Genomic DNA, 72,089 nt, shown 5'->3' with positions numbered 1-72,089 from the left:
TTTGGAATGAGGCTGTAACATAACAAGATGTGGAAAAAGTGAGTGCTGTGAATACTTTCCGGATGCACGGTATCATTGCAGTGGGAGCACTGGGGTATTTGCTGCTGTGCACCAATGACAAATAGATTACGGAGCTCATGAGTCAGGTAGGAGGGTCCTTAGCAGAATTTTGCTTTGGTCCCAGGAAAGGTTAGGACTGGCTCTTCACTGTAACAACCGTTTAGGAATCATGGCCGTCTGCAGACATGGTTCCTCACCTGCAGACCCCACAGTGGTATCTCAGTACAAATCCTCACTTCCACAGTCACACTCCACAGACAAATCAGGTGATAAGCACAAGAACATTTCAAAATCACCAAACATGCCCTGGATCTCACACACAAGAAATACAAACGGTATGGTTCTACAGGGAGTTCTCAAAACTCAGTGCAAGAAGGAGGCCAACAAGTGAAGCCATCAAAACAACCCATACAACACCGATGGAGCCACAATCCTGTGGCTGTGACTGGAATAAACCATGCAGAGTGCAGGATAGAGACTGTCCATGGTTTCCACATTATTTGTACAAACCCCACAACCTACCCTTTAACATAGTAAGGACAAATAAACATCACACTACTTGGCCATGGTGGAGAGGTTACTGATCACCCATTTATTTATTTTACTACTCAAATTTAGATGAATTGGTGAAGTACCATAGTTTTTATCTGGCCTGGAACAGATAACACTGCATGTGGGTTGGATTTTTTTAATGAGTGAGGGCAATAATAATAATAATCATAATAATTTTAATAAAATCCATTCATTCAATCATGTTCTATACCCACGTAATTATAATAATGGTCATGGCGGGCTGGAGCCTATAACAGCAGTCTTTAGATGACAAGTGGAATACACTATGGACAGGCCACCAGTCGCCAGTCTATCACAGATAAATATAATTAATTAAGTAATTAAATAAAGAAAAACATGGGACACTAAAGCAAAAGGGAGTTTTGGTGAAGAGGTCAAACCAGTCCTGGAATAGACATCCTTTCATTTTATCCTCAATCTTTCATTTTCTTTTTACATAGCAAAATACCTCCATTGAGTGCTATTCCACTGTATAATTTGCTTCTTTTTTAATCATTAAAATTTTTGTAATACAGTCTTAAATTATCATATGTTGAGGTTCAAGCTCACCTAAAACTAGAATAACAGCATGAAGTGGCTGTTTGAGGATGGGCGTGCTGATCCTGCCTCAGAACTTTTATTGGGACACAGTGTCCCTTGAGAACTCAAGCGTCCCCCTGAGGGCTTCTCCATCTAATGACAGCAGCCAGCATTAGTAACACATCTTTCTCCGTGAGCGCCACGCAACTTGATCTCCATCTGGCATTCCTGAGCCTTTGTCTCCATTTCCACTCCAACCCCAACCACCTCACTTGTCCCGTGCCATCCCATATGAGGCTGTTTAACATCTTAATCTGCTGCCGTATTTCATCTGGCTCCTGTTAAAGCCTTAACAGAAAGATTGTGAATGCTAACTTCTGTCAGCACCTCACGGTAAGAGAGCAGGGGAGCGGTGGAGAGGAGCATACATGAGAAAGGCAGGGTATGAAAGGTTTTTTAAAAAGCAGAAAGAGGGTGGCCGCATTCGTACGAAAAAAGCAGCATAGGTCTAAGGTAAAAATTTTAAGCCTAGAAATGAAAGCTAATGCTAGTTCATCAGTCAGTGCAGAGTTTGGGTCGCACCCCTCCTCCACACCGTGGATATTTATGTTCCTTTTGGCGTAATCTATCATATACATCAAATACCCAAGGGTATACATGACATCCATTATCCTTTCTACACCACCATCTTTCCGGCTTTAGGCGATGTGTGGAGAAGGAGCCAGGCGTGCTCGCCCTGTTATCTTTGGTGTTCTTGTCAGTTTGTTGCCGTGCATGATGGTGTGGTTCTCACAGATTCCAAAGCAGATTTATGTGAACACCCATCCCCTTGCCTGTGGCAGCAACAGGTATAAATGGCGGCAGCCTGACAGCGTTGACGGGCCTCATAATGTTCTTACAGCCATTAACACCCCAAACAATTCCTATTAGGAATGAGCCGCCAGCTACACAAAGCAGGGCAGAGTGTCACAAAGGCTTGTGTACCAGATGAAGAGGGGGAGCCACAATCCTTTTTCTTTGGGAAGGGGGGGGATCCGAGCACTGAAGCAGTAGCTCAGAGAGTGACTGTTTCAAGAGTTTCAACACAGTCAATCATTGTCTGAATCAAGTGCAGAGCAGGTAGCTCAGTGAATAAAGTGCTGGCCTGCCAATATGTAGGCCTTGGTTCAACCCTGCTCATGTGACTTCGCTGTGTCATCGGATACTTAATCTACATGGTCTCAGTTCCGCCCAGCTTTAATGGGCAATGGCCTTATCTGGGGAAGTAATCTGTGTTGGGCTGGTGTCCCGTCCAGGGAGAGTTGTTGACTTTGTTCAGATGGCCTGTTCAAAGTGCACATTGTATATTTAATTGGCTGTCCACATTATAAGCAAATGATCAGCTCTGTGTAGAATCCCTCAATTATTACTCATCCACATCAGTTGCTATAGCAATGCAGTCAAACACATGGAAAGAGTCACATGACCTGTTGCCGTGTTACATTTCACATGCTGCAACTAAGCTCACATGCAGCTGAGACTGATCTGGGTTATAGTTTCATTTGATGGTGAGTTAAGAAGGATTTTTAGATATTTGTGCTACTGCTGGGTGATGGCTGTGCAGTGTGCATGCATGTGCACATGCAAAAAAGTGACTATGCACTAACTCACGTCCACAATACAGTCGCAGAAGACACAGTGTGAAAAAAGACATTAATTACGTAGAAAGATTGTGGCCCTATTCGAAACACTGTCCACTGTACACACATACAATTGTTGCATGTGGGTGACATGACATTCAGAACGCCCCGCTGCGTGTTATGACCTGATGGTACGTATCACCTGGGACAGCCTGTCAATGTACGTGCTGTGCGCTCACTCGCTGCAGCCTGTCGCAACAGCGATATATATTTTTTTCTGTATGTCCACGTGAGGACAGCAAGAAGACACACGTGTGTCACAGTGGACAGGTGTAAGGCCATGTCCATCAAAACACGGTACATGTTCTCCAGCCATGACGTCCAGAACCAGAGATCTCAACAGCTGCTGCTGTCGCCAGCCACGCCCCCTGTCCATTCAGCGCACACACCAACGTGTCACTCTCTGCGTGCTATGTGTTTCTGTGTTTTGAGGTGCGGTTCCATCCAGAGATGGGTGTGTGTCTACTTCTGGTGGTGTCTACTTCTGCAACCCTCCCATCCTGTACACTGGCAAAATTTCCTGTATATTCATTTTGTAAACTGTTTTGTCAATTGTGTTGCTAGCACGGCCCAAGCAGAGGGTCACCCCTTTGAGTCTGGTCTGCTTGAGGTTTCTTCTTCAAATCATCAGAGGGAGTTTTTCCTTACCACTGTGGCCTGTGTGCTTGCTCTAGGGGTTGGTAAGGTTAGACCTTACTTGTGTGAAGTGCCTTGAGGCAACTTTGTTGTGATTTGGTGCTATATAATGAAAAGAAATTGAAACTGAAAATTATGTGATCAGTTTTTTTTTGTCATTTTGTTATGTAATTGTGTATGTAGGTCATGTAGTACTTATTGATATACCTGTCCTGGCTGTGGTCTCTGTGTTTTTAATGTGACAAGTCATGTGCACTGAGCTGTCATTTGAGCTGCCAGTGAGTCTCTGGTCAGAGGCCAGCTGGGAGGCAGCTCACTGTGCTGTGTTGTGGAGGGGAGAGCGGGGGGGGGGCAATACACGCACAGCACTTGTGTTGAGGGGGGGAGCCTACACTCTGGCATGCCACATGTGTGTTGCTTGGTAACCCACACTTGTGTTGCACTTCGACAAATTTCACATCCAGCTCGAAAGCGATTGCCCTGCTCACTATTTTTGTGCTGACAGTGTGGATCGCCACACGTGTCCAGTGTGCGGTGTTGGATGTTCGTAGGTGTGTCGACCGCTGGTGTGCACGAATAGTTGTAGCGACAGGTGTACGAGGCGTTGGAGGCAGCTCAAATTTTTCACGAATGACATGCAATTCCTCCTTCGGGCGCTAGTCGGCTTTCAATCGTGTTATGTGTGAAGGGGCCCTAAGGGCTGTGTTGAGGTGTGTTGGGTTTCAAGTGTTTTGAAACGGAATCATTTCTGAAGCAACTCATTTATTTAATGTAATTTATTGATTTATTTATTTTTGTACTTCATGAGTTGAACTATCTTTTGAACTAAGGAATCTCCCATGTCCATTGTGTCAGGATTTGGACTTTTTGGGTCTATGTTTTTTTTTTGTTTACTTTTGTGATCTGTCTTGTCTCTTTCTCTGTTTTTCTGCTTGGGTTTTCTCTGTCCTGCTCTTTCTTGTCTCTCTCTTGGTTCTTGGTGGTGGGCGTTTCTTTCTGTCTGGCCACACCCTGGTTCTGGAAGTTTCACCTCACACCTGTTCTTGATTTGCAGCTAATCACCTGGGTGCTATTTAAGCCTCACAGTTTGTTCTTGTCCCTCGCCAGATCAATGTGCCTTGTGCCTCTTTCCAGCTCAGTTCCTCATTTTTTATTTTTTTTGCATTGCTCTGGCAGCCTCATCGTGTTTTTTGACTTCCTGCCTGTGTACCTCGACCACGCCTACTAAGCCTGATGTTTTGGTTACTGTTGCTTTTTTTCAACTGTCTTTCTGTGTACCGACTCCAGCATACGAACCTAGTAAACGCTTTAACTCTACAGAACTGCATCTTGCATTTGTGTCCAGCCTGCTCTGCCAGTCAACCTTGATAGATTAATCTGGCCAACGATGGATGCAGCAGACGCAGGCGCCTTACAGCTAGCAGTTAGCTTAACAGGAGGACCAGCTTGCCGCCCTGAACTCTGGAATCAGTGAGCTAGCAAAATGGCAAGACACCTTCATGGCCTCCGTGAGCTCTCAGATGGAGCAACTTCTGAATACCATGAAACGTTAGGCTACGACCAGCACGGTTCCCACCGCCACACTACTTCCGGAACCGTCATCAGCCAGCCCAGCTGTAACCAACTGTCTCTGCCTGAGCATTTTTCTGGAGAGTCCGGGGACGTCAAACCATTTATCACGCAATGTGAATTACATTTAGAGTTGATGTCATCAATGTTTCCGTCCGAAAGGGCAAAGATAGCATTCATCATTACTTATCTAACCGGCCGGGCAGTAGCATGGGCAACAGCTGAGTGGAGCCGCAATTCGCCATCTTGCTCCTCCCTTGCAGCCTTCAACAACCCCCTACAGCAGGTATTCTAGCACACCTTTCCTGGGCGCCAGGCAGCATGCTCGCTGATGAGGCTGAGGCAGGGTAATCGCAGGGTGGCCGACTACACCATAGATTTTAGTATTTTGCCCACGAAGAGTGAATGGAACCCCGCAGCACTCCGGGATGTTTTTCCAGGACCTGAATGACAGCATCCAGAGTCAGCTCATCGCTGTAGATCTGCCTGAAGACCTTGATGACCTCATTGCACTAGCAATCTGAACCAAATGCTGCCTGTCCAACCATCCACATCGGGACAGCCACCATCGATCTCTATGAGTCATCTCCTCGACCGACCGATCTTCCACCTCCAGTCATGTGGGGGTCCATGCGTCCCCCCAGTGCTGCCGAGGAGCCCATGCAAGTGGGACGGACACACCTCTCCAATGAGGCGAGAGAGTGTGCAGTGTTGAAGGACTTTGTTTTTACTCTGAACAATCTGGTTATGTTATCACACTCTGTCCTGTAAGGGGTGCCAAAATTGGTAGTGCGGGTGAGTCAGAGCACAATTGCTCCCTCCTCACAAAATTTGCTCACAGCTGAGCTTACGTCTGATCGTACTATTGACCTGTCCTGTGTTTATGATTCTGGAGGTGATTCTAACCTTATGCTTTCCTCTCTCGCCTGGTCCCTCCACCTTAAATTGTACTGGCTTTCGTGCCCCCTGGTGGTTCATGCGGTGGATGGCCGCGAATTGGGCCAAATTGTGCTTTGCATGCAATCGTTCATATGACCATCCCTGATAATCATTATGAACAAATCAGTTTTCATATTTTTCATAAAATAACTCACTTGGTAATAAACCAAGTCTAGACTCGTCTCAGGGTCTTTCTGTGTACCGACTCCAAGATAAGAACCCAGTAAACGCATTTACTCTACTGAGCTGTGAACCTGCGTCTTGCATTTGTGACCAGCCTGCTCTGCTAGTCAACCTTGTCTCCATTATGTGTTTCAACCATTTCAAAAAGGGAGTCTTTTTCTGAAGCAATAGGTTAATCCTGTCTTGTGCAGTCCACCCAGAAAGTATTCACAGCGCTTCACTTTTTTCCACATTTAGTTATGTTACAGCTTTTTTCTAAAATGGAGTAAATTCATTTTTCTCCTCAAAATTCTACTCACAACTTTGTTGATGCACCTTTGGCAGCAATTACAGCCTCAAGAGTTCTTGAATATGATGCCACAAGCTTGGTGCAACAAACTTTGGGCAGTTTTGCCTTTTCCTCTTTGCAGGACCTCTCAAGCTCCATCAGGTTGGATGAGGAACATCAGTCCACAGCCATTTTCAGATCCCTCTGGAGATTTTTTAATCAGATTCAGGTCTGGGCTCTGGCTGGGCCACTCAAGGACATTCACAGAGTTGTCCTGAAGCCACTCCTTTGATATCTTGGCTGTGTGTTTAAAGTCATTGTCCTGCTGAATGATGAACCGTTACCCCAGTCTGAAGTCAAAAGTGCTCTGGAGCAGGTTTTCATCTAGGATGGCTTTCTACATTACTGCATTCATCTTTCCCTCAATCCTGACTAGTCTCCCAGTAAGGATGGTGCCTGGTTTCCACCAAACAGAATGCCTGGCATTCACACAAATCACTGTCTCATCAGACCAGAGAGTTTTGTTTCTCATGGTCTGAGAGTCCTTCAGGTGCCTTTTGACAAACTCCAGGTGGGCTGCCATATGCCTTTTACTAAGGAGTGGCTTCCGTCTGGCCACTCACCATACAGACCTGATCAGGTCTGGGCTCTGGCTGGGCCACTCAAGGACATTCACAGAGTTGTCCTGAAGCCACTCCTTTGATATCTTTGATTTCATGTATCAATTAAGCTTCATGGCAAAGGCTGTGAATACTTATGTACATGCAATTTCTTAGTGTTTTTTATTATTATTTTTAATAAATATGCAAAAATCTCAACCAAAAAAACAAAACAAAACTTTTTTTCACATTGTTATTATGAGGCATTGTGTGCAGATTGTTGGGGAAAAATGAATTTCATCCATTTTGGAATAAGGATGTAACATAACAAAATGTGGAAAAAGTGAAGAGCTGTGAATACTCTCTGGATGCACTGTACAGTCCAATATATTGATTCATGTTCTGAAACAAGTCCTTCACTGAAAAAAGGAAGTATGACTTAAATATGTACATCAGTTGCACATGATCAGAATGTGTCTAAATAACATAATTTCTTATGTTTCTCGATTAGAAATCACAATCATTTTCTAAACTAAGGAATCTCCACTGTTCACAGAATGCCAACATCATAGTGATCTGAGAATTGTGAAACAATGATTTTCTTTTTCTGAAACAACTGGCTCATTAAGAATTTCAATACAATCAATCATTTTCTGAAGTTTCTTATTTAATGTTTCAAGTGTTTTCAGTCATTCATTTTCTAAACTTGCTTAGTCCAGATAATGGTTGTACAACCCCTGGCAAAAATTATAGAATCACCGGCCTCGGAGGATGTTCATTCAGTTGTTTAATTAGGTAGAAAATTTTTCTACAAAATTAAACAACTGAATGAACATCCTCCGAGGCTGGTGATTCCATAATTTTTGCCAGGGGTTGTAGGAGGCTGGAACCTATGTCAGTCGCTGGGCAATGATGGTGCACCCTGGCATATACACATGAACAAACCCATTCAAATCTGGTGCTTATAATTCACCTAATCTGTATGTCTTTGCTGGTGGGAGGAAGCCAGATGCCCAGAGGTGACCCAACCAAAGATGCAAACACAGGTGGAACATTCAAACTCCACGCAGGAAGGATCAGGTTGGATTCAAACTTATATGGATTCAAACCTATATGCATTTTAAAGCAGTGATTAATCTTCCTTAACAATTAACAAGCATTTCTAAACAGTAAATCATTTTCCAAAGCAGCTGTTCCATTCTTCTTGACAAACTTCGGATGTAACAGACATGTTGAACGGCCAGAACACAAGGCTATGGATGAGTATATTGAGGAGGGGTTGACAGCAGGGATCATCCGCATTTCTTCTTCCCCTGCACGAGCAAGAGTCTTCTTTGTGGACAAGACAAATCGTTACACCCTTGTATCGGTTATTGCACTCATTATGACTATTAAGAACAAGTATGTTCTTCCCCTCCAGTCCTTGGCTTTTGAACAGCTACAAGGCGCAACCCTTTTCATCACTAGCTGGACCTGCACAACACCTACCACCTGTGTACACACAAAATGTGGCATACGTCCATCTTCACACTAACGTTCAGACGTATCAAAAGTGAAATGACTGTGGAAATGTGCGGTGCATCATACGGAAATCCTGGCTGGCATACGTACATTTCTACATCTATTGTTCTTCTGGCGACAAGTAAAGGTGATGTTAGGACATTGTTAATAGTGTGAAAACAAGAAGTTATCAGAGTGATATGAACATAAGTGACACACTGATGAGCAGTTAACTCACCCGCATGTGTCTGCATAAAAGCATAAATGGTATTAAAATTGTATTGCATGTGTCTGCATAAAAGCGTAAAATGGTTTTAACAATGGCTGTGTTAGCATTGTTAGAGAACCTTGCAAATGGTGTAATCTGACATGAGCGTGTATTCAGGGAAGGCAAAGATTTATTTGTAAATCAGTTAGCTCATAATATGATTTCGATTACCAAGGCCACTGTTACTGGCGTTGCATGCAGAACTGTGACCAGCCCTAGAGCATGATACGGCGAGGAGCCAGGGGTTGTATGTGCCCACACAGGTGCTGACCACGCCATGCTTCCAGGCAACAACGACATTCCAGTGGGATCTGGCTGATCAGTCAGGAGTGTGCCAGTCAACCTTGAGCCGAGCCATGGCAGCTGTGTGGGACGCAATCATCTGAATGTCATCCAGGTACATCACATTCCAACATTACAGCACAATTTGCAGCAAGAGCCGGTTTCCCTTATGTAATCGGCGCTATTGACTGTATCTAACTAACATTGTGGCTAGCTGGCCTGGTTCAACGCATGACTCATTCATCCTGACTAACAGCATGGTTTGGACAGCCCAGTCTCACGCTTTTGTTTAATGCTGCCATCACGAAATGAGTGACATTTCTGTGATGCTGTTTTTTTATTTTACTATTTCTAACCCTATCTCCCCCACCCAGACTCCTCTGTGTCACACCACATTTCATGCTCCCGTCTGGCACAGTGCGCAATGAGCAAATAGTTTATTCACATAATTGTTCCCAATGAAACCAGCGTAGGCACATTTGGGCATGTGCACATTCAAATATGTTTTTTGTTATTATTATTATTATTTTGTTTCTTGATGATGAAACTAGAGCTTCTTAACAAGCCTCAGATTGTCTTCCTGTGTTCAGTATTTGTCAATAAATGCATGTGTACAGTTGTGATGTCACACACTGTCAGCCATGGCACATCATTCTTTTTAACTTCAGTATGTGTGTGCGCTGCTTCCATTTCACGTTTATTCCAGTTGACAAGGTACCAAATAAAATATCCTTGCATATCTCCACTTCAGTTACGTCATTTACTTCATTTACTCCACTTTATCTGTAGCTCACACTTGGTTAAATTCCTTTCCTTTCTGTGATTGTTCCGGACAGAGAGGGGAATCTCCAGGTCCCACGGCCTATTTAAATGCATTTGCATATTTAAATAAGGTCTTTGACAGGGAGGAGTTTGGTATTTCTGCATGTACACTCAATTCCACGTTCAGTGGGATGTACAAAAGGAATGTGCTTGGATCCATGCGTATGCACACTTTGATACATCAGCAATTTTTTGTGTTTATGGCAGTTTCTGGGTTTGTACGCCATGTTTCAGTAGGAAATCCACACAAGTCGTTCTACATAAGACCCCTGGTGAAGATAAAGGAGGTGTATAGGTGCAAGACCGCTTTCAACACTCCCAGGGGATACTACGAATATCTAGTAATGCCTTTTGGTCTAACCAATGCACTCGCTGTTTTCCAGTGTCTCATTCATGTTATAAAGCCCCTTTCACACTGGGCCTGCTTCAAGTTGCTTCATGCGGCGTCATGCCGACACCAAGTTGATGCAACCTAGCGCCGAGTAGATACTGCCTAATGCCACAATACCATGAGGGACGCAAAACTCAACATGAAACCACAAAAAATGAATAAAAATACTTAATTCACTCATATTTGAAGTCAGTCTGGGTAAATCGTCATTTCCCGGCTGATTTTGTGTTTCTGCTTCGGTTAATAAATCCTTGCATTATTTAAGTGGTGCTTTCTCAAATATTTGATTCAGGTCACGACAGAGCCCCCACCTGGAGCCTTCGTTGAAATAAATAATCCATGTCACTGTCTCGGTTTTGCAGTGTTGATCGACAGAACTGCTAAGTGCAAAAGACACTCAGGCATCTCACTCCTCAGAATACCACCACCATTATGACGGAGTGGTACAACCAGCAGCTGGAGTCTTCATTATGGTGTTTAGTCTCTCAGTGCTCCACCAAATGGATAGATAAGGTCATTTGGGTGGGGTACGGTATTCATTGTCGGTCTCCTGTACTGGTATGTCACTGTTCCACTGCGTTTATGGATACCAGCTGTTTTCTGGACTGTCCCATGTGCCTAATCTCCAACAGGTCTGTTTGCCGTGGGTTATACTGTGTGCATTACCCACTGTACTGGAGCGGTTCTCAATTAAAGAAGAGTATTTTCACGTGGCTGTGTTTTTCCCTGTGAAGGAGTCCTGGGTTGTGCTTTTGCCGTTACACTCTGACAATACACAATATGAACCTTTATCTGTGCATCATCACCGAGTTTGAGGTTGTTTTTTTTTCATTTCTCTTCTAGCATTCCTCTAATTGCAATTGATTTTCTCCCTCTTTTTCTGGCTTGTATGAACAAAATGAAGCAATCTAAGGGAATTAATATAAATGCGATAATAGCTGCCCTCAGGGCCACTCAAAATCAGGATAATAGCATGTGTGTTGCAAGCAGAAAGAAAAAGAAAATCCTCATTACACTTGCTGCTACATTCTTCCTGCATGGTGGACATGCTACAGCTTGTCACTCCTGCTTGGAAAATGTACAGACTTAGTCTCTCCTGCTGCCATACATTCCTCCTGCACCTTATAAGGACACCTGAGTTTGGTTGAACAATGGAACAATATTCAGACTTTAAAAAAAAAAAGATATATACGTATATATACGTATTCCTATATTTTAAAGCGCCTTACATGTGTGGCTCTGTGCCTCTGTATGTGTGTCCGCAGTGAAGGCAGCGCCCTCAGCACCCTCAGCGTTAGGGTTGCCAACCGTCCCTTGAAAAACGGAATCGTCCCTTATTTGGAAATAAAAGTGTGCGTTCCGTATTGACCTGAAACGGGACGCAGTTTGTCCCATATTTCTGTGAGAATCAAAAAGTCTGTAAAATGTCAATGGAATTGACTGGCGCTTTATATGGAAGCTTACGGTAAATTTGATCCCAGCCTCTCTCCTGCTTTTCACCAATGAGCTGACAGACACGAGTTGACAATACAGAATCACTCTTATCTCATTGGTCGAGGGACATCTGCTTGCAAGAAGATACCGACATCATGAGCCGACGACGGTCGCTGGACGACAATAACAAAGCAGCATGGCTGATATCGATGCAGACACCGACACTGGCTCTGCAGATATGCCTACGGACAGCAATGTCTGTAACGTCGGTACTCCTCCTAAAAAAACAAACAAACAAAAAAGAATGCAAAAATACAGGGGCGAATGAGAAAAGGAAAATGGCTGGGTGGAAAAGGTGCGCGACAACAGCTAAGTATTGTAAGTATTGTTTACTTTTCAGACTTTATTTTTTGCACTTTTTATTACACTAAATGTGTAAATGTGCACTGTTACATTGTTTTGCACTGTTACATTGTTTTGCACTGTTACATTGTTTTGGATGATGCAAATTTTCAATTGTTTTTTGTTAATTTATACAATTTTAAGTTAAGCACTAGCACTACAGAGAGATTTATTTTTAAATATTTTTTTATTTTATGCTTGGAAGCAGGACAGAATGCTCATATTGAAATTGTGAGTGAAAATTTATTTTGCACTAAAAATAAATTGCTAAATAATAATTTGTTTTCCACGTGTTCATATCAGAACAAATGCATGTATGCATCTACTTAAATTCAGGGTCAAGTCAACAGTCAAATGGTTAAAAATCATTTCACACAGACGCTGGGAAGGGTGAAGGCAATGGTCGGTCGGCCCTGGCGGTGAGGTGTCCCTTATTTATTTTTCAGAGAGTTGGCAACCCTGCTCAGCGTAGTGGCTTATGTGTACATAAATTGCCAGTTCACTCGATGGAATAACCGCAGCGCATGCTTTTTAGATGATCTGTTAGGCCAATTAACTGCACAGTAAGCCATATTATTACAGATATTTGTAATAACATGCTCACAAAAGAGCTACTCGGCCATGCTAAGGTTAGCCATTAGCATTACGCTATGTGTTGCTAGCGACTTCTAAAAGATGACATTTTCAAGACACATGAATGATTAAATCTATCAGGAATCTCTGCTTTAAGGCACTCACCTTGGTCACATCATCAGCTACAGTGCAAAAAAACATAAAAACATAAAATAACACATAAAATCTGCTTCTTCCTTGTGTTTATCAGCAGTTTGTAGATCAGTTGTAGAGGTGTAACTACATACCAACACCTACTGTGTACAATACAGAATGTGAAACAATAAAATGAAAAATGAAATAATCAAAATGTACAATAAATATCATACCACTATTGAGAAACTGTAGTGCAGGTAGCTGAGTGGAAAAGGAACTGGCCTGTCTGTGTCCTGGCTGTAGTTTATTTATAGCCTTAAATCACCGTGTTGATACGCTGATTCCAAAAGTGTGCTTAATTTTTTGTTTATTGGAGGTGGGGTGGGGGGGTTATAATTTTTTTTAATGAAAAACACTTAAGCCGTGGTCACAACCCGCCGTACTTGCAAGTGCGTGCAGTCTACTTGCAAAAACGTGGGCTAAATTTGGAGATCCGTACTTCGTAAGTACTGCCTCAGTACAAATTTAGGAGCACACAGACACGCCGTAGAGGTTTTAGTGCATGCAGAACTTTCGCTGCGGTCATGCTGCGGATTCACCAGCGGTACAGATGATGCATGTTGTGAGTACTGCCTCAGTACGGATTCAATGCAGTATGAATTAACCAAATCCGTACGGAGGCAGTAGGCTACTCACCACATACTATGGAATTAAATGGTAGGTATCAGATCTTGAAGATTGTGATACACATATATAAATTAGAATTAAGTTGAAATTTAAAAAGCTGGTAATCAAGTGTGTAGTGAATATATTCCTCTATCAGTGTTTCACACCTTGTGTGACTTTTCACTAATAGGCTGGACATGCTCATCCTTCGCCGACGCCGAAAAACACCTGCCGCTCCGGTCCTGCTCATAACACACACATCAAAAGAAAAGCCGACCCCCCCCACCCACCCACACACACACACACACACACACACTGCTTTATTGTCAACTCTCTTTATCGTTACACTCCTAGAGACGTGCGTTGAACGTACTCCCTCCCTCCAATTGCTACTGCCTCCGTACGTTTTCACAAAAACATAGTGGCCGTGGCATCTGCAGAAAACGTACGGCGAAAAAAAATGCACGATGGGTTGTGACCGGCGCTTTACTGGGGGTGTCACAATATATGTATTTGTATTGAACTGTATGGTACACATGCAACGGTTCAACACACAGAACTGTACGCAGATATATGACTCTGCACCGTATGACTATACACACGTGCGCATGTGTTTCTGCAAGTCAGTGACATTTTATCTCATGTCCACAGACTGTCCCTCTAGTTTCATTATCTGTGCAGTAGGAGGCCTGGTCTGCTGTCTGTGGGTGAGGTGACAGAGAGAAACGACAAACCAGCCAGTTAAAATGAGCAATCGGATTATTCCAATCAGACATTTTGGAAGCATAAATGGAATTGGTTCATTTACCTTTTTCTTCTGAAATACCAACCTAAAAGCGAAAGTGTATCCGTATTTGTGTTAATTTACTATCCCCATATGAGGTCAGTCCGCATTCAAGTTTACACAGAAAACACCACCAATGTATGACAAACATTGACTTTTTATATGAATCAGTGTCAAATTTCACTAAATGGTGACACTGCTTACAATGATTTCTAAGCTGTACAGAGTGAGGTTTTATGAGAGGCCGCCCTTTGCGCAAAAATAAAAAAAACTTAAAATGGACACAATATTGAAGGTGGTCTGGCTCGATACATAGCAAAAAACAAAGCACTTAACAAGCTGCACAGTAAATTTATCCAAATGCTGACAAGAGATGTAATCAATTCATAAATGATTAATGAAAAAGAAAATTTACACTTTATCTCACACTTGACAGCAGGCAGTGAAACCTACTGCCTGTAAAAACTGGACGCGTACCAAACCGTGACATCTAAACACAAACATGAACCGAACTGTTGTGGGCTGGGGTGTTTGGCTGGTTTGGTTTTTGTTTTCTGTTTCTCCCACCAGGTGGTATGCATTCAGGACTGGGTGGCTGAGCATCAGGACCTCACCCTGAACACCTGAGGCTTGTTATCACGTGCAGGTCATCAGGACTCACAGCTGTGGTGTATTTTGTCTTAATCAGAGATTGCTGCATTTAAACCTTGAATGCACAGTGTGTGATTGCCAGAGACTCGACCTTGTGAGCAGACGTGTGAGATCGACGTCAGGAGAACAATCTCACCATCACGGACGCAGAGACCGCTCCAGGTTTGACGCCACAGTCTGTGAAGGAGGACTGGGTGAGGTCTCACGCTCTTCAGCACACTTCCTGAGGTAATTTGGTTTTGGTGACTTTTATGAAGTAATGACAGTGGATTTGATGTCCCTCACACCTTGTGTTGGTGAGCTGTCACGTTATGCTAATTGTCTAATCAGCTTCTGCTGCAGTGGAGATTTGAACTGAGTTGTTCCGTGCCTGCAGGGTAAGAAGCTGATGTATAGATTTAAGCAAGGAAGTGTTTGCTAATTGCGTGCACCTTTGAGTTGTGTCTCTCTGTGTGGAGTTGGACTCACCTCATGTTTTCTTTCTTCACAGACTTGGTTTGTCGCGGCCACCTGGGGGGTGTCGGCGGGGTCCCTGGGTCCGAACTGCTGTGGCTCCAGACCGTTTGCGCTGTTAAGAGCGCGCCGTGTTTTCACCTCACCAGACCGCGGACATTTTTGGTTGTTTATCACCCCACTGTTATGTTTATTAAATTCTGTTATCCTTTGAACTGTGCTCTGCTTATTTTATGCTGGCTCCTTTCAAACGCTGGGTCGGTTCTCCGCCCGCGTCCAAAACATAACAGTAGTCTGTGGCCATTTAACAATGGACCAGCGGAAGCAGAGACAGTATTTTTTGCCGGGAAGGCTGCAGCAGATGTTGGAGCTGATCCGGGATCAGTTGCGGGTGCGCTCCGCCCGGGTTGTGCGCGTTGGTGCGCGCATGGCGGAGTTTACAGCTTGGGTCGCGTCGCACCCCGCTGTTACGGCTGTAGCTCTGTCTCCTCCCGTGCAGCGGGCTCCGACACCTGTTGTAGCAGCCCCGGTGGTATTTAGTTTGCGCGTTAAGCTGTTTGGTATAACCTGCTGTCGTTTGCAGCAGTGTGTATTGGTTTTTACTCTGTTACCACGGAGATTTTCTTATTTGGCACTTTGACTCCCTCTGTTGGTGACAGTCACATTACCGTTCAGGTTCAAAGGATGGAAAACACAATGTTTTTCCATTCTTTGCACTTGACGATGTAGGCCAATGGTAGTTTTTTTTTATTGGTCTATTATCTGTTTCTTGTTTTAGTATGAGGTGTTTTTATCAGGGGTTAATTTGTTGTTTTTGTGGGTTTTTAAGCACTGTCTGTGGTCTGGTGGAGTTGAAAATGCAGGCTGTCTGGAGCATAGTTTGACCCAGGTGACTTTATGTTAGTCTGTTAGTCTTTCTTTTTTATTTATTTTGGTTTCACCTCCCAGGGTTTGATGGGACGGTCCTCTGGGGGGTGATGGGGGGGTAATTGGGTTTTTTTTTTTTTTGTGCCCTCTCTTCTCCTCTGGCTCCAGCCGTGTGAGCCGTACGTTGTCGGCGTTGCTGGAGTGGTGCAGTTTGGTTATGCTGGGCGTTTCCCAGGTAACCTCTGCACCCGGGAGGGGGGGGGGGGGGGGTTGGGGTATTTTTTTTTATTCCCTGTCTTCTCCTCCAGCCCCAGCCGTTTGAACCGTACATTGTCGGCGTTGCTGGGGTGGTGCAGTTCGGTTATGCTGGGCGTTTCCCAGGTCACCTCTGCACCCGGGAGGGGGGGGTTTGGGGTATTTTTTTTTATTCCCTTTGCAACCTCCAGCCTTGGCGCGCCTCTGTGCCGTTTGCCATTGGCGTTGATGGGGTGGTGCAGTTCGGTTATGCTGGGCGTTTCCCAGGTAACCTCTGCACCCGGGTGGGGGGGGTTTAGGTTTTTTTTTTGTTACTTCCCTGTTCCACCTCCGGCTTCAGCGCGCCTTTGAGCCGTACGCCATCGGCGTAGCTGAGGTTTGGGGCAGTGGAATATACCTGCAGCTGGTGGCTGGTTTAAAAGTCGGAGGGGTGGTGCCGTCTTGTGCCGTATGCCATTACTGCTGTTCCACTCCTCCCGGTTGACTTTTGGGGTATAGTCGTGGTTGGTGACACTGGACGTACTTCCAGTTTCCACTGCGCTGAGGGGGTGGGGTTGGGGTTGTTGTTTTTTTTGTTTTTCCCCCAGTTTCCGCCCTCAGGGTGTGACTGTGGTGTCCTCTGGGAAGGGAAGGACTGTGGGTCCATCTAGCCGTGGACGGCCGGGGCTGGGTCTGTTAGTCATGAGGGGGGGCGTCTCCTGGGGTTTGATGGAACGGTCCTCTGGGAGGCGCTGGGAGTCCCCGTGGGTGACTTTGGGTCCCAGAGGGACCTTGGCTGTGGTTATTACTCCTGGAGCTGGCGGGATGTCCTCTGGGGGGTGTTGGTCCCTACATGTCGTCCGGGTGGGGGTGTTAGCGTTTTTTTTTGTTTGCAAGCTTAAGGTTGGGTTGTGTTTTTTCTTTTCTCCTCTTCCCGGTGTTTGATGGAACGGTCCTCTGGGGAGGGGGGGTTGGTATGGTTGTTTGTGTTTGTCTTTTTTTTGTTTATGACTAAGCAGACTTTAACACATAGTCGGAAGAAGGCTGAGTGCACAGGTTTAAGAACTCCTGGCCAAACTTATGCAAAGTGAACTAAAGCAAGAGTCGACAGGAATGAATGCAAAGGTGGAGACTCTAACAGGTTTGCTAAACGAAACAGAGGGCAAGACCATTCAAGTCAACAAGGGATGTCTCTGCACTGGAGTGTCAGCTGCGGAGCAGTCTGCTGCAGACAGGCTCAGGATGGGAAAGGATGGGCTCCAGGATGAGAGTGATGGTCTCGGCACGGAGTTCCCTGTTGACAGAGAAGAGGCGGCTGGGAGCGTGCGTTATCCAGCTGAGGGAAGAGCTGGAGAGGCTCAACATTGAGATGATCAATGACTGCATGAAGAGATTAACGTTGCAGGTGGAGCAGCTGATGATGGAGCTGTCGTCAGAGCACAGTAACGCACAGCTCCTGGAGACGGGCCTTTCCCAGCTGGATCGTCAGCACAAGGAGCTGAAGCTGCAGGAGGTGTTTTTTGTTCCCAACCAACATTCCAGCCATGGTCCCTGGAGGGGGGCTTTGTTTTTCCTGGCCCAGGTCCGTGTGGTCGCCGGGAGGCTTCCCGTGAGGGTGGGGTACTGTTGTGGGCTGGGGTGTTTGGCTGGTTTGGTTTTTGTTTTCTGTTTGTCCCACCAGGTGGTATGCATTCAGGACTGAGTGGCTGAGCATCAGGACCTCACCCTGAACACCTGAGGCTTGTTATCACGTGCAGGTCATCAGGACTCACAGCTGTGGTGTATTTTGTCTTAATCAGAGATTGCTGCATTTAAACCTTGAATGCACAGTGTGTGATTGCCAGAGACTCGACCTTGTGAGCAGACGTGTGAGATCGACGTCAGGAGAACAATCTCACCATCACGGACGCAGAGACCGCTCCAGGTTTGACGCCACAGTCTGTGAAGGAGGATTGGGTGAGGTCTCACGCTCTTCAGCACACTTCCTGAGGTAATTTGGTTTTGGTGACTTTTATGAAGTAATGACAGTGGATTTGGTGTCCCTCACACCTTGTGTTGGTGAGCTGTCACGTTATGCTAATTGTCTAATCAGCTTCTGCTGCAGTGGAGATTTGAACTGTGTTGTTCCGTGCCTGCAGGGTAAGAAGCTGATGTATAGATTTAAGCCAGGAAGTGTTTGCTAATTGCGTGCACCTTTGAGTTGTGTCTCTCTGTGTGGAGTTGGACTCACCTCATGTTTTCTTTCTTTACATACTTGGTTTGTCGCGGCCACCTGGGGGGTGTCAGCGGGGTCCCTGGCTCCGGACCGTTTGCGCTGTTGAGAGCGCGCCGTGTTTTCACCTCACCAGACCGCGGACATTTTTGGTTGTTTATCACCCCACTGTTATGTTTATTAAATTCTGTTATCCTTTGAACCGTGCTCTGCTTATTTTATGCTGGCTCCTTTCAAACGCTGGGTCTGTTCTCCGCCCGCGTCCGAAACATAACACCGAAGCGTGACTTCTGTGTACCGTGACACCCCTAACGCTTACAACTTGTCACTAATTTTCACCCAGATGAAGACAAGTACCTCTACACTCATTTGCCTCCAGGAATTTAAAGTGGATTCTTGAACTCTCCCCGTTAAGGTATATGAGGTCCTCAGCATTGGCTTATTTGCATTGGCGTCCACCCATTTTTGGGCACAACCAGGCATCTGCTAGTATTTCAGGTCTTTGGCACGACTTCAGTCAGCGAGGTACAATATCAGGGGATTTCTTCCTCACACCAAAAGAGAGGCCCGCTGTGTCGATACGATCACTGCATGAGAAAATACGAGAATAGAGACACGCTGATCAGACTACACAAGGAGTCAAAGAACTGTTTTATTTCGTTTTTCGCTGGACCAATATTTGTGAGTCTATTATGAGGTTACACCTACAGACATTAGCTTAGGAGACAGTAGGAGTTTGTTTTCATCCTTTTCATCTTTCCCTCTCAGCTCTGCCTCTTCCCTCCCTACGCCGACTCTCCCCCCGCCGTCAACACAGTTTTTAATATCAAAGTGCGCTGTCTGACAGGGTGAGTCTCACACAAGGGCTCTTTTGTTGCGCCATTCTCCAACTGGTCAGGAACGACAGGAACTTGTCAGCCCTTGTTCAGTTAGAAAGGAAGATGAAAAGAGAAAAAAAAGGGTCTTTGACTATATACAAAAGAGATTATTTAGATATCTGGCAATGGCTATGAAACGGGATCTCTTAATTTTAGCTTATTAAGGAGCAGGCATTCTGTAGATATGAAAACTATGCATTTTTCAGATGCTTTATATGTTTCATATAATCACAGATAATAGAGGACTAATAGCACTGCATATTATTATTATTATTAGCATTAACATTATTTTAACTTGTGGGATTTGTCAGCTGGTTCAAAGTGTATTTGTCCTTTTCACAGGTTACGGAGTTATAGGCTTTCAATATTGAGTATATCTATATCATGTGGAGCAGTAAGATTAGTGTGATAAGGAGTTGAGCTACCAATATGTAAACCTGGGTTTGATTCCCAGTCATGCTCCCTGTCTGTGTCCTGCGGAAAATAAAATTTTTTTAGTTCACCCAGCTATAATTGGGTACTGGCCTTGACTGGGGAAGTACCTGACAAAGAGAATATAGTACCAAGAGGCGACAGTCAATAGAACGCCCCATAGCAACAGATTCCCACGTGACTTTGTTCTGCTGCCTCCATGTTGGGTTGTTTTAAACCTGTGAGACCCACACAGTCCATGGTCAGACCACATGATGTGGTTGACGAAAGCAACCAAGATCACCACAGCTGTTGTACAGGTGAACTTTATTTTTTTTTTATCTTTTCTTCATACTTTGATACTTTGAAGAAGCAAAATAAGTACATTACATAATACATGAGTAGCCTTAACACGTTCATAATACGTTATGAGCCCCCAACGCCACAGTCAAACCAAACTGTTCGTGTAAACTGTACACATCCATTAAATGATGATTATGATGTATTGACATGACATCGCTGTGAAACTTCCTTAGAATCAAAGCTGATGTTGGAATATTACTCTTTGCATTTGCGTTGCATCACGTTCATCATTAGAATGCGAGTTTTCTGAACTGTGGTGCATATTTTTGTCCAAACCTGATGCTGTAAATGTCTCTATTTCCATTTTAAACAAATCCCCAGCCAGCAAGCAGGAAGAATTGCAGTTAGATCCTGTATTTTATTTTATTTTATTTTTTTATTGAATTAAAACAAAGTTTACATCATGTGAAGCAGACGTGTCAGCAGCTTTAATCTGACCTGCTGGCGTTGTTTCTCTCTGAGTTAAAAATCACAGCATGACAGAAACACATTCATATAGACGTCTGGATGATTCCTCATCGTGGAATTGCGTGTTTTTAAGGAAGTTCCTCTGTGTTTGCTCTGTGTGCGTTTCTTAGCCACCTATACTTGCAGAAAATAAATCACTTATTTTTAGAACTGAAAGTCTTTTCTGTAATTATTTTATTAGTGACAATGGTCCCAGTGTTCACTACAGCTATCCATCGTGTCTTCAGTATTCTGCTCAAGATGAACAAAAACTCCAATAATGATCCATCAAGACAAAACGTATGGTAAGTTACACTGCCATGAATGGTGATGTTATCATCAGCTGTCACCAGTGGCTATTGCCTAAAATGCATCGGAGTGGAGTCTCTTGGTACTCTGTTGTTTTGTAACTGCACTCTCAAAAATGAACTGCTGTCTCAATGAGAAAAAGTGATGTAAAAAATTTGCATAGATTTTTTTTTAAGTTATTTCAACTTAAGTTATTTCAACTTGAAGTCTTGTGGCATTAACTCAGTTGACAGTTGAAATAACTAAGTTGAAATAACTTCTTTTTTTTTTAAATCTATGCAAATTATTACATCAATTTTTCTCATTGAGAGAGCAGTTCTTTTTTATGCTGCATTTACACATAAAGACGACAAGTCACGAATGCCACAAAGTACACATTCTTGGCCACTGATCACAAATGTGATGATTTGAGGCAGAGGCATCAGGTGTCCTCAGGAACTGCTGCAACCTGTTACCACGCATTACAATTAATGGCACGTGTTGCTGGTGAAGTATCTGGAACCATTACTCACAGTCAACAATAATGTTCCGCGCTGTTCCGCGCTATTGCTATTTTTGTCACGTTGTGAATGAGGCGAATTCTCTCCACATACACACACCCATATTCATCCTACCATCAGCTGCTGAACAATTCAGATCACTCCAGTTTGCTCCTCAAAATCTAGATTAATCCACAGCAGAAGAACTTTGTGACTGCATGCTTAGTTGGGCTCTGTGCCATGGAGTGGCACAGAGAGGAGGAGGAGACTGAGAGAGCCAGATGTGTGGCTCCACGCGGCTCTCATCTCGCACATTTTCCCAAACATCAGGCACAGCAGCAGCAGCAGCAGGTGGAACACCTGCAGGAGCACACAGATGAACATTTGAATGAAGCTTTTAGCCAACTTGGTGTCACTGTCCTTCTTCGGCAGATTGCAGCAATGAAACTAAATGTGGTGCAGCAGGGTTTAATTGTGCGCACGTCAGAGAAGAACGCTGTCATGCTCTATTAAGCTCTATCACCACTAATCAAGACAGATCAACACTCTCAGTTGTGACCTCCACGACATGAGGTGAAATGAGGGTGGTGCGTGTCATTCGTGGAAGATTTTTTTTGACAGCCATAAACATGCTCCACGAAAATCACGAATATCACGCACCAACACGCACTATTAAGAAACCTATTCAGATGCATTAAGTCACGTTAAGAATGTCAGGAATGTGCCAAGAATGACGCAAATATGACATTCGTAACGCGTCTTGCCTATGTGTAAACACAGCATTAGAGTGTAACTTCAGACTGGCGTCCTGTCCAGGAGGAGTCATAGAATCTCACCTGCTTCACGCCACAGAATGTAGGGATAAGGACAGATGTCAATGAGCCTCAGGGCCAATATCAGACTTACTTTTTTCATTGATGTATTTAAGTGAAAATGGGATCAATTCTAATGTTAATCTCCATAGTCCAAAAGGAGTGGGATGGCATCAAAGGTGAAAATGCATTAATATCCTTGCAATTAAAGTATGTACTTAAAAAACACCGTTCTGTGTAATTAGAAAGCTTTCATTTAAATCTCTGTGAAATATCATGTCTGCTTATTTTAGCAACATAATACCTACTGTGACAGTTATTCTACTTTGAAACACGTTCAAACTGGAATTAGCAATGAAGAGAAATTTTCTTCCTGTGCTATACATAAACTTTATTTGACCTCTGTACACAACCCCACAGTAAGCCGTAGTTCAGGTTGTTGGTATGAATCTGGACATTTACAGCAACCTGTAATGCACACCGGGGAAGGAGGGGATGGAAGAGGAGGAGGAGAACAGAGCACTTGTGGCTGTCAGCCAGTTGAGGCCCCAGATGTGCAGCATTGTTTGGGCCTCGTCCTGTGTTGTAAGTGTGCAGCGAGGAGCTGGCTACCGGACACGGATCTGGACAGCAGATGACTGCTGACTGTTCCCAGCATGTCAGATAAACTGTTGACTATTAAGGAATTACAATGAAATATGTGAAGTCAGTGAGTGAGGATGGAAGACGCACAGTGCAAAAAAAGTACACGTAAAAGTCAAACCATGAGCTGGTGCCATTGTTTTATATTTGCTTCAAACTGAAACAAAATCCTCCTGGGAACGGTGGTTATGTGATAGTTTATACAGTTTATCCGCAGATGGAGGTAGTTTCACATTACAAAAAATACCGAATAGTACAACTGATGCTGAATTAAACAATGTGTTGATTGTGTATTCGTACATAAACAGTGAATTACTCTGCTGAGTAAAATCTGAAAAGTTAGCTCAACTAAAACATTTCTAGGAAATTAGTTCAATTGAGATTTTGCTAACTCATATGATTCCCCCATCAAAACCTCTTTAAGTTAAATCAAATAAACTTGTTTAATGTGTGTTAAAGTAACTTAAAAGAGCTATGAATGATTTTTTTCTGCCACTACATTTTACACCCTTCAGGAGGTAAACAAACCTTTATCCTCAGCCGCTGCTCCTCAAACCTCTCTCCTCCAGACTCACAGTTCAATTTAATTTATTCAATTTATTTCATTTATATAGCGCCAAATCACAACAACAAGTAAGGTCTAACATTACCAACCCCTAGAGCAAGCACACAGGCGACAGTGGTAAGGAAAAACTCCCTTTGATGATATGAGGAAGAAACCTGAAGCAGAACAGACACAAAGTGGTGACCCTCTGCTTGGGTCATGTTACAGAAACAATTGATCAAATCAAATCAATTTTATTTTTATAGCGCCAAATCACAACAAACAGTTGCCCCAAGGCGCTTTATATTGTAAGGCAAAAGCCATACAATAATTACAGAAAAACCCCAACGGTCAAACGACCCCCTATGAGCAAGCACTTGGGGACATTGGGAAGCAAAAACTCCCTTTTAACAGGAAGGAACCTCCAGCAGAACCAGGCTCAGGGAGGGGCAGTCTTCTGCTGGGACAACCAGTCCCAGCAGAAGACAAATATATACAAATATACAGGAAATTATATACAAATACAGGAAATTTTGGGAGTCCATGCTGGTGTCTAAGACGGGAGGCTGACTGGGGGTGGTTGGGTCCACAGATCACTTCTATTTCATGACCATTACAGAAGAAGACACCCACTCCCACTTCTGGATGGACTTGGACCTCGGACAGACAGAAAAAAACAGAATCAGGTGGCAGAAAGATTACAAATAAGGTATAATTTCTCAGCATTAAGCAACAAGAAAAACAAAAGAAATGCTAAGGTGATCGCTGGCCACTAACATCTAACATCTTTCTATTTGGGAAAAGCACAACGGATGTGGATTCTAGTCCCACCATTAGTGATGCATGCGTCAACCCTTAACCTGTGAGCACCTATGGGTTGATCTGCAGGTTGAGTGAGCTTGGGCAGAACATATTGTGGGTGCAGTTGGAGTGGGTCAAAATGTGAGAGTACAGTTCCCACTCAGCAATTAATAATTTACAGATATAATACAGTCTCTCTAAACAGCAAACAACAGTCGAAGATGTGATAACTTCCATCTTCTCTTCCCATCTGCCTCAAACATACATGCATGCCCAACCCAGTTTTTTTATTTTTAATTTTCATTTATATACCACCAAATCACAACAACATTGCCTCAAGGTGCTTCACACAAGTAAGGTCTACCCTTACCAACCCCCAGTGGTACAGTGGTAAAGGAAAACTTCCTCTGCGGAAGAAACCTCAAGCAGACCAGACTCAAAGGGGTGACCCTCTGCTTGGGCCATGCTACAGACACAAATTACAAAACAATTCAAAAAACAAACAAACTCACGGACTCCAGTCTCACGGATTGTCATAATTCAGCAGCACGAAATATACTGGTTCGTCATATTGTCACAAAAAGTGCAAAATTTTTGTCATGGCAGCACGAATTCATTGTAATTCATTCCGTGATGGGTGCACTTAATTAAAAGTGCCACGGGGGGGGGTTATGGTTAGGGTTTGGGGAAGGAGTAGGGTTAGGTTATGGTTAAGGTTAGGGTTGGGGGTATGAGTAGGGTTAGTAATAGTGAGTTAAAAAAAAAACATCACGAAAATTTGAATCATTTCATGAAGGGAGGATGAAAAAAAACGTGAGTGGGCTGGCATGCCATAGGGTGTGCCATGGTAGTAGAATTCCTGTTGCATGAGGTGTGTGGTATTTCAGTGATAATGACACAGACAATAGGTCACTTAATTGAAAGATACACTTTTAGTATTTTGCATCGTGTTATATTAAAACAGGAAATGGGATGTGATTGTTGTGTGGGCCGCTGAAGAGGAGGTACTGCTGGCCCACCACCACCAGAGGGCGCCCTGCTTGGAGTGCGGGCTGCAAGCACGAGAGGGCGCCAGACCCAGAAGAAGTGACAGCTGTCACTCATCCTCTGCACCAGCTGTCACTCGTTATCATCACTACCATAAAAGCCGGACTGCAACTCCACCTCCCCGCCGAGAAATCGACTACCAGTACCAAGGTACACTTCTCTGCTGTGATTATTGCGAATAATAATCTGATCTGTTTTGCAGCTGTTTTTCCTGTTGGTATTCCTTATCTGGGATTTTTGGCGTTTGGTGTGACTGCGACGGCTTCGCCTCACACCCCAAAACCGATAAGTGGTTGACCAGGAGCTGCACGAGTGTGTGTGATTTGGAGGTGGAGGTGCTCCCTCCCAACTGTGTTTGGACTGTAAATTACTGAGTGTGCGGACTCACACTCATACATCATCTTTCTGTTTTCTGCCAGCAGTACCAGGGTCGACAGCCGAAGACAGAGGCCACCTGGGGACTCGGGACTTGGCGGCTCCGGTGTTCTTCAGACCGTTGGTGGTGGAGGCCGTGTGGGACGCGGCTTCTCTCTCGTCGGGCGTCTTCTATCTTCGAGCCTGCCCACACGTCACCTGGTGTTTATTGACTGTGAGAATTACGACACATTTCGTTGTGTATTGTCACAACATTAAATTGTTACCTTTTGGCTTACTCATTGTCCGTTCATTTGCGCCCCCTGTTGTGGGTCCGTGCTACGACACCTTCACAACAGGATTTCTCGGCCATCGTCATGGACTCCGAGGGGCGTCAACTTCAGCTTGAACGGCCAATGGAAGAGCCAGGAGCGCAGGCGTCAGCGGGAGGCGGGTTGAGTGAGCTGCAGCAGATCTTAACCGCCTTCAAGGCCCGGTTATAATTAGTGACCGAGCAGAGTGTCCTCCTTAATCGGAGGGTGGAGGCTCTCACCGCCAGGGTGGAAGCGCGCGATCAGGGCGCTGCTGCAGCCACTCCTCTGGCTGGTCCTGGGCCCGTATCAAACGTTCCACTGGCCGTTCAACGAACCCCCCCACCGTCCCCTGAAGCATACATAAGCCCTCCGGAACCGTACGGGGGCTGTGTCGAGACGTGCGCGGACTTCCTCATGCAGTGTTCGCTCGTCTTTTCACAGCGCCCTGTCATGTACGCATCAGATGCTAGCCGGGTAGCTTATGTTATTAATTTGCTTCGAGGAGAGGCACGCGCATGGGCTACGGCGCTTTGGGAGCAGAATTCACGGCTCCTAACGTCTTATACTGGGTTTGTACGGGAATTCAAACAAGTGTTTGATCATCCCAACAGAGGCGAGACCGCTTCGAACGTGCTGCTGTCGATGAGACAGGGGCGCCGTAGCGCAGCCGAGTATGCAGTCGGCTTCCGCATCGCGGCAGCGAGGTCCGGCTGGAATAACGTTGCGCTCCGCGCCGCCTTTGTAAATGGACTGTCCCCGGTCCTTAAGGAGCACCTACTGGCCAAGGAGGAACCGCGGGAATTGGACGGGCTGATCGATTTGGTTATACGTTTAGACAACCGTTTAAATGAGCATCGTCGGGAGCAGGCCGGGAGGCGTGACCGGGCACGAGTCGTCCCTCCCCCTTCCGGTTCCGATAAGATGACGTCGTCCCCACGCTTCACTGCCAGAGAGCTCCGTGTGGCTACAGCTCCCCCTGCTGAGGAGGCTAGGGACACGAGCAGGGCCAAATTAAAATCAAACATCAGACAAAGGAGGCTGGCCCGCGGGGAGTGTTTCGTCTGCGGCTCTTGCGAGCACATGCAGAGGGACTGCCCTAAAACGGTCAAACTACAACGCCCGTCCTTAGAAACTGGGCTAAGGGTGGGTCATAACACGCACGCGGGAAAACCCCGCAAATCTGCACGAATCCCAGTAACCATCCTTTGTGGGGATTTAACCCTTCATGCCCCAGCACTGATAGACACAGGGTCTGAAGGGAATCTGCTGGACAGCAGATGGGTAAAGGAAGTAGGGCTCCCTCTGGTGGCTCTGCCGGCACCATTGCAGGTGCGAGCACTAGATGGCACCCTGCTTCCATTAATCACACATCAGACACAACCAGTGACTTTGGTTGTGTCTGGGAATCACAGGGAGGAGATAGTGTTCCATGTAACACCTTCTACCTCCCGAGTGATTTTGGGCTTTCCATGGATGGTGAAGCACAATCCCCAGATTGATTGGCCGTCTGGGGTTGTGACGCAGTGGAGCGAAACCTGCCACCCTGAGTGCTTAGGATCCTCGGTTCCTCCCGGCACTACGGCTAATGAGGAGGTCAAAGTTCCCCCCAATCTATCGGCGGTGCCAAAGGAGTACCACGATCTTGCTGACGTTTTCAGCAAAGATCTGGCACTCACTCTTCCCCCGCACCGACCGTATGATTGTGCCATCGATTTGGTCCCGGGCGCTGAGTACCCGTCCAGCAGGCTGTACAACCTCTCACGTCCGGAACGCGAATCAATGGAGACCTACATCCGGGACTCCTTAGCTGCCGGGCTGATCCGGAACTCCACCTCCCCGATGGGTGCTGGTTTCTTTTTTGTGGGCAAGAAAGACGGCGGACTCCGTCCATGCATTGATTACAGAGGGCTGAACGAGATCACGGTTCGCAACTGATACCCGTTACCTCTGTTAGATTCAGTGTTCACGCCCCTGCATGGAGCCCAAATTTTCACAAAATTGGATCTTAGAAACGCGTACCACCTGGTTCGGATCCGGAAGGGAGACGAATGGAAGACGGCATTCAACACCCCGTTAGGTCATTTTGAGTACCTGGTCATGCCGTTCGGCCTCACTAACGCCCCCGCGACGTTCCAAGCTTTGGTAAATGACGTCTTGCGGGACTTCCTGCATCGGTTCGTCTTCGTATATCTGGACGATATACTCATCTTTTCCCCGGACCCTGAGACCCATGTCCAGCATGTACGTCAGGTCCTACAGCGGTTGTTGGAGAACCGGCTGTTTGTGAAGGGCGAGAAGTGCGAGTTCCACCGCACTTCTTTGTCCTTCCTGGGGTTCATCATCTCCTCCAACTCCGTCGCCCCTGATCCGGCTAAGGTTGCGGCGGTGAGAGATTGGCCCCAACCAACAAGCCGCAGGAAAACTACAGCAGTTCCTAGGCTTTGCAAATTTCTACAGGAGGTTCATTAAAGGTTACAGTCAGGTAGTTAGCCCCCTGACTGCCCTGACCTCCACCAAGGTCCCCTTCGCCTGGTCGGATCGGTGCGAAGCCGCGTTCCAGGAGTTGAAACGCCGGTTCTCGACTGCACCAGTTCTGGTGCAGCCTGATCCTGATCGCCAGTACATAGTAGAGGTGGACGCCTCTGACTCAGGGATAGGAGCCGTGCTGTCCCAGAGCGTGGAGGCTGATAAAGTCCTCCATCCTTGTGCCTTTTATTCCCGCAGGTTGACCCCAGCTGAACGGAACTATGACGTCGGCAATCGGGAACTTCTTGCGGTGAAGGAGGCTCTTGAAGAGTGGAGACACCTGCTGGAGGGGGCATCATTGCCCTTCACGGTTTTCACTGACCATCGGAACCTGGAGTACATCCGGACCGCCAAGCGGCTGAACCCCAGGCAAGCCCGCTGGTCTCTGTTCTTCGGGTGCTTTGACTTCCAGATCACGTATCGCCCCGGGACCAAGAACCAAAAACCAGATGCATTGTCCTGGGTACACGAAGAAGAAGCCAAAGCGGGGCTGTCGAACCCCACCGAGACCATCATCCCCGAGTCCACTGTCGTGGCCACCCTCACCTGGGACGTGGAGAAGACCGTCCGGGAGGCCCTGACAAGGAGCCCGGACCCGGGGACTGGCCCCAAGAACAGACTGTACGTCCCACCAGAGGCAAGAGCTGCCGTATTGGACTTCTGTCATGGATCCAAGCTCTCCTGTCATCCCGGAGTGCGTAGGACCGTGGCAGTAGTCCAGCAGCGCTTCTGGTGGGCGTCCCTGGAAACCGACGTCCGGGACTACGTCCAGGCCTGTACCATCTGCGCCAGGGGCAAGGCAGACCATCGGAGGACGACGGGACTCCTCCAGCCCCTGCCGGTGCCTCATTGCCCCTGGTCTCACATCGGCCTGGACTTCATCACGGGCCTCCCGCCGTCCCAGGGCAACACCGTTATTCTCACGATAGTGGACCGGTTCTCCAAGGCGGCCCACTTCGTGGCCCTCCCGAAGCTCCCAACAGCCCAGGAGACGGCAGACCTTCTGGTCCACCACGTCATGCGGCTGCATGGGATACCATCGGACATTGTATCAGATCGTGGTCCCCAGTTCTCTTCGCAGGTGTGGAAGAGTTTCTGTAAGGAGCTGGGGGCCACCGTGAGTCTCTCGTCCGGGTACCACCCCCAGACCAACGGCCAGGCAGAGCGGGCTAACCAGGAGTTGGAACAGGCCCTTCGCTGCGTCACCTCCGCGCACCCGGCGGCCTGGAGTCACCATCTGGCCTGGATCGAGTATGCCCATAACAGCCTAGTCTCGTCTGCTACCGGCCTCTCCCCTTTTGAGGCTTGTTTGGGGTTCCAGCCCCCATTGTTCCCGCTGGTGGAGGGAGAGGTCGGTGTGCCCTCGGTCCAGGCCCACCTCAGGAGGTGCCGCCGGGTGTGGCGGACCGCCCGCTCTGCCCTGTTAAAAGCCCGGACGAGGGCCAAGACCCATGCGGACCGCCGACGTTCCCCGGCCCAACATACCAGCCCGGGCAGGAGGTGTGGCTCTCGATCAAGGACATCCCTTTGTGTGTCGACTCCCCAAAACTAAAGGACAGATTCATCGGACCCTTTCGTATCCTCAAGATCATCAACCCGGCCGCAGTGAAGCTTCAACTCCCGGCTTCACTGCGGATTCACCCTGTCTTTCATGTTTCCCGTCTCAAACCACACCACACCTCGCCCCTCTGTACTCCGGGACCTACGCCGCCTCCTGCCCGGCTCATTGACGGGGAGCCTGCCTGGACAGTCCGCAGGCTCCTGGATGTCCGTCGTAAGGGCCGGGGTTTCCAATATCTGGTGGACTGGGAGGGGTATGGACCTGAAGAACGCTCCTGGGTGAAGAGGAGCTTCATCCTGGACCCGGCCCTCCTGGCCGAATTCTACACAAGACATCCGGACAAGCCTGGTCGGATGCCAGGAGGCGCCCGTTGAGGGGGGGTCCTGTTGTGTGGGCCGCTGAAGAGGAGGTACTGCTGGCCCACCACCACCAGAGGGCGCCCTGCTTGGAGTGCGGGCTCCAAGCACGAGAGGGCGCCAGACCCAGAAGAAGTGACAGCTGTCACTCATCCTCTGCACCAGCTGTCACTCGTTATCATCACTACCATAAAAGCCGGACTGCAACTCCACCTCCCCGCCGAGAAATCGACTACCAGTACCAAGGTACACTTCTCTGCTGTGGTTATTGCGAATAATAATCTGATCTGTTTTGCAGCTGTTTTTCCTGTTGGTATTCCTTATCTGGGATTTTTGGCGTTTGGTGTGACTGCGACGGCTTCGCCTCACACCCCAAAACCGATAAGTGGTTGACCAGGAGCTGCACGAGTGTGTGTGATTTGGAGGTGGAGGTGCTCCCTCCCAACTGTGTTTGGACTGTAAATTACTGAGTGTGCGGACTCACACTCATACATCATCTTTCTGTTTTCTGCCAGCAGTACCAGGGTCGACAGCCGAAGACAGAGGCCACCTGGGGACTCGGGACTTGGCGGCTCCGGTGTTCTTCAGACCGTTGGTGGTGGAGGCCGTGTGGGACGCGGCTTCTCTCTCGTCGGGCGTCTTCTATCTTCGAGCCTGCCCACACGTCACCCGGTGTTTATTGACTGTGAGAATTACGACACATTTCGTTGTGTATTGTCACAACATTAAATTGTTACCTTTTGGCTTACTCATTGTCCGTTCATTTGCACCCCCTGTTGTGGGTCCGTGCTACGACACCTTCACAACAGTGATGGCACCTTAAAAAGTCACCTTTTTGAGAGGTTATAGATTAATTCCTCTCTGTAATATCATAGACAAATTATTCATGTCTATCTAATTAAACGCAGGCTATTCTCTGCACTTAAATACTCCATCTCTCGCTGTCCATCTTTTCACCCTATAAAACACCCAGCATACCTCATGCCTAGCATTAGGGAGCACCAGTCTTTTTTAAAAGAGTAAATATAAAAATTTCTTTTTTTCTCATTTCCCTGCAGTGGATGGATGTTCTTAGAGTTTCTATACCTTCTGAAGTGACCCCAACTTTCACCTTGGTTACATATTTTATTTGTCACCCACCCCATGTCAAAGCCTTCTTACTCCGTCTCTCCTGTGCAGTTTCTCCTGCAATTTTCCATCTCTCAGCACGTGAATCGGAGTTCTGGAAGTTTGTGCTCCTCTTGCTTTGGTTTCCTCTTGTTTTCCATGCAGTCATGGAGATGTCTGACTGTTCCCACACTGACTTGTGAACAGTAAGTTGACCCGCCTGGGTATTGCTCTTCCACCTTCCAACTGCATGTTTACTTTCCACCTTACACTGTGGATGGAGAATGAAACCCTGCTATTTTGAGACAGCAAGGGGGGAAAACACTCCACCCAAAAGTTATGCAACATATAAATATAAAAATTTCCATATTTCTTTTCTGGGCTTTTCAATAATGGCCAGCACTCGTAGAAGGCTGTGTGTGGAGTCCATGAAAGGCATGTTGGATGAGCACACACCTCGGAGAGGGAGTGGAAGTCTTCTGTCATGGTTGAACATGGGCATCTGGTGGTGATTAGAGTCCATTTATGTCAGATCACAAAGCTTCAGTCACCTCTCTGTGTGAGAGATGAATTAGTCCATTCCCAACTAGACAGATGGATGAAAGGGACTCAGTCATTAATGAAATACCAAGTGAGTAAACTTTGTTTATGCAGCACCTTTCACAGAAAAATGGTCACAAAGTATTGCCCTTATGAATAAACAAAGGTTAAAACAATAAAGTGGAAGAGCACTCAGAGAGTGTATACAGTTAATCTGGAAAATGTTGACAGCACTTAAGGTTTTCCACATTTTTTATTCTTACAGCCTTAATCCAAAATGGATGAAATTCTACACACAATACCCGTAATGACAATGTGATTTTTTTTGTGCAAATTTATTAAAAGTAATAATGGTACGGAGGTTGTGTCGAGACGTGCGCGGACTTCTTAATGCAGTGTTCGCTCATCTTTGCACAACGTCCCTTCATGTACGCGTCAGATGCTAGCCGGGTGGCTTATGTCATCAATTTGCTTCGAGGAGAGGCACGCACCTGGGCTATGGCGCTTTGGGAGCAAAACCCACGGCTCCTAACGACATATACTGGGTTTGTGAGGGAGTTTAAACAAGTGTTTGATCATCCCAATAGAGGCGAGACCGCTTCGACTGTGCTGCTGTCTATGAGACAGGGACGTCGGAGTGCAGCCGAGTACGCAGTCGACTTCCGCATTGCGGCTGTGAGGTCTGGCTGGAATAACGTTGCACTCTGCGACGCCTTCGTAAATGGACTGTCTCCGGTCCTGAAGGAGCACCTGCTGGCTAAGGATGAGCCGCGGGATTTTGACGGGCTTGTCGACCTGGTTATACGGTTAGACAACCGGTTAGAAGAACACCGTTAGGAGTGGGGCGAAGGGCGTGGCCAGGCACGAGCGGTCCCTCTTCCTTCCGGGTCCGAAAGGGTGCCGCTGTCTCCACGCTCCACAGTCAGAGAGCTCTGTGGAGCCACAGCTCCCCCTGCTGACGAAGTTATGGACACGAGCAGGGCCAAAGTAAAATCACATGACAGACAACGGAGGCTGGCTCGCGGGGAGTGTTTTTTCTGTGGCTCTGACGAGCACATACAAAGAAACTGCCCCAAACGGTTAAACTACAATGCGCGCCCTTAAAGACTGTGTTAAGGGTGGGCCATAACATCCACGCGGGAAAAGCCCGTAGATCAGCACGCATCCCAGTGACGATCCTTTGTGGGGATCTTACCCTTCAAGCCCCAGCACTGGTGGACACGGGGTCTGAAGGGAATCTGCTGGACAGCAGATGGGCCAAGGAGGTAGGGCTCCCTCTAGTGGCACTACCTTCCCCATTGAAGGTACGGGCACTAGATGGCACCCTTCTCCCATAAATCACACATCAGACACAACCAGTGACATTGGTGGTGTCTGGAAATCACAGGGAGGAGATTGTGTTTTATATAACACCTTCTACCTCCCGAGTGATTTTGGGGTTTCCATGGATATTAAAGCACAATCCCCGGATTGATTGGCCGTCTGGGGTAGTGACGTGGTGGAGCGACACCTGCCACCGGAAATGTTTAGGATCCTCGGTTCCACCCGGTGTGACAGCTAATGAGGAGGTTAAAGTCCCCCCAATCTGTCAGCGGTGCCTGAGGAGTACCATGATCTTGCTGACGTCTTCAGCAAAGATCTGGCACTCGCTCTTCCCCCGCACCGTCCGTATGATTGTGCCATTGATTTGATCCCAGGCGCTGAGTACCCGTCCAGCAGGCTGTACAACCTCTCTCGTCCTGAGCGCGAATCAATGGAGACCTACATCCGGGACTCCTTAGCTGCCGGGTTGATCCGGAACTCCACCTCCCCGATGGGTGCAGGTTTCTTTTTTGTGGGCAAGAAAGACGGCGGACTCCGTCCATGCATAGACTACAGAGGGCTGAACGAAGTCACGGTTCGTAATCGATACCCGCTGCCTCTGTTAGATTCTGTGTTCACGCCCCTGCATGGAGCCCAAATTTTCACCAAATTGGATCTTAGAAATGCATACCACCTGGTTCAGATCCGGAAGGGAGACGAATGGAAGACGGCATTTAACACCCTGTTAGGTCACTTTGAGTACCTGGTCATGCCGTTCGGCCTCACCAATGCGCCCGCGACGTTCCAGGCATTGGTTAATGACGTCTTGCGGGACTTCCTGCACCGGTTCATCTTCGTATACCTAGACGACATCCTCATCTTCTCCCGGATCCTGAGACCCATGTCCAGCATGTACGTCAGGTCCTGCAGCGGTTGTTGGAGAACCGGCTGTTTGTGAAGGGCAAAAAGTGCGAGTTCCACCGCACTTCTTTGTCTTTCCTGGGGTTCATCATCTCCTCCAACTCCGTCGCACCTGATCCGGCCAAGGTTGCGGCGGTGAGGGATTGGCCCCAACCGACAAACCGTAGGAAGCTGCAACAGTTTCTCGGCTTCGCAAATTTCTACTGGAGGTTTATTAAGGGTTATAGCCAGGTAGTTAGCCCCCTGACGGCCCTGACCTCCACTAAAATCCCCTTCACCTGGTCGGATTGGTGCAAAGCCGCGTTTAGGGAGTTGAAACGTCGGTTCTCGTCTGCACCCGTTCTGGTGCAGCCCGATCCCAAACGCCAGTTTGTTGTTGAAGTGGATGCCTCTGACTCAGGGATAGGAGCCGTGCTGTCCCAGAGCGGAGAGTCCGACAAGGTTCTCCATCCATGTGCCTATTTTTCCTGCAGGTTGACCCCGGCGGAGCAGAACTATGATGTCGCCAATCGGGAACTTCTTGCGGTGAAAGAGGCTCTTGAGGAGTGGAGACACCTGTTAGAGGGAGCTGCGGTACCATTTACGGTTTTCACGGACCATCAGAACCTGGAGTACATTCGGACTACCAATTTTCTGAACCCCAGGCAAGCCCGCTGGTCACTGTTCTTGGGTGATTTGACTTCCGGATTACCTACCGTCCCAGGACTAAGAACCAGCGATCTGACGCCCTGTCCTGGGTCCATGAAGACGAGGTCAAGGTCGAGCTGTCAGATCCACCGGAACCTATCATCCCCGAGTCCACTATCGTGGCAGCCCTCACCTGGGACGTGGAGAAGACCGTCCGGGAGGCCCTGGCACGGAACCTGGACCCGGGGACCGGCCCAAGGAACAGACTCTACGTCCCACCGGAAGCCAGAGCTGCTGTCCTGGACTTCTGTCACGGGTCCAAGCTCTCCTGTCACCCAGGGGTGCAAAGAACCGTGGCAGTGGTTAGGCCGCGCTTCTGGTGGGCGTCTATGGAAGCCAACGTCTGGGAGTATGTCCAGGCCTGCACCACCTGTGCCAGGGGAAAGGCAGACCACCAACGGGCACAGGGTCTCCTCCAGCCGTTACCTGTGCCCCACCGCCCCTGGTCCCACATCGGCCTGGACTTCGTCACGGGCCTCCCGCCGTCCCAGGGCATGACCACCATCCTCACAATAGTGGACCGGTTCTCCAAGGCGGCCCACTTCGTGGCCCTCCCGAAGCTCCCGACGGCCCAGGAGAATGCAGACCTCCTGGTCCACCACGTCGTACGTTTGCATGGGATTCCATCCGATGTCGTCTCTGACCATGGTCCCCAGTTCTCCTCGCAAGTCTGGAGGAGTTTCTGTAGAGAACTGGGGGCCACCATGAGCCTCTCATCCGGGTACCATCCCCAGACCAACGGACAGGTAGAGCGGGCAAACCAGGAATTGGAACAGGCCCTTCGCTGTGTGACCTCGGCCTGGAGCAACCATCTGGCCTGGATCGAGTACGCACACAACAGTCAAGTCTCGTCTGCCACCGGCCTCTCCCCGTTTGAGGTGTGTTTGGGGTACCAGCCCCCATTGTTTCCACTTGTGGAGGGAGAGGTCGGGGTGCCCTCGGTCCAGGCCCATCTGAGGCGGTGCCGTCGGGTGTGGCGCTCTGCCCGCTCTGCCCTGCTCAAAGCCCGGACGAGGGCCAAGGCCCATGCAGACCGCCGGCGGTCCCCGGCCCCTGCATACCAGCCCGGGCAGGAGGTTTGGCTGTCAACTAAAGACATTCCGTTACAGGTGGACTCACAAAAACTGAAGGATCGGTACATCAGCCCCTTCCACATCATTAAGGTCCTCAGTCCTGCCGCGGTGAAGCTAAGGCTGCCAGCTTCACTGCGGATACATCCAGTCTTTCATGTCTCCCGGATCAAGCCTCACCACACCTCATCCCTCTGTGCCCCCGGACTGGCGCTGCCTCCTGCCCGGATTATCGACGGGGAGCCTGCGTGGACAGTTCGCCGGCTCCTGGATGTCCGTCGTAAGGGTCGGGGGTTCCAGTATCTGGTGGACTGGGAGGGTTATGGACCCGAAGAGCGCTCCTGGGTGAAGAGGAGCTTCATCCTGGACCCGGCCCTCCTGGCCGACTTCTACACCCGTCACCCGGACAAGCCTGGTCGTGCGCCAGGAGGCGCCCGTTGAGGGGGGGGTCCTATTGTGTGGGCCGCTGAAGAGGAGGTACTGCTGGCCCACCACCAGAGGGCGTCCTGCCTGAAGTGCGGGCTTCAGGCACGTGAGGGCGCAGGAGCACCGGGAGTGGCAGCTGTCACTCATCAACAATGCCAGCTGTCACTCATCACCATCATCCACACCTCCATATGAGCCGGGCAGCATCTTCACCTCACTGCCGAGAAATCGTCTACCAACAAGTAAACGTCTCAGCCTTTTGGTGTCATACAGTGGTAACGTTTTTACTTCTGTGCTGACTGACATAATTCTGAGTTTGCAGACTCTGTTTAAGTGTGACTTCAGGATCTGTACAAGCTTCGTGTGCATCGTGATTGAGAGGTGGAGGTGCTTTCCACCTTTATGTTGAACTGTTTGCTGGGTGTTCACGCACCCACCATCACCTGTCTGTTCTTCCTGCCAGCAGTACCCGATCTGACAGCCGGAGGCAGTGGCCACCTGGGGACCCAGTGCTTGGTGGCTCCAGGATTGCTTCAGGTACGGTGGCGTGGAAGGCGTGTGATATCCGGCTCTTTTCTGGACGGGCGTCTTCTATCCTCGAGCCTGCTCACACATCACCGTAACTTATTTGACTGTTGATCTCAATTGTGTTGTCTGTTGCTCTGTTGTGCACATTCACAACATTAAATTGTTATATTTGGCTTATTCCATTGTCCGTTCATTTGCGCCCCCTGTTGTGGGTCCGTGTTCCTACACTTTTCACAACATGATTATTAATATTTGATTTTGAACCTTCCAAAGGTTGTTTAACAAATCATTGACAGAGTGTCACACAGACTTCTGTTATGGTTAGGGGTAAGGACAGAACCGGACCAGTACTTGGTGATGGCCTTACACGTTGGGAGCAAAGAATAGAACTAGTTATGAACGAAAAGAGATTTATTTACAATAAACAAAAGAACAATGGTGTGCTGGTTAGATGGCCTACTGAGTGGAGAGTCAGCCCACTCATAGCAGTGGAAATTAGGGTGCTGCAGGTCTCCGTTCTGGGGCAGGGACTAGGTGGGACGCATAGAGCTGAGGACAGGAACTAGGAGAACAGAGGAGAGAGATGGTGAGTGATTATACTCGTAACACTGGAAGCCTTAAACAATTCACAGTTCAGTGAAGGCTTAAAATAGAAATGTTTACAGTTCTAGAAATAATGTTCTCCATTTACAAAATAAGATTTGCTGTCCAGGAATCATTCACAGTTCATAGGTTATCTTCAGAGGTCAGAGTGTTGCACGTCTGTGCCGCAGTTCCAATTAAGCAGGACTTGACGATAGAGTCAGCTTGGAAAGTTCTTAGTAGTGCAATATCAGAGTTCATACAGTTCTTGGAACAATTCTTGAATACAGTTCTTAGTCATGCACAGTCACAGGCAGGAATGTGTGAGAGCGGAATCCCACAGAAACATGAAGGAACTTAACTGGAACGGGGCAGAGCTGTACGCTCTGAGCTGAGAGCCAGAGAGTTCCAAAGTGATATTGTTGTGCAGGTAGCTGTGGAACCAGGAGTCGGTGTGGCGTGGCAGCCACGCAGGATAGTGTCTGGGAACACCAGAAAAGACAACACGCTTTAATACAGGAATTAGAGAGTTGGCCAGGTTACCTTGAATATAGCTGCGGGAAGCTCCGTCATCAGAGCACATAGAAGTGACAGGAAGGGCAAGGTCAAGATAATGGAATCTCAGGCAGAGAATCTGGCTTCATGGCAAGGACATCGAAAAACCAAGAATCCGGCAGTTTAAAAGCTGAAAGCCTGGGTTAAGTAGCCTACTGCTGATAAGCCGCTATGCACGTCAGATTTGTGGATGAGCCGCTTATGCACATCAGGTGTATGGCAGTGATAAGCAGCAGGTGTTCTTCGGCTCTGAGTGCGCCATCTGGGGGAAAGAACTCACAAAATACACTCAAGGTTAAAAACAGACAGGACAGGGAGGCAGACAAAGGCAGACCATGACAACTTCATTCAACCACTTCATGAAACTACAGTTTCACCTCTAGTTTCAATCCTTGTTCCAGATGATCTTTGCCTCACAGCTAAACCAAGATTCTGGAGAAGATCATGTGGGTCTCTCTCTCTCTCTCTCTCTCTCTCTCTCTCTCTCTCACACACACACACACACACACACACACACACACACACACACACACACACACACACACACACACACACACACACACACACACTGTCTCATTTCATTTTCATTTCAATGGAGCTTTATTGACATGGAAAACATATGTTTACATTGTCAAAGCAAGTGTTCCATAGAGCAAAAATGAAAATTAAGATGTACATACAGTTAACAATATTCTACAGTAAATAAAAGTGTAAACAGGAGATGTGGGATTCAAATAATAGTAAAAATTGTGCTTTTGACATAAAAATATGCTATCCTATGAAATGTTTTATATGATATATAGATAAAGTGACATAGCAGTTCAATCTCCTGTTTTGGGTTTATTGTGGTTTATGTCTGTTGCTCCTTCTTTTCGTGCCATGAATGCTCACAAACCATGCTGCTATGTTTGCAAATTGTTGTTGCACTTCTCTTTCAGAGCATACAATCTCATTGTTCAAGAGGCAGAGTGGGTCAAACTAAACTCTCACAAACGTGAATGGGATATTTTCAATTTATAAAGGTATAATGTATAAAGGTATATTTTTACATACAGTGTTCTAGACAAATATGTGACAAATATGTGGGGATATTCAACATGTTGGATTTTTTTGGCTCGATATCGCAGCGTGTGTGGTGTCCTCCGACCACAAACGAGCACGCAGCCTGCTGAATGTGACGTGCAGCCACTCAGAAAGCGAGGTGACGAACGTACGAAGCGGAAAATAAAATCAAAACAGCTGTTCTGACTTACCAGAAAGTCCGGTGGTCACACTGTCTCCACTCCTTTAGAACACCCTTTCTTTTTGTAACTTTTTTTCCCTCCGTTGTAAATAGTCCACAACGTACCTCCGTTTGTTTACTCTGAAGTCATGTATAATCTCGAGAGATTTTGCAAGATTTCCTGTCTGAACTGTAAATGTTCGTGTGTGGTGTTGTTCTTACCGTGTGGCTGCACACCACACACTGCACGACCAAACCTGTTAGATCCATGATTTTTTATCTTCACATGTGTGGTCTCTCAAGTTTTGGAAACCTACAGATAATTTTAAAATCCTGTCATGTGAACCAGGCTTAAGACGCCGAAGCATCCCGCAGCAAAAGCTCAGGTAACCTGGTCTCCCCTCTGTTGGGGAAAGTGTAGTGACAAGGACCCACAACAGGGGGCGCAAATGAACGGTCAATAGATGAGCCAAAAGGTAACAATTTAATGTTGTGAATGTGCACAATGAATATACAGACAATCTCAGAATCTGATTATAGTCAGTTCACAAAGGTGACGTGTGGGCAGGCTCGAGGATAGAAGACGTCTGTCCTGAGAAGAGCCGGAATCACACGATTTCCACCGCCACAGAACCCGGTGAATACTGGAGCCGCCATGTCCCGAATTCCCAGGTGATCACCGTCCCCGACTGTTGGATCTGGTACTGCTGGCGAGGAGCACAAACAGTGAGATGTGGGTGTGTGCACACCCAGTAACAAAAACAGTCAGAAGGTGGAAAGTCACCTCCACCTCTAATCACACACTCGTGCAGCTCCTGTTAAAGCACTTATCTGGAAGGAGTGAGACTCAAAGACGTCGGCACTCTCACAAACCACCAATCAGCTGACAAGGCTCCACAGGACAATGGCTGCTAACAGAGCACACGTAAGTTATAATTCCTTGAGTACGGCAGAGAATATTACCTTCACAGGTAGATGATATCTCGGCAATGAGGTGGAGATGACGTCCGGTCTTTATGTAGTGAGATGATGTAGAGTAGATGGGTGACAGCTGTCAAGAGATAGAGTGACAGCTGTCACCCCCGGTTGTGTCCGTGGCGGCAGCGCCCTCTCGTTCCTGAAGCCCGCACTTCAGGCAGGGCGCCCTCTGGTGGTGGGCCAGCAGTACCTCCTCTTCTGGCGGCCCACACAACACCCTCTTTGCCATATTAGAGCAAACTATCTTTTCCTGATGTTCCAGACGATTCCGGTACAGCTCCCAAGCGGGCCTGGATCCTGGCTCTGACTACCTGCAAAGCAACGTCACTTTGGAACTCCTCGGCTCTTGGCGCAGAGCACGTCTGGACTACATGCCAGTTAAGTTCCTCCTCGTCTCAGTGAGATCGTGTTCTGACTTGTCCTATTTGTGACTGTGTTATGATAAAGAACTGTTCCAATAACTCTTCCTAAGAACCGCATGCATTCTGATATCAAACAATTAAGAACCCAGCTGTATCAAGTCCTGCTTAATTGGAACTGCCTTACAACATGCAGCACTTGACCTCTGACCTTTGGATACAACTTTAAACTATGAACAATTCCTGAACAGTGAACGTTATTTCTTAAGAAGAGAACTTTATTTCCTGACCTCTGAAACAACCTGTGTTAAACCTTTTATGAACTGTGACTGTTTTGAAGCTCCAGCATTACGAGCGCATCCACTCGCCCTGTGTGTCTTTATTCCCCATAGTTCCTGGTCTTGGAGGGAAGTGTTCCACCTGGTCCTGAACCCTGAAAACTTAGTTGACATTATGCTTCAATACTGGCTCAGGATCCTGCAGTTCCCTGATTTCACCACCAGGAGGCAGGCCATCTCTCCACACTGCAGGCACCCCAGTGCAGCACTTTTACTTTATATATTATAAATAAATATATTTTTCTTTGTACTCTTCTCCATGTCCAGCTCCCTGCATTTGGGTCCATTACCTGCAACGGTTCGGTCCCACCCAAACCTCTAACCATAAGAAAGACCTAGTCAAACTCCTGAGGTGATAGTAATACTTGTATAACAATGATTCTTTCAAATTAACACGTAATTGATGCACATGGGAATAAACAGAAGAGTAGCAGAGCCCAGTACAAATCTTTGATGCTTGGGTATGGGGTGCCAAGTGTAATAAAAGATTATTTTTATGTTACTGCAGAAAATCAACAGTCAACCTTTGTTTGATAGCATTCACATAATAAGTTGACAAGTTTATGAACCACATTTTTGAAAGGAAATAAAGGGTGTCATCAGCATAAAAAAAAACTAACATACAGAAAAAAAGAGAGGTCCCAGGACTGAACCCCATCACACTGAACATTAAATCATATATTTTGATTCAGGTGATGTTGTTTGTTTGTTTGTTTGTTTCTTCCTTACAGAAAGGTACTCTACAATACTTCAAATTGAAGAAAAAAATACTTCTGTCACTGTGTATGCAGTGTATCAAATTTTCTACTTGTACTTCATGTCCTATCTAAATATGACTTTTCTTCACACACATAATAAACAATCAAGCTGATGACCAGGCGAATGCTGGTTCCTCATCTAAAGAGCAGAGATAGAGAGGAAAAGCGGCGAGCGGAGCAGCAGACCCCTCCTCGTCCTCCTTTCCTCCCCAAGGGGATCGGATGTTCTCAGCCGTTATAAGCAAGCAAAGCTGGCGGCCGGCAGACCGTCTGGCTCCAGAGGAGCCCGGGCACACCAACAATGCCAGACCTTCTGTCATGAGGTTTGCTTTCACTGAGGTCAGCTAAACAAGCCTCTAGGCCCAAACACAGCCATGTGTGCATGCACATCTCCATCCTTCTTACTGCACATATTTGAGATGCTCACATAAGTTACTTTATTTCCCACCTTGTACCACAGAGTGGGTTTCTTGTTTGTGTTGTCTGTGTTTGCAGTGTCACTCAGTCCTGTAGTCAATGATCTCACTTTCCTTCTCTAACTCAGCGAGGAGGCCAGCGTTTGACTTGATATTACCCTGCTGAGTGTGCCATCACTGGCATACTTTGCATGCCTAGAAGAAAAGCTACATGCTTTTCCTTCTTTGTATAAGCATATGTCATCAGTGTAGAAGTCACATGAAGCTATCATCAATGTCACATCACACATAAAGCCATAATAAGCCAAATAAACTAAATAAAATGAACCATCTTACTGGAAATTTGAAGTTTGTGTTGACATTACTACTTGATTTTATTTGTTCCAATGCTTCAAGGCTGTAATTTATGGCATTGTTGTAGCTGAACAGACATTTCCAGAATTTTGTTTACCTCTATTTAGGAAGCCTTACCAAACAGTGGAAGCCAAGACACGAAGAGCTTAAATAAAAATGAAGCTTCAAAAAAGCAGCTGAGTTGAATTAATACCAATTGGTTTGATGATTAACTGAAATTAAGGGAGTAAATATTTTGTTGCAACCTGGTTACTCCCCACTGCACAGTTACCTTGCACAGAGGAAGGCTGGGGAGTGGCAATAACAATCATAGGTAAAGGGTGGATGCTGATTATAAGTCAAGTAGGCAACAAGTCAAGTCAAGTCAAGACTGGGCGCATGCACTAGTACTGTGTTTGACCACATCCATGACATCACGGGTCCTGGATGATAACTACCCAGGCAGACAACCAGTCCATCTTCACATCTCCAAAGAAACCAACTATCTGCTGCAACCAGGTGAAACGTGGGCATCCCCTTGGCCTTCTCCAGCCACTGGGGTCCTCAACACTCAGGAACCTACGAGAAACGTGCCACATGGCCAAAATGTCAAAACTGACATTCCCTCACAATCCAAGTGATACACTTCAACTTAGTCTTCCAAAGTAACCACTCATTTGATCAAAGTATTTCCTGCAGTACCCACTCATCCATACTGTTCCGGTCACTGAGCAGCAAGTAGCTGAAACTGAATTCTCCAAAACAAAATCCTTACCAGTATCTTCCCCAGCACAGAGAGCAGTGTAAAGCCCACAAATGCTGCAATCCATGTACTTACCCTTTCATTGCCAAAACAATAACAAGCCCTTTCTTCCAGTCTGTAGGGACGATACCCTTCTCCCAACTGAAACAAAGATCATTTGCAGTGGCAGGAGAACAGTATCTACACCTGTTTGGAAATGCTCAGCTCTGTTACCAGATCCTTGGAGCGCTTCCCTGGCTTTAGCTGTTTCGCAACTTTTGCAATCTCACCAACATTTGGTGGTTCACAGTTGACTAGAGAATCAGACACAAGAACTCTGGCCCTGGAAATGTGTGACATCCCAGCAGGAGGATGAGCCTTATAAACTTCAAAGTAGCTGACTCAAGCTGGCCGTACAGCAGAGGCAACTGTCAGGACTGAATCATCTTTTACCATAACTGCAGTGGGGTCCACAGAATACGTAACCATAGAGGTGAATACAGTGAGTAGTACGATCATGCTTGCAGCTGTGAGTGACTGACAAGGATGCTTTGAATATGTGTAACAGTATATAGTAGTTGAGACTATGGGTTTACACACATTTTCACTAAGATCTGTCAGACTTAATTTTCTCCAATTCCCCATATTTCATGTTATCATCCGTGTGAACAGTCTTCATCCCATGGAGATGGAGTGCACTCTTAACAGTCGTACATTGTCAATTTCTACCTGATGCCTCCAACTCCTTCATCGGGTCCTTAGTTGTGCTCCGGATTTTCTACCGGACTTTTACAACAGAAGCTTGTGGTATAACCAAAGTATCAGGTTTGCCAGTGAGGAATTACAGCCATAAGTAATTGAGCAAACTAAATATAATGATTATTGTCAATACAAATCATCACTTTTACCACCAGTTTTTTTTTCCCCCAGACAATTCAGAGAATTAATATATAAACACTTCTCAGTCAATAAATATGTTGGTCTCCTACTTTGTTCTGCACATGCATGGACAAGGGGTTGAATAGGTTTGTGGAAATCGGCAGCATAGGTTCCTTTGTTGGCAAGGAAGGTTTTACGGATCTTAGCTTCTCGGACAGTGCTGTGATCGCTGCAAAATCAATGGTTATCCTGATTATAGCACTTGAGCAGCTGAGTGAAGAATTGGAGCATCTGGATTTGTTTCTGTCTTGATCAAGATTGACATCCAAGCTTTCAGTGACTTCCTGGACTCCGACATAAGTGAATCCCTATATGGTGAAAGTATTAAACTTTATTTGTTGCCAGGGATGTTAATATTTCTGGGTCCACTGCCTTTGAGATCAAAGGTCACTTGGGAAGAGCTTCTAGAGTCACAAGGAAGTCTACAGACATAAATGTTTCAGCAGGAAAACAAAGATCCATGTCTTTAAGAAATACCCTTATGGTTCCTGTCTCGTATTGTTGAGAGACGTGGATGCTAAATTGTGACCTATAAACAACTGGATGTCTCTGGTATGAGGTGTCTTTGGATGATCCTTTGGCACTGGAAAGACTTGGTGTGAACAGAATGGCAACTTAAGGAGACTCAGATGAAGAGTACCACTTGCACTATGAGGTAATGTCAGCTATAGCATTTTGGCCATGTGGTGAATTTCTCTGGACATAATCCAGCATGCACACACCTCAGTGTTGAGGACTCATGCAAATCAAAAAGGTAAAAGGGGTGCCCATATTTCACTGGCTGTGGCAAATACATGGTTCCATTTGAGAGGTGGGGATGGACCAGATGTCTGCCTGTGTGGTTACCATCCAGGACTAGAGCCCAACCAATATTGATTTTTTGAGGCCGATGCCGATAACGATATTTGGAAGAAAAAAATGCCGATAATCAATAAATCGGCTGATTTGCCGATAGCCGATAAATCAGACGATTTTTTTTTTAAATGAATGAAGCTTTGTCCTCATATTGATTAACTTTAGAACAGAGAAGAATTTTCAAGTTCAAAAAATGCAAGAATTAAACCTTTGTGAAATTAGTAAATACATATCCTTAAAAAGAGTTGTGAAATACATCTGATTTTGTACCTCTTGATGCTGCAACTTAGATATAGGTTATATTACAGGCAGAAAAACGTTTTCAGTTGCAGACAAGTAATTGTGAGAGGAAAGAAACGCAAACACTAAGGAAACATTATTTTCACAACACTCCTTTATTTTTCTATTCTGCAACTTTCAAGAACGAAAAAACTTTCAAACAACCTGGTGCAAGCAGAGATTGGTTTTAGTGATGGTAGAACATTTTAACAAAAAAAAAACAACAAAAAAATGGACCCTGATATAACACGTGAGGAAACTATCATATTTGTAACAGTAAAATAAGATTCTTTTCACAAGACTCTGTAGTATGTTTGTGCAATTTTCAAGAACAGTAACAAAGAACTGTCTAGTACAAAAAAAAATCTGTGCAAAGTTGCATTAATCTCTAAGGAACAGATACACATGGACAAACGGTACAAGGACATTTTACATTGCCGACACAAACATAATTTCAGTAACTGTTCCATTTATGAGAAATTATCGGCGATCTATCTGCAAAAGTTCGGCCGATAGTGAGTACTTTATAAAGGGCTTATATCGGCCGATAATATCGGCTGGCCGATATATCGGTCGGGCTCTATCCAGGACCCAAGATGGTTCTGCAGTTTGGTGCATGAGGTAACGCATAGCACCAGCATATGTTCCCAAAACCCATGTCTTTAATATTTAAGAAATACAGGTAGTGCAACAGATATGCTGTTCTGATGACACCTGATTGCAGACATGAAGCAGAGTAGGTTCTGATTAGTATTTGGATAGGTGTGAGTGTGATTCTACAACCACAGGTCAGAAAAAGTTGGGATGAAATGCAAAAGGCAAACAACAAAACAGTGATATTTACATATACTTTGACTTATTTAATGGAAGACAGTATAAGCCCAAGACAGTTCATGTTTTGCCTGGTGGACTACTTTTCATTTGCTAACCATTACATGCATGCAAGGCCTGCAACACATTCCAAAACAAAATTGGGACACTAAAGCATTTATCACTTTGAAATGTTGCTATTTGTTCTCACACCTCTTAAATAGTGTTTATTGGGATTCAGGTCAGGACTGCAAGCAGGACAGTCCAGTATCTGTACACTCTTTTCTCCAACAGCTGTGCCTTAGCAATGTGTGCAGAATGTGGTTTTGCATTCCCTTGTTGAAAAATGCATGGATGTCCCAGGAAAAGATGTTGTCTTGAAGGCAGCATATGTTGCTGTAAAATCTCAGTGTACTTTCTGCATTAATGCTGCCATCACAGACAATAAATTACCTTTGCAAAGAGCACTGACACAACCCAATCCATGACAGACCCTTGCTTTCAGATTTATTGCTGATAATAGTCTGAATGGTCATTTTGCCTTTGGTCCAGAGCACATGGCATCCATTTTTTCTAAAAAAAAAAAAAAAAAATCTGGAATAGTAATTCATCTGACCACAATACACATCTCCAGTGTGTGATGGTCCAACCCAGATGCCTCTGAGCCCAGACAGGTTGAAGGTAAAGATAGGTCTTCTTTTTTAATTTAATACCATATTGTAGTGCTTGGCAAAGATCCCCCAAAATAACCCCTTACCCTTGTGGCTATATCAAATATTGATGAATGACGTTGATGCAGTGCCGTCTGAGGGATCGAACATCATGGGTTTTTATCTTAGGCTTGTGCTCTTGCCCTCTTCACAAACAAACCTCTCCAGATTCTTTGAATCATTTAATGGTATTATGGACTGCAGAGAGAGAAATATGCAAATCTCTCCCAGTCTGTCTTTGAAGAACACTGTTTTAAACATTTCAATAATCATTTTATCAACAATAATTCAACATATTTGTTGGCAAACTGGATATCCTGCGCCAATCTGAGCTCCTCAATGACTCACAGTTTCATGGTATAGTGGAGCAAAGAAAATTTTTAATACAAGATAAAGGTAAAATCCAGGTTCATACCTCCCACTTGCCATCTGAAAAAGTGTAGGTGAAATTACCCATCTTCTTTTTAAGAAAATCCTTCTCTGTTCAACTCCACCATGAAGTTGTACAAGCGGTAGCACAACAGAGCTGTCCTATACACAGTTTCTCCAATCACTGCCATAGAAGCATGTTACTCTTTCCGCTTTCTTGTTGGTGTCTCGAGGCGTCCCTCATCAGTCTCCTTCTTCTCAAACGGTTTTGAGTACTGCCTCCTCCAGACAAATCATACAGTACACAGTAAAATCACCAGTGTAAAACTAACACTGACTGTTAAATTAACTACTCTGGCCAGAGTGGGACCATATGTACACTGGCAGTGTTAATTTAACACTGGTGATTTTACTGTGTACCATACTGTTTGTACTGATGTCAGTGAACACAGATTCAGTGACTGAGAAATGTTCATCTATCGAAGGAAAATCATCTGTAAAAGTGATGATTAACAATATTAATTGTTAGCTGACTATATGAACAATAAGGGTGTAAGAATTAGCTGATACAAAGTGAAAATTGAGTTTAGAGCAACAGATTCGCCTACATCGATACAGGGACCCCTGAATGATGATGTAATATGAACCAGCCGATAGTTTGATTGCTGCTACTTCCACGTCTTCAAAGTCTTATAAAAGTTCAAAGGCTAGAGTGAGACCAGTTTTGTGAATGTTAACTTTGTGAAGTAAAAACTCAGCCACATGGGGCGTACAGCCAGAACATTCTGAGTGCCAGTCCCAAACCCAGATAAATGAGGAGGGTTGTGTCAGGAACGGCATCCGGTGTAAAACGCGCCAAAATTCAAGATGCAGATAACAAATCGAATTTCAGTACTGGATCAGTCGAGGCCTGGGTTAACAACAACCATCACTGGTGCTACTGCCCAACAGGGTGCCAGAAGAATGGATGTGGTGAGGGAGGACATGCAGGTGGTTGATAAGACAGAGGAAGTTACAGAGGACAGGGTGACATGGAAATGATTATGAGCAACCGAAAGAAGAACTTTGTGAAGTAAAATCATAATCAACATGCTTGATAGTGGTTGGTAGCATATAGGGTTGCCAACTCTCTGAAAAATAAATAGGGGACACCTCACCGCCAGGGCCGACCGACCATTGCCTTCACCCTTCCCAGCGTCTGTGTGAAATGATTTTTAACCATTTGACTGTTGACTTGACCCTGAATTTAAGTAGATGCACACATGCATTTGTTCTGATATGAACACGTGGAAAACAAATTATTATTTAGCAATTTATTTTTAGTGCAAAATAAATTTTCACTCACAATTTCAATATGAGCATTCTGTCTTCTTTAAAAATAAATCTCTGTAGTGCTATTGCTTAACTTAAAATTGTATAAATTAACAAAAAAACAATAGAAAATTTGCATCATCCAAAACAATGTAACAGTGCACATTTACACATTTAGTGTAATAAAAAGTGCAAAAAATAAAGTCTGAAAAGTAAACAATACTGTTGTCGCGGACCTTTTCCACCCAGCCATTTTCCTTTTCTCATTCGCCCCTGTATTTTTGCATTCTTTTTTGTTTGTTTGTTTGTTTTTAGGAGGAGTAACAACGTTACAGACTTTGCTGTCTGTAGACATATCTGTAGTGCCAGTGTCGGTGTCTGTATCGATATCAGCCATGCTGATTTGTTATTGTTGTCCAGCAACCGTCGTCGGCTCATGACGTCGGTATCTTCTTGCGAGCAGATGTCCCTCGACCAATGAGATAAGAGTGATTCTGTATTGTCAACTCGTGTCTGTCAGCTCATTGGTGAAAAGCAGGAGAGAGGCTGGGATCAAATTTACCGTAAGTTTCCATATAAAGCGCCAGTCAATTCATTGACATTTTACAGACTTTTTGATTCTCACAGAAATACGGGACAAACTGCGTCCCGTTTCAGGTCAATACGGAACGCACACTTTTATTTCCAAATAAGGGACAATTCCGTTTTTCAAGGGACGGTTGGCAACCCTAGTAGCATAGCAGATACATTTTGAGCTTTACATGTGATACACAATTTGTTCATACTGACGTACAGTTCCGAACAGGAAAGTTATGCGCTGCTATACTTTGCTTTGCTACAATGCTATGCTAACAACAGCTAGCTTCCTTTTCTGGGCTTCTTCTTTGCTGTGCTTGCTGCTACTATATGCACTGTACAAAAGGCGTGTCTCGAGCGGATCACGGCCCGGCCATCTTGGAAGATTGGAGCACTGCAGCGGTCTCTCGCTGTACGTAGAAAATACATGCTCTGCACTTGTAATCACTGTCAGTTCTCTGGCTGATTTGTCCGCCGTTATTTACATTTAAGATGTGAAAACTTTTGCTTAGTTCAATTCAGACACATAGATTTGATTTCTGAAGTCAGATTTATCATAGCTGTTGATTGTTTCTCCCTGTAAGGCTGTGAATGGAGCGTAAAGTGGAGCTCCTGTCAATAGAAAACTCATGTCATCAGTCAACTCTCAAGCTTATTATTCTCTCTCTCTCTCTCTCTCTCTCTCTCTCTCTCTCTCTCTTTCTCACTCTCTCTGTGCTTTGACAGCCAAGGATTAGAACAAAATCATCCCGTGCTGGACCGCAGCCCCCAGCCGACCGCGCCTGCAGAGGAAGGGCAACCATGCAGAGCACATGGCTGCCGTGTTCGAGCACCCGAGCGCCGAGATCTCTGAACCGACCGGCAACACCGCTCATGAGCTCCTCGTCGTTGTGGACAGCCAGCTGCAGGTAACGGGGAATGATATGAGACGGTGGACACAGCCGACTGGAAACTGCAATCCAGCATGGGTGGAGCGAGTCTTCGCCTTGGCTCTGGCTTTACCGCCTGTTTTGCCTCTTCCGCTCATGATTTCATTCTAATCCTTAGCTGTGAAAGTACAGAGAGAAAAAAAAAGAATCAGCCAGAGAGTTGACTGATGACATGAGTTTTCTGTTGCCAGCAGCTCCACTTTTCACTCCATTTGCAGCCTTACAGGGATAAACGATCAACAGTTATGATAAATCTGAATTCAGAAATCGAATCTATGTATCTGAATTGACCACAGGTTTTCACGTCTTTAATGTAAATAATGGTGGAGAAGTCAGCCAGAGAATCAACAGTGATTACAAGTGCAGAGCATGCATTTAATGCTGACAGCGAGAGACCGCTGCAGCGCTTCAACCTTCCGAGATGGGCGCCTCAGCGCTCCAGGTCACGTGACCAAAATGCCTGTCTATTATGGGATGTCTATGACTGTATGTATGCTGCTTCCAGTGGTGAACAAAAGGAGAGCAGAGGCAATACCCAGACTTGTCAGGATCTGCCCCGGCCGGGTTCATGTCTGGGTTTTCCCCCTATTTTGGTCTATGCTTCCACTGAGGATTTTATGGTTTTACTTTTCATATTATTATACACTGTCATGTAAGTCTTGGTTTGGTTCTGTTCGTTTCCTTACTTTGTGTAATGTTTTTGTTACCGGTTTATCATTTATTTATGGTTTAGTCATTCATTGCATTACCTAGTCCCTGGTTTTGATTTGTTCATCATTTATTTCCTATTCTGTCAATAGTTTGTTTTCTCATGTTTAGTGTATTCACTTTCCTGTATCACATCCTCTCGTTTTAGTTATTATCACTAGTTTTCTGGTTTTCCACTCTTTGACTCACCGCCTTAGTTTTTAGTTTTGCCCCCTCTGTTTTGTTTGTGTTTATTATGGTTAGTCAAGCATGTCACGTTTTGCACCGTTGGGGTTTCTGTCACTTAATTATCTTGCCCCAGTTCACTTTGCTTTTGCCTTTCTGCACTCTCTTGCACTTACCTTTGTCTTCCCTGGTCACGCCCCCTTCCAGCACTCTCTGCACACCTGTTCATTTCACACTCTGATTCTTCCACTAGTATTTAAGCCCTCACAGTCTCACAGTCCCTCACCAGACTGTTGCATTTCGCACTTTCCAGCCTCACGCCATTGTCCTGTTGTGCCTTGTTGTATTTCTGACCCTGCCTGTGTTATCGACCTCTGCCTCATCCCTGAACTCTGCTCATTTTTTTGACTTTGCCTCTGCCTCAGCCCTGTGAACTCCTTGACGCCGTGTATTTGGAACTTTGCTTGTTTTTTGGACTCTGCCTCAGCTTGCTACCTGCCTGTACCTCCACTACGTTGACTGATTTCCTGTGTACCGAACCTGTTGTCTGCTTACCAGATAAAGCTATTTTGCTTAATCCAACACCTGTGTCTGTGAGTCTGCATTTGCCTCACAACCTTCAGGGCCAAGCCACCACGAACCATAACAAGACTCAAAACAATGATTCATTGGATGAACTCAATTCAATTATGTGCAGGATTTCATCTAATAAATATAAGTAGCCCCGACTCAAAAAAGCACATCCATGCAAGGGGGACTACATATATTATTAGATGGAAATCCAATCCAATGAGTCATTTTTTTTGAGCGTGGGCTGCACCACAGTAGTAAAAACCTGAAGAAGGACCCTGGTTTTTCATGAAATATGTATTTGACAGTAAGCTATGCCACTTCTGGCTTATTCTAATTTATGGAAAATTAATGTCTGCAGTAAACAAAGAATCATATCAGATTGCAACATATCACACTGTATTTAATTGACTCGTTCTATAATTCTAAAGTACTGTTCCTGAGTCATATTGGTACCCATGTGTTTTGATACGTATTGTGTCACAAGGGAGTGATGCTAACTCCTAATTAACAACAATCCTTGTATTTATTTTGGCCAATTACTTATGGTCTCTAAAAATGGAAGGAGTACATACAGAAAAGGTTCTAATTCCGAAATGGATAATGTGATACTTCTGTGAAACTCCCTTGAATTAAAGCTGTGGTGGTGTACAAAAGTAAACATTTTGTGATTGCCCAAATACTTATGGCTCTAACGCCATATCTGCAACTGTATGTTCAAATACTGCAGCTGCATGAACCATTAAATTGCATTAGAATGTAGACAGGGTTCCGTGTTTTTCTATAAGTGCTCTACAAAATGTAAGATATGACAAATATGTAAAACAATCAGGCCAACTGACCATAAATTGAAAAGTAATTCCTACAGATGAAACAGATTTCAAAATGTTGTTTTAATGCCCCGTTTTCTCCGTTGTACAGCTTCACAACTGATCTACTGGGAATATACACTGTAGACATTTCCCACAGTGCTTTGGTGCTCAAGATGTACATTTATGCATCTTGACAATCAAGTTAATGCAACCCTAGGCTTGGTCCTCCCCAACAGTAAAAAGGCAATTTTGCTGCAGCTTTGTTTTATGGTGCAGTCACAGTACCTAGACAGAGCGGAGGAGAGAGCCTCTGGGCGGATTGGGTCTCTTGTGTTTGGGGATGTGCCAATCTGCCTCCACTCAGGAGAGCAGAGTAACTTTTGTAAGTGAGTTATTCCAGCTGAGGCTTCTTTGTAGCCTGCTGTGGCTGTTTTTGATTTCACAGTCCTTCCCCCACCTCCCCGTTCACCAGCACCTCAGGATGGACGTACTCTACCCTCTGAACTGATAATCACATTTACATGTTACAATGGTGACTTGCACCACAACAGGTGTTTACACTCATACGTCTGTCCAAACAGGGTGATTTATGAGGGATGAGGGAGAAATTAAAGCTGAAAGGTTAATTTAATACACTAGTAAGAGCTATAATGCTTGTGTTTTATTCTATGCAACAGAGCAAGTTTGACGCTTCTTGCCTCAACAATCGCTGAACAATAAACACATGCACACTCATATAAAACAAATAATTGTCTTTGTCTGTTGTTTTTCAGCTGCTCCTGTTCTTTGTATAGAGCTGCATTGGGGTCTGGCACAGCTTTTACACCAGATGTCCTTGTTGACTCAACACCAGTTCTACCTGGAGAAACTCACACAGCCCCTGGTCTAACTAAGTTTCCTCCCAGCCCAGTACTATCAAGACCTACTCTGTTTAGTTTCTGAGATCTGACAGGATCACCATATATTCAATTTATTTCATTTATATTGCGCTAAATCACAACAAAGCTGAATCAAGGTGTTTCACACAAGTAAGGTCGAACCTATTTCTTAACATTCCAATTTTATTTTGGGTGCTCACGTTATTACCCGAGGCCATCAAATATGGCCATCGGGTATTGCGAAGGCGTTTCGTACATCCATCCATCCGCCCGTCCGTCTGTCTGTGCTCAGCATAAGTCCAGTCCTATTACTGCCAGACTCTTCAAATTCACAGGGAACATTCTTGGGACACAGACCTTGGGCAAGTTCAAAGGTGGCTAACCTGGACCACCTATTCTAAGAGGTATTTTAAGAGATTAAAAAGTCACATTCTGCTCCTATTTTTTATAGTATGATTTTACGCACATTAGCATGATGATCTCGCAGATGTTAGCATGGTGACATCACTTCCTGGTGTCATTAGCTGCGAACTTTGCTTAATTTTTGGGTAGAAATAACACCTTTCTCATATATTATGTAACGGTTAGCGAGAAATAAACATTTCTAAAACTAAAACTGCTGTCTTTGTAACCTGATAACACCTCTGGAAGGATTTACAAAACATTTAGCAGACGTTAGCGTGGTGATGTCACACGCTGGTAGCTAGCTGTAAACTCTTTCATTTGTGTGTAAATATAACCTCTTTGTCATATATTATGTAAAAGCTAGCAAGAAATAAAACTTCTAAAACTGATCACACTGTTTTTTGAATCTAATGACACCTCTGGAGTGATTTAGACATTTAGTGGACGTTGGTTCAAATCCCACCCCTGCCACATTTTCTCCATGTAATGTGGAGTTGCGTCAGGAAGGGCATCCGGCGTAAAACCTGTGCCAGTTCAACATGCAGATCCACCTTGGATTTGCTGTGGCGACCCCGAGTGCAAACAAGGGAGCAGCCGAAGGGACTTACTTACTTTAGCGTGCATGCTAACATCTGCTAACTCAAAGCTAACTTCCTATTGAGTTAAATTTGTCTCATTGATACCTGCAAATGCACAGAGGGTGATCTACAAATATGCCTTGATTTGCACAACTTCTGCTCTTGTCAAAAGCTCATGTAAAGGCACATGCAAAGTCTCCTGCAGATGCCATAAAAATGTAAATATTGTTTTTGATTGATTGCTTGATAGAAGGGCTTTATTGAACATGTACAAATTGGACGTAAGACAATAGGATCTTAATAATTCATTTGAATCGATTACATTTGTTCTGCTCATCTGATTAGTTAATCTGTGTGAGATTTCCGACCATAAAATATCAATTTGACGCTGGCAAAATATTCGACCCTGTCCGCTTTGTTATGCAGATGTCAACATTTGACCGTTTCGCATTTACTGTATTACTCCGCGCCCTGACCGCTTTGCTACGCAGATGTCAACATTCGACCGTTTCGCATTTGCTGTATTACTCCGCGCCCTGACCGCTTTGCTACGCAGATGTCAACATTCGACCGTTTCGCATTTGCTGTATTACTCCGTGCCCTGACTGCTTTGCTACGCAGATGTCTATATTGACGCTGGAGAGGCGATGCTGTCGCTATGGTAAGCTTCACCAACCGAATTACTTATAGAAAAATAAACCGTGTAAATGATGTAATTGTATTTGAATGGGAATAACCCCCTTGTGTCTGATTTGCGGATGTTAATGCTGGATTTTATGGTTGCAAATTGAGTTTTACCGGCGACGTGTTAGCAGAGCTGCTAAAACGGAATTTGCAACCATAAAATCCAGCATTAATGTCCGCAAATCATCAAACACAACAGGGTTATTCCCTAATTAATCAACTGCAAATTATAAAGAACACAGTGTTCAAACAGCTGAGGGTATTTTAGCATTGCGTTGTATTTTACTTTCGACACAGAAACAAAATTATTTCATAAAAACAAAAGTGACTAGGGTAAAAATTATTAGCCTCTTAAGAAATTATCTTGCAACTCTTGCGCAATGATGTACTTTAACCATGGCAGTATGGTGCCTTAGTGGTTAGCACTGTCGCCTCACAGCAAGGAGGTCATGGGTTCGATTCCCACCTGTGGCCTTTCTGTGTGGCGTTTCCATGATCTCTCCATGTTTGCGTGGGTTTCCTCCAGGTGCTCCAGTTTCCTCCCACATTTAAAAACATGCAGGTTCTGTGAATTGGAAACTTTATAATTATCGAGGTCTCCCTTGCAAAAGAGGTCTCAATCTCAAGACTAACCTGGTTAAATTAAATTAATGCTCAAAGTTATACAAAATTATCACAGCATTTTCAAGTGTCAAGAACTAGAGTGAGAAATATACAACAAATTCAAAGAGAGCCACAGTACAGGACAAGCCTGGCAGAGGTAGAAAGCAAAAGATTTCAAAAAGACTGGAAAGAAAACTAGTGTGAGATGTGTCTCAAGACCACAGAACAACTGCCAAGACACTAGTGAATGACTTAACCAAGTCAGGAATTGTAGTCTTAAAGAAGACAATCTAGAGCCCTGGACAGGAATGGACTGTGAGGTTGCAGACCAAGAAAAACTCCACTTTTGCAGGAGAGACATCTTCAAACCAGACTGAAGTATCCTAAGGGCAACCTGGAGAAAGATTATACAAACTGGAAGCGTGACATTTGGTCAGATGAGAAGAAACTAGAGCTGTTTGGACATAGAGATGTTGCTTATGTTTGGAGAAAGAATGGAGAGGCGGACAACCCAAAGAACACCGTCCCCACAGTGAAACACGGTGGTGGGAGTACTATGCTGTGGGGCTGCTTCAGTGCATCTGGACCTAGGAATCTGCTCAAGGTGGAAGGACTCATGAGGAATCAAGATTTTGAATGGAAAACCTCAAGCAGCAAAACTGGTTCTGGGTTGTTGTCGCTTTGTCTTCCAACACAACAGCAGCCCAAAATATACATTGCTCCTGGTGAAGACCCACCCCCAAAAGACCACAGTGAAGGTTACTGACTAGCCTGCACAAAGCTCTGACCTAAATCCCACTGAAAATCTGTGGGGTGAACTAAAGACAGAAGACCATCAAATCTGAAGGAGTTAGAGAGATTCGCCAAACATGAATGTGGTGGAATTCCTCAGGATACATGTCTGAGACTTCTTGAAAACTACAACAAATGACTGGCAGGCTATTATCCAACAAAAATTACACACAATTGACTATTAGCATTAGGGGGTCTAATAATTTTGACCCTGGTATTTTATGGGTTTTGTGAACTAATTTTGTTTCCGTGTGCAAAGTAGCGTCCAAAATAAAACTAGGATGTATAGAAATGGTGCCTTGAAAATCCCTTGCTCTGTTGAAAAAAAACACTTTTTGAAGAACACGTTAAATTTCATAGGAGGTTGATAATTTTGTCCTTGTGTGTGTGTGTGTGTGTGTGTATGTATGTAAAGCTGCAGACTAAAGATTTGGCTAAGAGGAACATAGAGGCGTGCCACTTTAAATTGAGAAATCCATAATCTCCAGAGATAAAAATAGCAGATACATGCTCTAAAATGTTTCCTTTCATCCTCCCCTCCCTCTCGGTTGGCCTGTTTCCACTCTGCTTTCTCATCCATTCTTCCCTCCTTCTCTTCCTTCTCACTCACCCCTGTTTTTTTTATCACTCCCTCGCTCTCTGAATGAGCTGCCCTCGGATTACTGGGGCTTGTGGAGGTCTATCAGAAACATGTGTGCAGCGTTGGAGTCCATCGAATGGCTCACCCTCACTTCTCCCAAAGAGCATGAGCCAGCTGGGAGGGGAGACTGAGTTCAAAGACAAAAACTTAAGGGCTGTTATTATTTTCCACTGGATGGATAAACGGGGGAAAAAAACTTCTCACCCTAAACCACTTTGTAAAACGCGGGAGCCGGTTGGAAAAATGGCTCATTCAATCCTCTCTCCATCTCTCAGACTTCTCCTGCCCTCTGTCTCCATCTCTGCCTCATTCACTCTTGCATGAATTTTCTTTTTTTTTCTCTCTCTCTCTCTCTCTCTCTTTGGTTCTGGATTCCAACATCTGAAATCAGACATCTTTCGATTTTGCAACACAACAAATTATCTGTGCTTAAAACCTGGAAAATTCATCAGAATAAACTGCACTGTGAATGTTCTTTCATAACAATAAATATGAAGGAAATGTACTTTGATTTTTGCCAGCAGTGTTAAGTGAAAGATGTATTGCCACCTTGTGGTTTCTTTCCCGTATATTGACGTAAACAGGCAACAATATTTTGATTTGTGTCTTTTATTAAAAAAAAAAAAAAAAAAATACTTGTGCAAACCACATTTGTTCTGTATTGCATTTGGGCCTGTTTTAAGTACTTTACAGGGAGGTTTGTTGGTTCAGAGCTGGTTTGGGGTTCAGGATAGCATTAGATGTGAATGTAAGGGGGAAATGAGAGAGTATTTGTATTAATCACATTGTGAGGACAAGAATCTGTGCCTTCTGTCTTTGGAGAGAGAAAGCCAAAAATGTGCTTCCAACAATTTGTGTAGTTTAACCCTGGTTTATGTTTTATGCAGCAAAATCCCCAGTCAGTTCTAATAATATATAATTCTCACCAAATTAAACATTTTGATGGTGTTAACTTTCTGACATGTACAGTTTATTTCATACGAAAATGTGTTTTCAACAGTATAATTGCTTGGACATTGCTTACTGGAAAACCCCAGACAAAGGCCTCATGGGATTGAATTTACAACCTTCTGCTTGTATGGCAGTAGCACTATAACAGCAGCACCTTTGTAAACTCTAAAACGCTAAAAGTTTGGAAAGATCTGAGCTGTCAACCCAATCCCCTTTGACCAGCATCAATTTGCCTACAAGGCGAACAAGTCGACTGAGGATGCGAGAGCCGTGGTGCTTCACACTGCATTGGCACACCTGGAATGTCTTCATCGACTACAGTAGTAACACCAACACTATGGGACTTAAACCCCAGTACCTTATTGTGCAACTGGGTGCTGCACATGTAAACAAAACACATGCAGACTGTTAGACTGGGTAAGCACCAGTTTTCATCTTTGACCCTCAGTACTGGCACCCCTCCAGGATGCGTGCTGAGTCCACTGCTGTGTACTCTCTACACACGTGACTGCTCCCTCTCCTATCCATCTAATTACATCATTACATTTACAGATAACGAGTCTGCATACAGGAGGGAAGCACAAAATCTGGCAGTCTGGTGTGGCAATCACAACTTGAGCCATTGTATCAACAACACCAAAGAGGTGACTCTAGACATCCGGAGGTCAGGATGATGCAACCACTCCCTCCTCGACATCAGTGTGGAGGAACTGGAGCAAGTCTCCAGTTTTAACTATCATGGGGAACTATCATCTGGAAAGCCCAACATCACCTCTTCTACTTGAGGAAGCTGAGGAAGGAGAACCTGCCACAGAAGCTACTGGTAAACTTCTTTCGCTGTGGAATTGAGAGCATGCTGACATACTGTGTGTCAGCACCAAGGCCCAAGCAGGCGGCAATACAGAGGGTGATTAAAACAGCAGGAAAAATCACTGGGGCTATGCTGTCAAACATCAACATCATCTCCACCTCCCACTCCTTGCAACAGTCACTCCAGATCCTCAGTGACTCCTCACACTCAGCTCACACCACCTGTTTCAACTGTTACCATAAGGGTAAAAGGTTCAGATCAATCCAAGTAAGAACCACAAACCATAAGACTCCTCAATAATTCTCCAATGCCTCCATCCCAGTTCCCTTCTTCAACATAATGAACATCTGTTTGTGTGTATAAGCAGAGTGTACAGGTATCGTAAACCAGCCTATGTAAGGTGTATCTGAATATTAAGGAGTATAAATAGCATGAAAACTGTGCACTTGATTTTCGTTGTCTTTGGCACTGCTGCCTAACAACAGTTATCCACCAGCGCTGTACATAACCACATCTCATTTTAAGACAAACATGCCAATGGGCAAACAAAATTTGGCATTGCTACTTACGATTTTAACAACATAGGTGTGGGACAAAAATTTCTATTTAATCTGCTAGATGGCAGATGCAGCCCATGAGCTGTTGCCAGGCAGCCACCATCTTGCTTAGCGTTATTATGCGTCATCGGGCATTAGATTAAACAGAAATCGATGATGTGCTGACTTAAACTTGGGTTAAAGTAATCTGAAAATGCCGTTTTGTGCAACGTTCAGGTGCAGCAACAAGCTGGCAAAGGACTGTGGAGTGAGCTTTAACAAGTGTGTATTATATGTAATATTAATGATGTTTGGAAATGACTAAAATGGCTGAATAAAGATTAGAAAATGATTTATTTTGTTGTGTCGATTTATATTCTGTAAAGTACTGACTTCATTTTTATTGCCTGAATATTTTTTCGTGAGAAATATCTCACCATTCATTTAGCGATTCAATTAGAAGTCACACTTTCATAAGTCTCAATTTATCGCTTTTTAATTAGCCTCAGGTTTTTCTTCACATCAGATTTTCCATCCTGAGATTCTGTAAGAGCATATTCATAGGATGGAAATGCTTTTTCTCTCGATTTGGTGGGTCACATGACAGTCACTTTGACTTATATTCTACTAATATAAGAATATACACGAATGAGATTAATTCCTCTGTGATATGCTCCATCTTCCAGTGAAGTGTTTCCATATTTCTTTCAACTTGGTCCAGAAATTATTGAATAATCTTATTTTCACCCTGGCTGGCGTGGCTGTTTCATTTTATTTATTTTATTTGAAACATTCGCAGAGAAGCACTTTGTGAAAGCAGCACCACAGGTGGGTTAAGTCTTTAATAATATCTTTAATATGATGTGAGCACATGAAGCTCTTACTTTCATCCTAATTATTTCCCATCTTTAGCTTAACCTCATAATGAAATTAATTAAGGATCAGACCAGTATCGTGTGTCGTGGCAGGCATAGTGTGGTTAAATATGTTTCTGTTTGACAAACTGATGGTTTTATTTTCTATCTTGCTTCATAACATCTGGACTGGGACTAACAAATTAATTCAAGTCTATTATACAAATCGTCTGATCCTCTTCTGTATTTGTTTTGACAAATAGTGGCTGTACAAATGTGCAATTGAGTTTGAATAAATGTAAGAGCACAGTAATAGCACGGAAAATGCAGATTTATGGTGGAACTATCTTGAAAACATTGATCATGCCCATCGATTTCTATTTATGTCTGGTTGTTAGACGCTACCAAAGATAGTGGCGCTCTGGCAACAGTCAGCAAATGAACGGATCACCCTGGGCCTCCATCTAGTGAGTAAATAGAAATCGATGGTGTGAGATCTGCCTGCATGCTGCTTTGGACTAGGTGGAAGATAGGTATTCAGGTAGTATTAGTTAGGTTCAAGTAGGGGTTTGGGAGTTGTAGTTCCAGGAAAGGATCAAGGAGGTCTCAGGTGAAGTCATTGCAAAGTTTTTCAAAGTGACAAAAAGCAATTTTCAATTGTAGTTCTCATAGACTGAGTCAGCAATGGATGGACACTGGGATCACAGATGTGAGGGATAAAAAAGAATCAAGTCTTGAGGAAGCCAACCAGATTAGGCCAAACTGGTTTAATTATGTCACATAAAAATTGTACTTTTAAAAACACTCCCACGTACAATCAAATCACCTCTGCTGTGTTAATTCAGAGGCTGAAGGGAAGAATGCAACATTAAAGGGCTCCCAATAAAATAATGTAATTATAGGACGCACAAGAAGAAGACTTCAAACGGGTTCCTAACGAGACTTTTGAGAGTACATATCCTGCCTTGTGAAAACAGAATAAAAGTTTTTTTGTTTTGGGATAATCTAAGACATTAAAAAGTTACTTAGTAAAAAAATGTCAGTAGATTAACACTTTTTGAGATGTACATATACAACCCCTGGCAATAATTATGGAATCACCGGCCTCGGAGGATGTTCATTCAGTTGTTTAATTTTGTAGAAAAAAGCAGATCACAGACATGACACAAAACTAAAGTCATTTCAAATGGCAACTTTCTGGCTTTAAGAAATCAGGAAAAATAATTGTGGCAGTCAGTAACGGTTACTTTTTTAGACCAAGCAGAGGGAAAAAAAATATGGACTCACTCAATTCTGAGGAATAAATTATGGAATCACCCTGTAAATTTTCATCCCCAAATCTAACACCTACATCAAATCAGATCTGCTTGTTAGTCTGCATCTAAAAAGGAGTGATCACACCTTGGAGAGCTGTTGCACCAAGTGGACTGACATGAATCATGGCTCCAACATGAGAGATGTCAATTGAAACAAAGGAGAGGATTATCAAACTCTTAAAGAGGGTAAATCATCACGCAATGTTGCAAAAGATGTTGGTTGTTCACAATCAGTTGTGTCTAAACTCTGGACCAAATACAAACAACATGGGAAGGTTGTTAAAGGCAAACATACTGGTAGACCAAGGAAGACATCAAAGCGTCAAGACAGAAAACTTAAAGCAATATGTCTCAAAAATCGAAAATGCACAACAAGACAAATGAGGAACGAATGGGAGGAAACTGGAGTCAACGTCTGTGACCGAACTGTAAGAAACCGCCTAAAGGAAATGGGATTTACATACAGAAAAGCTAAACAAAGCATCATTACACCTTAACAGAAAAACAAGGTTACAATGGGCTAAGGAAAAGCAGTCGTGGACTGTGGATGACTGGATGAAAGTCATATTCAGTGATGAAGCTCGAATCTGCATTGGGCAAGGTGATGATGCTGGAACTTTTGTTTGGTGCCGTTCCAATGAGATTTATAAAAATGACTGCCTGAAGAGAACATGTAAATTTCCACAGTCATTGATGATATGGGGCTGCATGTCAGGTAAAGGCACTGGGGAGATGGCTGTCATTACATCATCAATAAATGCACAAGTTTACGTTGATATTTTTGGGACACTTTTCTTATCCCATCAATTGAAGGATATTTGGGATGATGAAATCATTTTTCAAGATGATAATTCATCTTGCCATAGAGCAAAAACTGTGAAAACATTCCTTGCAAAAAGACACATAGGGTCAATGTCATGGCCTGCAAATAGTCCGGATCTTAATCCAATTGAAAATCTTTGGTGGAAGTTGAAGAAAATGGTCCATGACAAGGCTCCAACCTGCAAAGCTGATCTGGCAACAGCAATCAGAGAAAGTTGGAGCAGATTGATGAAGAGTACTGTTTGTCACTCATTAAGTCCATGCCTCAGAGACTGCAAGCTGTTATAAAAGCCAGAGGTGGTGCAACAAAATACTAGTGATGTGTTGGAGCGTTCTTTTGTTTTTCATGATTCCAATTAAACAACTGAATGAACATCCTCAGAGGCTGGTGATTCCATAATTTTTGCCAGGGGTTGTATATACACACATGTATTTATAAAAGTGTATGTTATTATTTATGTCTAGTTTCCAATTCCCAAAGAACACTGTGAAAAATACTGCACTATCTCTGTCACATATCTTCTCTGTCAATGTGTCCTTGAACAAATACTGAAGTGAGCTCCAAACCAATATTGGATGGTGGCACTTTATGAATTAACCATTCCATTTGATTTTATAACTTAATGTGACTATAAAACAGATAGTTTACACAATATGACAATAGCACGCCTAGGGACCAAAATATTTTAGGATTATCTTGATTTCTGTAGTAGTTATTACTTCCTTCTTTTGTTTTATGGCTATATGAAGCAGCTGAGTGAATGTGAGCCATCTATAATGTCTTCTTCCAGATACTACTCATCACTCATTAAAACCACAATCTTATTATGTTTGTAATGGAAATGGGGTTTAATGTGACTTGAAAAATTATTTAATGTAGCTTCAGGAAAAGAAAGCAATCAGGTTTTCTTGTAGCTCTCAACAATCTTCTACCTTTATCTATAATGTATAGGTACATAACCTCTGGTCAAGCTGTGTTTGTTCTACATATGAAAATATTTCACAACAGAAATACTTTTCTTTTTTAAAAAAAATACTGATAACTTATAACTTAATTGATGTATTGAAATACAGATTCTTGAAACTTGTGTATCATAATTTATAGAATCCTATTTATCCTACTGGTGGGTGCCGGGAACTGGGGAGAGGGGGCGGACTGACAATTATGGAATGATTTGAAAAACATCTGCAAGGAATTATGCAAAATTATGACATAAAAATATTCTAAAGTTCAACTTTCTACCACAATTCCTACACTTTGGAAAAATCTTACCATGCACCTGATAAAAAACAATAAGATAGATAGATAAATGGACTGCATTTATATAGCGCTTTTCCATCTGCATCAGATGCTCAAAGTACTTTCTAATTATGCCTCACATTCACCCATTCACACAAACACACTCACACACCGATGTCAGGGTGCTACCATGCAAGGCGCTCACTACACACCGGGAGCAATTTGGGGATTAGTGATTTTCCGGTCAGGCTCGGGTTTGAACCAAGGATCCTCTGGTCTCAAGCCCAACGCTTAACCACTAGACCATCACCTCCCTGGTGGAGCTCATCTCGATGGGTCCTACTTCATTTCGACGGGACTTGGGACAGCGGCAAAATATAAAACATTAGCAATCATGAAGCAGAGTTATTTGTCAGGAAGCCAGAAAGGTAAGAAGAGAAAGGAAGAAGAAGAAAAAACAGGACAGTGATAAGTTATAATTTACACTGGATAAATTAGACCTACGTGTCAACAAAAATATACCATTTATGTTAACTATCTGCCTGGCTGTGTTATATTAACAATGTTGCATCTTCATAAATGATTAATATCCACTCATGAACTGAGTTTCCCAAAAAGTAATTCACTGAACCATGCTCAGACAACGCCACTGGTAACCTGTACATGTACAATTTGCAACTCAATGGTCTCACATCACCCTCTGCTGGACTCTTATGAACATAACACCCAAGGACTCGTAGACACACAAACATAATATCTATGATACCACATCTCCTCCCCCTTAAGTTAACATGTTAAACCTGTTCACATTTAAATATTACTTTTGTTAATAACTTATTTTCAGTGTTGCCACAGTTACTTTTAAAAAGTAATCCAATTAATGATTGCTCCTTGAAAAAGTAACTTAGTCACTTTACTGATTGCTCAATTTTAAAGTAACTAAGTTAGATTACTGGCAACTTTATTAGTTACTTTCAGCAGCTGCCGACAACACCCCCATCACCTCAACATGAAAATGATAACCAGTTTTGCCAATACTCACTTTATAATCAGCCTTTCTTGACTTTAATTAAAATAAATACTTGTTTTATAAAAAATAAAATAAAGACTTCTTTCTTGACCTCATATTTAAATGTTGACAGCACTGTAATGGTAAAAACATTTTACGATTTCTATCCTATATTGTTTATAAATGTAACTATTAAGTTCTTTCTAAGATTTTTTTCTAACATTTAAATTCTTTCTAAACATTTTAGGTGTTGAAATGATGATTATTATTATTATTATTATTATTATTATTCGTAGTAGTAGTAGAAGTAGCATTAGTCGTGGTAGTAGTAGTAAAAAAATGTCTTCAAAAGTGAACCTTTAATCTAGGGGTGTTGTGGGGAGCTGCATCCCTGTCCCACGCCCTTTTTTCACCTGGATTTGTCCCTGCTTTGGCGCCTGAGCACAAAGAATTGATAATGTTTATTTATGTAGAAAACAGATTGACAGGTAAAGTTTTATCAGCGGTTTTTACATCATGTCATCCTCAGAAAGGGACTTTAGATGCATTTGGGTGGGAAAATAGCATTAGTATTAGTTGTTAACGCATCGCGGATCAGCTGTTTTTAGTGAGGACACTCACAGACCGGCACAGAGTTTTAAATAAAGGGGGAGAAAATGTTAAAATGTCTTTGTAAAGCTCAGTGCAGGTGTGCTGTCATCACCTCGCTTTGAGACGACAAATGTTTTTTTCAACTCAGAGCTGCTCCACAAAACCGCGGAATAAAAGCTTGCAGCTCGTTGAAAGCGGGCGAAGTGGGCCCTGCTCACGGGGGTTTTAATGCAGCGATCAACCTGCAATACAAAAATAATAGTAACGCACAGTGACTTGGAGAAGTAACTTTAATCTGATTCCTGATTTGTAAAGATTAACACGTTAGATTACTTACTGAAAAAAACGGTTGCATTAGAGTAATGTGTTACCAGCAATACTGCTTATTTTTAAAAACATTTTTAAAGTATGTTTGATTTAGTTACTGTGCACATTTTTTGAAGTATTTTGGATTTTGTAGTTACTACACAATTTGCACTCTCTTTATATGTTGGTTATTATGGGGTGGTGGTGGGATTTTTACAAATGTTCAAATGCACTGTCAAAGAAATATTTTTATTGATATAAAGTGTGAGCTGAAACAGTGTGTCTATGCTGTGGTTCATGTTGGCTTTAGGCAGATGGGGTGGGGTGGTGAGGCATAGGCATAGGGCCTCCAAGTCCATTTTACTTGGGGCTTCCAAATGTCTTGAAACAGCCCTGGTTCCAAGCAATATCAAATAAGCCTTCATTTGTTTCTTTCATTTATAAAGCTTAGATCTTGTGGCCACAGCTGCTTCCTATGGTGACACAAAGTAAAAATTTCTACTTTCCGAGTCATAATTATGATACCAAGTCAACATTACAACTTTTCATTTTGATTACAACTTAGAAAGTTATAATTATACTCAACAAAAATATAAACGCAACACTTTTGGTTTTGCTCCCATTTTGTATGAGATGAACTCAAAGACCTAAAACTTTCTCCACATACACAATATCACCATTTCCCTCAAATATTGTTCACACACCAGTCTAAATCTGTGATAGTGAGTACTTCTCCTTTGCTGAGATAATCCATCCCACCTCACAGGTGTGCCATATCAAGATGCTGATTAGACACCATGATTAGTGCACAGGTGTGCCTTAGACTGCCCACAATAAAAGGCCACACTGAAAGGTGCAGTTTTATCACACAGCACAATGCCACAGATGTTGCAAGATTTGAGGGAGCGTGCAATTGGCATGCTGACAGCAGGAATGTCAACCAGAGCTGTTGCTCGTGTATTGAATGTTCATTTCTCTACCATAAGCCGTCTCCAAAGGCGTTTCAGAGAATTTGGCAGTACATCCAACCAGCCTCACAACCGCAGACCACGTGTAACCACACCAGCCCAGGACCTCCACATCCAGCATGTTCACCTCCAAGATCGTCTGAGACCAGCCACTCGGGCAGCTGCTGAAACAATCGGTTTGCATAACCAAAGAATTTCTGCACAAACTGTCAGAAACCGTCTCAGGGAAGCTCATCTGCATGCTCGTCATCCTCATCGGGGTCTCGACCTGACTCCAGTTTGTCGTCACAACTTCGCACAGCCATTGAAGTGGAGTGGACCAACATTCCACAGGCCACAATTGACAACTTGATCAACTCTATGTGAAGGAGATGTGTTGCACTGCATGAGGTAAATGGTGGTCACACCAGATACTGACTGGTATCCCCCCCAATAAAACAAAACTACACCTTTCAGAGTGGCCTTTTATTGTGGACAGTCTAAGGCACACCTGTGCACTAATCATGGTGTCTAATCAGCATCTTGATATGGCACACCTGTGAGGTGGGATGGATTATCTCAGCAAAGGAGAAGTGCTCACTATCACAGATTTAGACTGGTTTGTGAACAATATTTGAGGGAAATGGTGATATTGTGTATGTGGAAAACGTTTTAGATCTTTGAGTTCATCTCATACAAAATGGGAGCAAAACCAAAAGTGTTGCGTTTATATTTTTGTTGAGTGTATGTGCATTATCTAATAATTTTGATTTTTTTTTTTTTTTGTAGCTTTTTTCCACCTTCTGTAACATTGTGTAAGATTAACCAGCTGTCAAGATTAAAATGCCTTTTCAAAACAAACTTGTGTCTGAAACCTGTTTGTTGGATCACAGCATCAGAACAACAGAGAAGTGAGTGTGAATGAGTGCTGCAGTCACAGCAGTGAGGCCACAGACATGTGGACCAGGATTACTTTGCGTCATTAAATACACAGCATAGCTCTGATGCCTGCGCTCTTTCAAATCCATATGTAAACCATTTCCTCCCTCCTCCACTCCCACTCTTAAAACCTCCGGTTCATTAGTGTTGCCTTTATGACAAGGCTTTACCTAAATGCCGTGGATTTTTCCATGCCTTTTCTCAGGCACAGAGCCTGCTCGGGAACTAAACGAGTGCCTGAAGACATTTACTTGTTTCAGCAAAATTCCTCAGCTCTAATCTCTTTTTCTGCAATTAAGCAGGAAAAATTGAGCTTTATTAGAATGTGTTTGCTTATTTGTTTGTTTGTTTTCTGGTAGGCACCATTGGCGGCTCCTGAGTGGGGCTTCATGGGACTCTTGCCCCCACCCTCAAAAAAGTGGAATTTCTCAATCAAAATCCTGTTTTCAGTGCCGGTTTTTCACCACCACCACTCTCCTACCGATGCAGTACTAAAGCACGTGTAGTTTCCACATTACTAGTGAGATATTATTTTTGGAGCTAAGCTGGGCAGCATTGTGGTATAGTGGTTAGCAGTCTTGCCTCATAGCAACAAGGTCCAGGGTTCAAGTCAACCAATGCCCAGGTCTTTTCTGAGTGAAGTTTGCATGTTCTCCACATGTCCAATTGAGATTCCTCCAGGCACTCCAGTTACCTCCCACCATCATCTCCCTGTAGTTCTGGATTTATATCAGAAAGGCCGTAAAACCTGTGTCAAATCAATATGCAGATCAACTGAAAATCTGTGTGGATGATCTGCTGAGGTGACCCTCAACAAATCGGAGCAGCCAAGTGGGAAGAAGGAAGCTAGGATCAACTGAGCAAGTTCACCCCACTCAAATTTCATTTTCATTAGATAGTTTGGTTTTGTATGCTAGCTAAATTTTTTAAAATGCACTATCAAACAACTCTGTCCACAAAGCAGAACCTGGTAAAACTGAGAAACAAAAAGATGTGTGGTAATTTTCTCAAATTTTCCAAATATTCATTGGTGTCCTGCCAGAAAGATGACTTTTATAATATTTAAATAAGTGTAATTGTTAGTTCTATTAGTTGTGTACCGTATATGTGAATTAGCAACATTTCTAGGCTTGGAACCCTCCAGTCTGTTGACAAGATAACCCCAAAACAATAAATTCCATCATCTTCTAACTTACCACATTTTAATGGCATACTAAGAATGAACTCAGTAGACACGGGGTAACTGATGCACCAGTTACAAAAAAGTAGCTTTATTTTGCATATGTAGAACACAAATGTTCCTGCCACCTGCTGAACACTACCACACCTGGACACGTCTGGAATAGTTGCAGGAAATAATATTACCATGACAAGCATGATGGAAATTAGGAGCAGTTGTGTTTGAAAGTACATGTAACTTGAAATGACCTTATTTGCCTCTTCCTTTTTGTTTCTACTGGATAGAAATTTGTTATCCCACCACAAAGAATTCAAGCCCCCAGTTCTAACCAGCAAGAATAAACAACAACAACAAAAACATCTGGAGTGGCATCACTGTCTTTACATTAGCTGCATATAATCTTCACTGTTTGCAGTGTTGTATAACGCACAAATGTCAGTAGATAAATGCTAGAAAATAGATTTATAATTACACTGGTCAACACGATTTTTCTTGCATGGAGTTTTTCAAAGGATTTTGGGTAATTTTGGGGCGCTGAATCAGAATCTGGTGTTAGTTTTTGCCAGTCACATCACATTTTTGAGATATGAAAACATTTTTCTCATATCAACCATTGAAGAAAAAGCTGCAGTCTTACGTGAGTGAATGAGCAACTTTTGCATAATCCATCAATGTCGATTGCAAAAAACGTGATGTGATAGAGGTATCCAAATCTGATAGAGGATCTGACATTTGTAATCTCAGATTTGGATTCAGCACCCCAAAATTACCCTAAATCAGCTCACAAAGTCCATGCAAGAAAAAAACTTTTTCTTTTGAACCATGTTATTACCTTTGCGCCTGATCTTCAGTGTGCCGGGTTTGATCATCAGCCTTATATAAACAAAATTAAAACATTCTGGTGACAATTTGAAATAGTACGGAACTGAAAGATGGACAATACTACCGACCTCCTCTGCCTAAGTGGCTACGTTTACATGCCGTTAATATTCGGGATAAGGTCAATATTCCCGTTTCTGAATCATTAGGAATAACCCATTTACATGCTTAAGCAGACAGAGTTACTCCTGTATACATGGTCATTGGTATCATTTGGAATATCCCCATCTAAACAATGACGCACGTCTTCCACCAGTGCATGATTTGGTCTGGCGTTCGTGCAAATCCTGCTTCGTGTAACTTTTCGGCCACCTTCTTGTAAATGTCGCTATCTCTGTACTTTCTACCATCAATAAAAGACATTATATTTATGTTTTCACGATACTATTGAAGTACTCGGTTTACTCCTCGGTCCAAAAGTGTGGTGCTGTGCTGCCGCGTCTGGATTTCCCCTTTCTTGTTTACCTCTGCTTCTGTGGTGTCCGGTGGGTTGCGCGTGCCGCATACAAGTAGTTGCCGTACTCAAAAGAGCAAGATTCCTTGTGGATAGGACATGTGTAGAAGACAAAATAATGTTCCTTTTCTATGGGGATATCCCGATGCGCGTTTATATGACCTGATATTCGGGTTAGAACAGGTGTAACCCAGGGGTCATATTCGGGTTTTTAAAAACCGGAATATGAGCATATTCGGGGTTTTGCAGGTGTTACATGGCCGTGCGCAACCGGGTTATTGCTAATATTCTGGTTATGAAAGGGTTATTGGCTGCATGTAAATGTAGTCAGTGATTACTTTTTAGAGAAGAGCTTTATGTTGTCACAGTGTGATTGTGCACACAGTTGTATCCCCGATGACATGCTGCTGATAACGTGTGACTATTTCTGACCTTGTTGCATTGTGCTCATTAACGATCACTGGTCCGGGCCTGTAGGTACAGTGTGGTGTCTTATTAATCCCCTCTAGGCTGGAAGGCAGGCAGACACATGGTAAAAAGCTGGAGCAAAGACACAAGTGCAAACTAAATTAAACAGAATAGCTGCAGGACAGGAGTGCTCAATCCTGCACAAAGTTACTACCCTGAAAAAATGTCCTGTATTGCTAAACCAGGTCAGTCAGAAAACTGGTTTGCACAACCTTCCTGCCAATCAGACACCCAAGCTTGAAATATGAAATCGAACATTGCACAGGATTTTCCCCCGTGTATTAAATATCTTACTGTTACAAAATAGTACACAAGCATGTACAGGGGAAAAAAAAAACCCTAGTGTAAAGTGTTTTCTTTATATTTGCTGAGGTATCTAATGTGCATTTTATCTTTCCATTTGTAAATTACTTTATGATTCATTGGTTAATTGTGTAGCTAAATAACATGTCATAAAATAATAAAGAATGCATCACAATTTCCCAGCACTCATGAAGACATTTTCAGATTTTGACCAAATAACAGCTGAAAATCTCAAGCCAGTGAAAACCAGTTTCTCAGATCTGTCCAGTTTAAACAGAATTTAAACCTCTTTGCCATTTATTGGTTTAAAGCCAAGTAAATATCTAAAGATGCCATGTAGCACCTAGTGGTTGAATTGTGTCTCGCCACACACAAAATATAAATGTGCTAAATAGCAGTAAAAGTGGTTCTTTGGCTCGTAATCATGGGGGAAGCACTTTTGGTGCCAGTCCAACACCCAGGAACCAAGTCCATGTCTAGCAACACTATGTTGGCCAAAGGCAGTGAAAGGAGTATGTACCGGTACCTAATGTGAATGTTTTGAATATGGTGGGATGAAACCCACACTCAAAAAACTGACTCATTGGATTGATTTCCATCTAATAAATATATGCAGTCCCAACAATACTAAATTAAATTATCTTGCATGGATGTGCTTTATTTGAGTTGGGGCTCCATAAATTTTTTAGATGGAAATTCTGCACATAATTGAATTAAGTTCATCCAATGACGCACTTTTTTCAAGTGCATACAGACATGCAAACGTCAAACAGAAAATAACTGTGTTGGTGTTATCAAACCCCAGAGCTTCTCGTGTTAGGCAAGGGTGCAAACTGCTGTACTGCCATGTGGTGCATGTCAAACGGGCAGGTTGTAAGGTTTGGAGACAAAATGAGAGAGGTGATACTGAGATGTTTTACGCATGCCCAGATAAGGGCCCCTTCACACATAGTGCGAAGTTTGGATGAAATTTGGACAAAGTGCGCACTTAGTGCGCATGACGCAGGAATCGTGTGCAAACCGTGTGAAATCGTCCCTGCCTCTAATGCCTCGTACACCTGTTGCTACAACTATTTGTGCACACCAGCGGCTGAAAGACAAAGTGTGCGCTGTGCGAACCCATTGCACCCTCTTGCGGCAGGTGTCAGCCAAATTCCAGGTGACACGCATGAACATTTAACACCACTCGCATGGCACTTAGAAAATGTGTGGCGTCGCACTCTTCACACGACAGCAGACTGCAGATGACTACTGTCGCACTGGCAGAGAAATTTGTCTAAGTTCCACATGACTGTGGCCTTGGTGTGCGCTGAGAATTGACAGGAGGTGTGGCTTCTGACAGATGCAGCTGTGGTGATCTGTCACTCTGGACATTCCAGCTATACAACACCTACTGTGTTTGGACAGACATGTACTAACAACTGTCCACTGTGAGGCACGTGTGTCTGATTGCTGTACTAACG

The sequence above is a fragment of the Thalassophryne amazonica genome, chromosome 8 (assembly GCF_902500255.1).
Source record: "Thalassophryne amazonica chromosome 8, fThaAma1.1, whole genome shotgun sequence".
Lineage (NCBI taxonomy): Eukaryota > Metazoa > Chordata > Actinopteri > Batrachoidiformes > Batrachoididae > Thalassophryne > Thalassophryne amazonica.
The sequence above is the reverse complement of the archived record's forward strand: the minus strand, read 5'-3'. Positions refer to the sequence as shown.